Genomic DNA, 64741 nt, shown 5'->3' with positions numbered 1-64741 from the left:
CTCCGGAGGGAGGCTGAGGTCAGGGTGCAGCCTAATTAGCTGAACAGTTTGCAGTCCTGCTCAGCAAAGAAACCCTTGGGGGTGCGGGAAGAGTGTGACTCACATTCCTGTTTCCTGATAAAGGAGAATGTTTTGAGAGTCATTCTAGTGCTGCAGCCTGGGTCACACCATCCAGACACACGGCTTCTCTTCCTTCCCCGTCATCCCTCAAGACTTTTTTTTTTAAATTTTTACTCCCCTCACACCCCCTTGAATGTACCAATAGTCTCAGTCAGAAAGAGGGCTCAAGAGTCTGCCTGAATAAAGAATCTTCTGTGTCCACCAGCTCAGTGTGAGCCTCCCTGTCCACACCCGGGCCTGGCCAGACCCAGGGGCTTTCTTAGCAAATGCGTAAAACGTCAGCACCGAAAGGGCAGGGCAGAGCATCTCATCTAATGGGCATTTGGCGGGGGTAAACTGTGCCTGAGAACCCAAGAGAGGCAGAGAGGGAGTGAGCATTTTCTGATCACCTGCAGCGTGCAAGCCCTGCGTGAGATGTTAGTACACCTGCTCACTCTTCCAGAACAGCTGTAGGGTGGGGCAGGTGAGGGAGGCGGGTTTCAAATAAAAAAAATGGCTGCAGAAGAGAACACAGGTAGCTTCAAGATGAGAGTAGCTCAGCTCATTCATGGATTTCTTTTTCCCACAAATGTTCACCCTGGTCTGTGTCAGTGCCCAGGCGGGGGGGCATCTCAGTTGACCCCTGGAAGGCTGGGGGCTCTAGCTCAGGCCCCCTGTCATGGCTCTGGTGGCTCAAGGGTGCACCTGGTCCCATAATACCTTCCAGGGACATCTGCCACGCCTTTCAGACGGTACCAGTCCTCACCTCCCTCATGTGCTGGTCCCTCTCCTGACCTCGGTTCTTCAGTCTCAGCTCATCTCTTCCTGCCCGGAGTTGGTGCTGACTGAATCCCCATGGCCTTGCCTTGGAAAATATGACAATGGCTGTAAACGTTTGACCACAGAACTGTTCTTTCACGGGGCCCCAAAAGAACGTGTGGCCTTCTGATAATGCCATGGATGGTGCAGGCTTGGGGAAGGAGGCCTCTTGCAGGACCAACCCTGCAGATGCTGTAGCACCACTGACCCCTTGAGCATACATATCCTGCCGATTACTTCTTGGCCTGAGAAACTTCACTAACTGACATCTTTCCCAGGGCACCGGTGTCCCCTTGGAATCTGGTTTATCTCCAGACAGAAAAACACATGGCTCCCGTTTTCCTCAGGCAGCTCCTGGTTCCATGCTGGTCATTGCATGGAAGCTTGATAGGGGCCTAATTCTGCACATCTGAATGAGAGCACAGGGCCATCAGGAGATCTGCACCAAATGCAAAGTGCTTGTCACATTACAGGCAATCAACGAAAGGAAGCTGTCTCATGGGTTTACAATGTATCTTGTAAGCATACATTGGATCTCTTGAAACAAAGGCTCTGTAGAGTTTGAGACCTGGGAGGCATCTAGTTTGGCTTCTGATGGTGGAACATCAGGCATCAATGTGACAAGGCGCTTTGGGCAAGGGGGCTTGTCCTCCTCACCTCTAAGAGAGATGATGGCCATCTTTGGTGTTCCTCATTCATTTGCCCACTTCATTCTGTTGGCTGAGCCTGGAATGACACCACGCGCTGGAGACAGGGTAATGAACAGAACCAGACATTGCTCCTGACCTGGCACTTTGTTGTCTGATGGAAAGCAGGGAAGTAAAGAAGAGAATAGGAGGCTGAGAGGTGAGGCTGGACAATGCAAGGCTTTCCGGGCCACGTGAGGGATTTGCATCTTTAGCTCAAAAGCAATGTGAAGTGTTTGAAGGGATTTTAGGAGGTGAGTGATACAGTCAGGTTTGCATTTCACTATTGAGTGGATGAATTGGAGGGGGTCTTCAGACCTGGAGGCTTGGAGAATATTGGTCCAGGCAAGGATGGTGGCACACAGGATTAAGGCAGTGAGGTGGAGATGGAAAGAGTGAATAGATTTGAGAGATGTTGACGGGGATGTAAGCGCACCCTGCTCCCATCAGAGTGTGTGTGCAACCAGTGGCAAAGTCAGCTCAACAGATTGCATACTGGTTCTGGGATCCTGCTCTCTAATCTCTTTATTGTATAGGAGATATGCTTGCAGGTCTGAGGGCAAAGGAACTTCTAGGGGCCCACAGTAAGTGAGATCCAGAGCCAGGGCCGAGACTGGCGTGAATGCGTGGGAACCACACTGGCCACTCACAACCAAGCCAGCTCTAGACTAGGCCCTCTCTGGGCCTCTCTCTAGAGAGACTTGGGTTCTCACTTTTCCTGTCCCTGGAGCAAGCCCCATCACCGTATCAGGGAGAGGAAAGGAGAAGACCCAGGTCTCCAGCCTCCAGAGGCATCTGCTTACAAGGGGACCTGGGGAGCGAGGAAGAGCACAGGAGCAAGCATGGAGTGGGGGCTCCACTCAGGCCCTGCCCCTTCTTTCGCCGAGTCTTCAGCACATCTTTCAGCAAAGGATGTGACAGGCAGCAGGGTGGGGACTGCGAGAACAACCAGGCATTTGATGCTTCTGGGGGCAGGGCAGATAATGAGATGCAGGCATGAGCCCAGGGGGCTGTTGGCAGTCCGGTCTGCCCTTCTTGGCACTGAGGCCAGACTTAAAGGTCAGGAGAACGTCAGACCCTCTCATCTGGGGCTCTCCTGGCGGCCCCTCCCCTCCATGCTCTTCTTCCAGCCCCTGAATGCTTCTGCCACACCAGCTTCAATGCCTCTATTGTGGCGGCAGCTGCAGTGCTGGGGGCTCTGGTCCTCTCTCCCTATTCTCCCCTCCTGCAGGCCCCCATGGGTGGGGAGGTGAGCAGCTTCTTCCTGTTTTCTGTACCCCCAGGCCCAGAATGCCTGGTTTCTGGTCCCCAGGAACCACCCCCCCCCACCCAGCTCCTTTTCTTTTTAGACTCATTCCAGGCAGGTGGCTGCTGGTGACCCGGCTCCAGCTCCCTCTCCTGCCTTTTCTGAGTGGATGCCCTGAGTGACACAGAAAAGTATCCCCCAGCAGGTGGACTCTTGGGGTTGCTGAGACCTGCTCTCTCACTCCACAGGAGATTCCTGTCTGCAGATTGTGGCTTTCCTGCAGGATCCACACTGGAGGGAGGGAAGGGATAGACACTGGGGACGAGTTCTGTGCTTTTGGCTATAGCATTGAGATTCAAGGAGAGAAATGGAGAGAGAGAGAGAGATTGCACAAAAGCATTTTTAAAGAAGCCACCTTTATTCTGTTATTCTCCAGGTTGGGTACACCAACCCTGACAAAATCCAACTTTAGGGTCATACGATTTGAATGGAGAAGCTTTCACTTTGGTATGAGACTTAAACAAGTGGCCTCTCTTTTCCGACTTGGACTTGCTTATCTGTTAGCAGGGTCTCATGCCTCTCCCAGCTCTGTGGGTTGCTGTGGGTCGCAGGACACCTAGGAGCAAACTCAAGAATGAATGACTAAGGCCATGTCATGCTTTGTCCAGGCTGCTCCTCCCCGCCCCTGCCTGCTATCACAACACCATTAAGTTTAAATGGACAAAGCAAGGATTTAAATTAAACAGGCAAAAATTTCATGAAGAGTTGGGCATTTGAGTGGGAGAGAGCTTGCCTGAAGTGCTGGCAGCCCTGGAAGTGCAGCCAGCTGGCGCCCCACATGTGCTGAGCCAGTGCAAAGCTTGACACACTGGAAAGACGGTTGTTCTCTCTCCCCTGGGCTGAGCTGACAGCAAACTCCAGAGAGGCAGTGGGCATGCAGAGGGGGTGGGAGCACTTATGTTAGGGCCCTGAGCAGCAGGCAGCGACGCACACTGGAGGAGAACCAGGTCTCCACAGGGCTTCCCCCGGCTCTGGGGATGAGCTCTTCCAAAGACCCAGAGTGGGCAGCGAGCCTTCACTGGCCAAGTCCAGCCCAGGGATACCCCGCCCCACCACCCTCATGAGGCCACCCCTCAATGCTTGGTGACTGTGGAATTTCTTGGGGTGTCCTGGGAAGCTACCACTTTAACCTGATGCCAGCTCCTGGGGACAGCCAGGCAGTGCCCTCACTGCCTGTGGAGGGGAGAGTCTGGTGCTCAGGGGCACACTGATGCCAGGGGTCCTTCTGGAGCAATGAGGAGTCAGAGAGCAGCTCCAATGCTGTGAATCAGAAACCCCAGCTGAGGAAGGGGCTGGGGACAGTGTTAGATAGCCTCTTGCCAGCCCATCCTGTCCTCCAGCTGGAGTCTTCAGAAACCCTTTGTGCTGCCAGAGGAGGCTTCTCCAGGGACCTCCCAGCTCCTCTTCACTCTTGACAAGCTGCTGTGAAAAGATCTGGCGGTGGAGGCCATGCATGGACTGTGTAAATGGCTGGGGCGGGCTGTCCAGCTCATGGGCCCCTCTGGTCCCCACCTAACTCCACCTTCTGGCATTGGGTGAGGTGCTGACATGGGGCACAGAGCTGCAGTAATGGGGCTGGACGTTTACTTGATACACTGTGTGGACACTAGAGGCAGGGTGGGCCATGCCGTGAGCTGATGTGTAAGGCTTTGGCAACTGCTGTGCAGGAGAGGGCACTGTGTGCACGGGGGTGGGGGAGGCGGGGGCAGAGAAGCTCTGTGAGCCCAGGCTGAATGAGCCTGTCAAGGAAGCAGAGACTGCCAAGGAAACGCATGGTGCTATTTCAGGATCACTAGGAAGGCCTGGAGACCACAAGCAGTTCCCCTCCAGGTCCACAGATGTTGAGAATTTAAGCATAGCTGTTGCTTTTCTTTGGCTTAAAGTACTACCTCTATGGTAGATCCTACCCAAGGCCACTCCCTCCCCTATCCTGTTAGCTGAGCTACATATACATTCAGGCATAAGGTGCTCAGGCTGCAATATGTGTGGGGGATGCTGGGCCCCTCCAGGGCTGAAGGCTGAAGGGCTAACTCCAGCTTAATAATAATCATGGTCATTCAGTTTTTGTGGCTAGTGATTGCTTTACTAAGGAGCAGGGATACAACCTTGGTTACTGAGGCTTGAAGGGACGTTTACCTGGAATGTTCTCAAAACAATGTGGGCGAGAACTCCTATTTCTGCTTTGGCTGAATCTCTTCATGTCTGCGTGCGATGTCTGGGACTGTGGCAGCTGTTTTGTAAGCATGAAACAACAAGTTTGAGGACTAAGTCAGTAGGCCGGAAGGATTAATGTGAAAAGGTGGACAAAACTTGAATTGTTCAAGACATCTCTGAGCCAGCCTCACAGACACCATAGCTCAGATTTCTTGTTCTGTAAAGTAATCAATGCCCGTGTGGTTGAAGCCATCGCGGTTGCGTTTTCGCCTTACGCCGCTGAAAGCACCCGTGCAGGCATAGGCTCTCTTTGGGTGTGTCCTAGATCATCTCCATGCTTGGCCAAGATCCCCTCAGATCTCTTCTTCTTGTTTCCCTCCCACTCTCACTTGAGGGCAGCTTTGGCATCAGGGCCTGGGCTGGTCCCTGTAGGATTCCTGGGTTATAGGAGCTGCTTTACCTGCAGGGAGCAGAAGTGCCTGGGGGATTTTGTGCCCCCTTCCCTGTCTGTGCCTGTGGGATGCAGGACCCTCGGTCCAAGACCACACCCCGGCTGTCTTCCTCCTCTCCTCTCCCAGTCCCCCACCTGTCTCTGGGAGGCACATCTTTAGCGATTCGGCTGTGTGTGGATCCTCATCGCAGTGTCTGCTTCTGGGGAACCCAACTAGGGACAAGGTGCATTTCTTCCGGGTGGGGTCAGCCTCCGCAACACTGGCAGGAGTGAGACTCAGGGCTGGGCCCGGGACATGCTCTCCAGCGCTTCTCCGCACTCCAGCCCTGCTGGTGTGCCTAGGGCTCAGGGCTGCTCAGAGGCACTGGCTTACCCTTCTGTGCCTGCTTTCTATGTGTGCCAGCCAGGGCTGAGCTGCCTTCTCCCTGCCCTGGGTGGCCCCTTCTCCAGGCCCCTACCATCCACCTTGGCCCACTGTGTTGGGGCATCATGACAGCATTAATATGGGTTGAATTTTGTGCCCCCTAAATTCCTATGTTGATGCCTTAATCCCTAACACCTCAGAATGTGGCTGTATTTAGAAATGAGACCTTTAAGTGGTTAATTATGTTAAAATGAGGCCATAGGGTGAGCCCTAATTCAACAGGACTCATGGTCTTATAAGAAGAGGAGATTAGGACACACATGCACACAGGAAGACCATTGAAGACACAGGGAGAAGATGGCATCTGCAGGTCTCGGGAGAAGCCAGCCCTGCTAACACCCTGGTCTCAGACTTTCAGCCTCCAGACTGGGAGCAGATGCAATTCTATTGTTTAGGCTGCCCAGTCCGTGGTACTTTCTCATGGCAGCCCAAGCCCACTGCTGCAGACGTGAATCCTCCCTTCCCACCCAGGGACAGTGCGCTCTTCCCTGATTCAATTATGTCATTCAGTCTCTTACTACCTTGTCTTGCTTAGAACTGATTTGCCTGCATCAGCAACCTCCTCTCCTCTCCTCTTCTGGTTTATCAACCCTTCCAGTCTTGAAGATTCTGCAGGGAATGTGTCCTGTGCCCCTGCCTCCAAGAAGTCTTCCTGAAGCCTGGTAAGAAGTGTTCTCACCCTCTGTTGGGCTCAACAGCATTTGTGTGTGGCCTTCACTTACAGCCTAATTATGTTGATTAAGCCCTGCATTGAAATGGACTGTGGGTCTGTCTTACTTTATCAAATGGAGCTTCCTGCGGGTCTCTGAGCCCTCCAGTCACCCAGGAATTATGAAGAACTTATTCTGTACTGGACCTGAACACGCACTGCATCTGCCGAGAGGAAGGGCATGAAATCCCAGCACAGAGTGGGAGACAGATTCAGGAGTTTCATGAAGTAAGGGTGATGGGTAGGTATACTTAGGGTGAGAAGGAGCTGGGGTGGGTGGTGGGTGCTCAGAGGAGTGTCCAGAAGAGGGTGCCTGGACCTGGGTCTAAGTTGTTCTGACCTGGCGGCGCATGGATGGTGCAGCAGGGCAGAGAGGGTGGGTGCTGGAAAGGTGGTGGGATCAGATCTGGGGGGTCTTCTTTTCAGGGGAAGAGCATCGGGCCTGTGGGAGAACAGTGGGTCCAGACCAAGGCTAACTGAGGACGCTCAACAGCTTCTCACTGAGCTCCTGAGGCTCCACCTTTGGGCCTGTCCCTCCTCCTGCCTGTCAGCCTACCTGTCCATTTCCTGCTTCACCTGGGCAGCATCCCCTCAGCTCCCGTTGCACAGTGTGTTCACTATTTTTTTTCCTTTGGTGGGTGCTGTAGGGGAAGGGTCTCAGCTCCTCAAGGACAGGATCCCCCATCCCCTCCAGTCATTCCAGAGTCACTTTGGCTCCCAGCAACTGCTGAGCATGTTTTTACTGACTGATTGGATCTTGTTGAATGCCAGGACTGCCATCTGGGATGCACACTGAAGCACAAGCATTGAAGAGTGGGAGTCATCATGGGGCCTGGGGCCTTTCTCCTGGTTCTTAGCGACCCTGCCTCTGGGCTCTGTGAGGCTGCCGCCGGTAGGCTCCAGTCCATCCATCCCAGCAGTCAGCTCCCCAGAGCCCAACAAGGAGCACGGCACTTTTTTCTTCTGGTGACAAGTTCTCTGTAAGATGGCCTGTGCTTTCTTTGTAGGGAACTGGATGCCACCTTTCTGTGTGGAAGAGAGCCTGTGAAAGAGGCTGCTCCGATGTTTCTCTTGTTAACTCCAGGATCTGGGCTCCCCCGACTTCAGACAAGGTTCTTGGTGTGTTCAGGCAGCCACGCCAGGGCTGGGAACAGCTCTCCCCACCTCTGTGTGGGGCTGCAGCCCCAGTGTGTAGAGCCCTGCAAAAGGCACTGTAGTTGTTCCCCTAGCCTCTGCCAGGTGTCCAAACTCTTTCATACAAACAGGAACAAGTGACATGCAAGAAGTCCCATTCCCAGGATCCTGAGTGGTGGGGAGCAGCCCAGCCCGGGGACTGACATCTGCATGAGAAGATAAAGATTGTTTGTGGGGGCACCCAGTGGGTTGGGGCTGCCTCCTCTTCCCCTGTCTGCTGGGAATGCGCAGGTGGCAAAGACAGTCCATGTGTCCACCTGCGGGGCAGAGGGAGAGGCATAGGCTGGTGTTTTATTCAGGGTTCTTCAGAGATAGAACTGATATATACATAGTGTGTGTGTATATATAAAATCTATATGTAATAGAGTGAGAGATGAACAGTTCATTAGGGGAATTGGCTCACATGATTATGGGGGCTAAATCCCGTGGCAGGATGTCTGTAAGCCAGAGGCCCGGGGAAGCTGGCAGCATGGCTCAGATCAAATCTCAAAGCCTCAGAACCTGAGGAGTTGATGGCTTAGCTTGAGGCCAGAGACCTGAGAACACAGAGTGGGGGTGTAGGAGCAGTTGGGGTGAGTCCTGGAGCCCAAAGACTGGAGAACCTGGAGTAATGATGTCCAAGAGCAGGAGAAGAAGGGTGCCCCAACTTCAGCAGAGAGTGAACAAGCAAGGAATTCCCCTTCCCCCACCTTATGTCCCATCTGAGACCCCAGCTGATTTGAGGGTACCCACCCACATTGAGGGTGGTTCTTTCCTACTCAGTCCACTGACTCACACATGAATCTCTTCTAGAAATGTCCCACAGACACATCTGGGGCAACCCAATTACTCTCATCAAATGTCAAACTGCCTACTGAAGCATTGAGAATAATTAATACAGCAACTGAAAATAAATGATGCTTTACCAGCTATCTGGGCATCCCTTAATCCAGTCCAGTTGACACTCAGAATTGACCACTATACCTGGGGAGGCCAAAAGCTGGAGTCTGAGCAGCAGCTTGACCTCATCTCAGAGCAGCCTTGACCCTGTGTTATTCTCCCTGAGCTCTGAGGTCTCAGTTTCCAAACACCAAGAAAAAGCTTGAGCAAGAAGTTTTCTAGTACGGCTGTTAACCAGTATGCAATAAAACACGCCTCCTAAACTATGGTAGCTGAAGTCAATAACAACATTTATTTTGCTTGTGAATCTGCAGTGGAGGCAGAGGCAGCTCATCTCTGTCCCACTTGGAACCATCTGAGGCAGTTCCCAGTCAGGGCCTGGGCTACAGTTGTCTGAAGTCTCCCTCATGCCTGTATGTGGTTGTGTGGCTTTTTCAAGGGGCGATCTGGCTTCCTCACAAGATGGTGCCTGGGTGCCCAGTGCCAGCATCTGATGGACAGGGAGAGATCCTCATGGAGAGAGGGAGAGGGACAGGGAGATGGAGAGGAGGAGGGAAAACATCAGATGGAAAGTCCATCATCTATCACTTTTTATAATTTAGTCTTGCAAATGACTTGTGGTGCATTCTATTAGTTAGGAGCAAGTCACTAAGACTGGCCCATAGTTGAGGGGGGAGTAGACTCCACCTTGGACTGAAGAAGCGTCAGATAATCCTTGTGTACATGTTTTGATACTACTGCCTTGCAAGCCCCTTCTACCTCTAAGGAGGCCACAGGCCTGGGCCATGGTGTGTGGCAGTTCTGTGAGGCCAGGCTTCCCTGGAGCCCTGCTCTGCCAGTCCTGCTCCCAAAAGTTCACTCACCTCCCAAGTGAACCTGCACACTAGGCTAGAACAGGACATTGTAACCATCTAAGAAGGGCAGGATAATCTAGCTTCTTGCTCTCTCTCTTTTTTTTTTTTGGAGTAACTTTAGCATGGAGCTAGTTCAGTATATAAAAATCTGAATTGGGGAGTATCTGAAAGTCCCATTTCCAGAAATCTCCAGTTGGCTGGCCCTCCCACTTCTTACTTTTCTTTGAAGACTCCTCTGAGTGGCTCTAGCCCAAATACAAGCCAGTTGTCACAGAATTCCCTTCTCCAGCCAGTTGGGAGTCGCCCTTAGCTGGAAAGCTCTTGCCTGCCTGGTCTCTGGGCCTAGCCCCCTCCACGCTGTCCATGGGTCTCTTCTTTTTATTAGCTTCTCCATCAATAAGGTTTTCATTACTTTCCAATGCTCTGAGCTTCTCAAGTTCCCCCTTCCTAGGAAAAGTGGATTTTTAGAGACAGTTCTTCAGCCCACCACTGTACCCTTAGGATGCATGCCACCTGGGGCTGGAGGCTGATGTCCAGGGTGGGGGCAGTTAAAGGACCTCACTTGGCCTTTGCTGCTCCAGTGACAAGAGCACATTTTCTGCCCTCCACTTATGTCCTGGGAAATCTTCAAATGCTTGTTTTTTGGCCTCTTAATGGCAGTAGCAGAGAATTAGAGGTGGGAGAATTTGGGAGGTGGTTGTTTGAAAAAGAAGGCAAATAGAGTCATCTCTGATTCCTCTCCCTGCCGAGCTCATTTCTGTGGCTGAAGAAGGCACTATGTTCTTCCCTGGCACTGGGCCCTTTCTTGCCTGAAGATGGGAATGCCTGATACAATTTCCTGCCATTTCTCCACACCATTGTTAACTCCTAATGCGTCAGGCATGGACACTGGAGAGAAGCTGATGCCCAGGTGGCTTGTGAAGCTGTGGGCCTCTGGCCAGTGTCTGCTGCCCTTTGTTGGGGGCAGTGCAGTATGCCCTCAGGGCTCCACATCACACAACTCTGAGGGGTGCCTGGGGAGCCAATCTCATAGAATACAATAGAATACAAGCTGAATGTGGCCCCAGATACAAGCTGAATATGGCCCCTTGCAGTTCTACAAAGCAGCTGCTGACCCCCAGCACAGGATTAGCCATCAGGAGACCTGGATGCAGATTCCAGCTCCTCCCCTTTCTGGCTGCATGGCAAGTGATTTCCCACTTCTGGTCGTAAGTTTCTCCATCTGCAAAAGAACAATTTTGAACAAGTTGTTATTAAACCTTCAGTTTAAATGTTCTATCATCCTAGTGTTGACAGAAGATTATGAGCCCTAAATTAACAGCAAAGTAAATGAGACACTCTTATGGTTGTGGCTTTAGGGTATTTCCTGACAGAGGGTCAGAGTGGGTCATGCAAACATGTTGCCAGGTATCATGGGCTGCTTGCAAATAGAAGGTAGGGAGCAGCAGTGTGCCAAAGCTAAGGGCATTGTGGGGGTGGACCCCAAGGCAGATCTGTGGGGGGATGCCCTCTGTGGAGTTTTCCTTCAATCTCCCCGACCCCCACACACGTCATCTCACTTGGATTCCCCACTATGCCCCTTCCTTACTTCTCTCTAACTCATGCTTTAAGACCCAGTCTTCCCATCAGCTTTTCCATGCAGGTTTCACAGGACTCAACATCTGGGTCTGGTGCCCTCCACTGTATTTCTTGTGTATCCCATGCTATCACTATAGAGTGGTTTTAAATCCACAAACACAAACACACACACACACACACACACATGCACACACACACGTGCATGCACAATGCACAACAGTCATAGAGCTTTATTTTTATACAGTCAATTATAATCAGTTTTCTGCCCCACTTCTTCCAAGGCTGGCAGAAATCTCCCTCATCTCTACAATTGGGGTTTGTTCCACTCATCCCAAAAATCTATGCAGGGGGACTTGGCTGGAGGCTGGCATCTGGGAGGACTCTACTCATGGCTGAGCTGACCACCTTTGGTTCACTGCTTGTCCAGCGCTCCACTCCTTGGTTCGCCCCTTGTCTGGCCTGGCTCTGGGTCAGCAGACAGTGCCGAGGATCCCATCCCAGGCTTGTGTGTGTGGCTCTTTGCTGGGACCTGGGGGAAGTCTCCTTGCAGCCACCCCCCTAGGGAGCTCCCTCAGAGGTCCTGGCACCCCCCGGGCAGTGTAGGTGGCTGCTGCTCACACAACGCCACCTGATGTGTCCTTTTAGTGTTGGGCACTTTCTTTCTCCCTCTTTCGACTCTTGCCCAGTCCCTTCTCCCCTGCATTGCCTTTGTGCTCCTCTGTGGGACCCACACACTACTCTTGATGAAACACAAATTCATATCTTATGAAACCCTGCAGCCACATTATGTACTATATTAAATTAAGGAGCTATGTTTATATGTATGTTTTCCCAATTAGCAACATGCTTGGGGCAGGCAGGAGCTGTGTCGTATTAATCACTCCTATTCCAAAAGCTGAAAAAATGCCAGACACGCATGAAACTTGAGACATTTTTGTTTAGTTGAATTGAATGGAATATTCCAGTTGTCCAGGGTTATCCAAGATGAGTCTAATTCAAGATTCTTCCTTTTTTTTTTTTTTTGTGGGTCTGGTTGTTTGGGTGAAGAAAAATCACAAGAATTTCTATCTTATTGCCTCTTTGAATCCTTGGGAATTGCCAAAAGTCAGGTGAGTGATAACATCTTGAGTTGTCAGTAGCTAAGAGGTAAAGGAATTAGGTTTTAGTCCTTGGAGAAAGGGAGGTGGGGACAGGCCAGAAGAATAGGGTTACAGCCTATTCTATTTCTATTCTAGGTAACTAGAATAGAAAATTAGAGCAGAAACCTAGTCTTAGCGACTGGACCTATTTGGTGGTGACCAGGAGCAACGTGCTGGCTGGGTGGGGCACTGTGGTGTGGGAGCCTAATGTTAGCGCCACAGGGCAGCACCCTTCCATCTGGAAGGAGTGTACTAACACCTGCCATGCCTAGTTCTCAGTGACTTTGGACACAGCGGGGCAGCCCACCCGTTAAAGCCTTCATCATCATGGTTTAATTTCCTGTTATGGAAATTACAAAGGTCGATGGAGTCGTCTCTAAGTGGAGAGCTGTCCTATGCTGCATGGAAGCAGGTCTCCAGGCAGATATATGATGGCTCCTGAGAACGAGCACTAACATTAACTCCAGTGGCTACTGAAGTCCTAGGGCAGGGATCAAGGGTTTAGAACCACAGAATATAGAAGCTCTGACATGAGACTGGAGTTTGATGCTTTGGCTGCGTCTGCTGGCTAGCTGAGCAGAATTTTGGATTTTTGTCTCTGGCTGGGACTGACAGGCAATGTGGACTAGAAATGTTCCTTGAGCGGTGTCGTGGAGTCCATGGATTCACAGAATAGAATGTTGTGGAAAGTTTGACTAGAGCAGCAGTGCACGGCAGCCAAATTAGTGTTCACTCTTCTTTCTGAGCACGGTGAGCTCAAAGGGCTGGCTGCCTCTACTAAACATCAGCAGCAGCAGAGAGTGGGGCGGGGCTCCTCTTCCTGCGTGCTGTGGCACACGGGTGCACACATACAGTTTGTCTAGAACCTGGATTAGATATTTCGATGTAAGTGAAAGAGAAGCGGCTATTACTGAGCTCAGGTTTGGAAACTGAGTTGTTTAGAGACTGTTTCTTCCCACTTCCTTCTGGGTAATACTGTGATAGAGGTTTTCAACAAACACTGTCAAACGATGTCTTGTTTCCAATTATGTTTTCATGGAATTTAATTAGATTATTTTAGTGATCAATGATGACGTAGGACAGGCTGCTTCAGACCATAAGCTGAAGTAGAGTTTTGGAGATTACACATTGATTGACCCTTGGTGTAGGCAGAAGTGAAATGTACAGTTTATTGGGATAGTGTTAATTCTACCTTGATTCCACATTCAGGATAAGTAGTAGATCATTTGGTTAGAATTAGAATTCTCCATTCAGAAAAACTCTGAAGAGTTTATGAAAGACTGTTTGTCGTGAAAAGAATTAACAGAGTATTTATTTATGTTGTTTCCATATGCCTTTAGGATTAAAAACATTTTGATTAAAAATGTTTTTTTTTTTTTAAAATCAAACTTTATTTTGAGATAATTATAGATTCTCATGCAGTTGCTAGAAATATTACACAGAGATCCCGTGTGCTCTTTACCTAGTTGCTCTTGGTTAAACAAATCCTGGTACATCCATAGTACCATGAATTACAGTCAATATCTGCACCAGAATATTGACATCAGCACAGCCAAGACACAGGGTGTTCCACCACCACAAAGATTCCTCGTGTGCCCATTTATAGTCATGCCCACTTTCCCTCCTGTCTCCACCCCTCCTTAGCCCCTGGATACCACTACTCTGTGCTCCACATCTACAATTTTGTCATTTCTGAGAATATTATATATATTGAATCAGATAGTGTATAATGTTTTGGGATTGGCTTTTTCTCACTAGCATCATTCTTTGGAGATTCATCTGTTTGATGCATTTATCTACAGTTTGTTATTTTTTACTGCTCAGTAGTATTGCATAGTATGGATATATATTAATAGTATCCAATTGTTTAACCATCTACCTGCTGAAGGATACCTAATTGTTTCCAGTTTTTAACTGTTATAAATAAATTGCCATAAATATATGTGAGCAAGTTTTTGTGTGAATGTAAGGCTTCATTGCTCTAGGATAGATCTCCAAGAGTATAATCACTGGGTCATATGTTATTTGCATGTTTAGTTTTTTAAAAAATTGCCAAACTGTTTTCCAAAGTGGCTGAAGGATTCTACATTCCTACCTGCAATGTATGAGTGATCCAGTCTCTCTGCATCCATGCATTGGGCGTTGTTACTATTTTTTATTTTAGTTATTTATCCAGGTATATTGGCGGTATCTCGTTTTTTTAATTTGTGAATCAAGTTAAATGTTTTATGGGCTTATTGTCCATCTGTATATCCACTTTGTCTTTGTGTCCTTTGTGCATTTTCTAATTTGATTTTTTTAATTGTTAGTTTTGAAGCTTTTTAAAAAATATATTCTGGATATCAGGCCTTTGTTGGATATATGATTTGCAAATATTTTCTCACACTCTGTAACTTGTCTTATCATTCTTTTAAGAAAAGTTTTTAGACGTGGCACAGTGGCTTACACCTGTAGTCCTAGCACTTTGGGAGGCTGAGGTGAGTGGGTTGCTTGAGCTCCGGAGTTTGAGAACAGGCTGGGCAACACGGTGAGACCCTATGTCTTAAAAATAGTAACACAAAAGTTTTAAACTTTGATAAGCATTCCCTCTTCTTCTGTTTTCTGGAAAAGATGTACAGAATTGATGTTAATTATTCTTTACATTTGGTAGGATTCTCCAGCGGAATCCTGGAGATAAATATTTCCATCTGGGCATAAATATTTCTTTTAGGGGGTTTTAAAATTAAAAATTAAATTTCTCTAGTAGTTATGGTCTATTCAAACTTTATTTTTATTGGATGAGCTGTGGTAATTTGTTCTTTTCAAGCACTTGGTCCATTAAATCTAAGTTTTTGTAGTTATGTGTTCTGAATTGTTTATGGCATACCCTCATCATCCTTTTGCTGTCTAAAGGGTCTGTATTGGTTTTCTTGTTTCATTTCTGATATTACTAATTTATGTCTTCTCTCTTTTTGTTTTGTCCATCTTTTTAGAGGTTTGGCAGTTTCATTCATAACCTGTTGTTTTTCTGTTTTGAATTGTACTGATTTATACTTTTATTTTTATTATTTCTGGAAGCTTGCTTTGGATTTATTTCTTTCTTCTCTTTCTAGATTCCTGATAGAGGTGCATAAATAAATGATTTGAAACTTGTTTCCTAATGTGTATATTCAGTGCTATAAATTTTCCTCTTAGCACTGCTTTTAACTGTGTCCTAGAAATTTAATGTTATGTTTTCATTTTTATTTAGATTGATGCATTTAAAAATTTTCCTTGAGATGTCCTCTTTGACTCATAGAATATTTAGAAATGTGCTTGTGAGTTTACAGGTGCTTGGAAAATTTCCTCTTATCTTTGCCTTGTTGATTTCTAGTTTATTGTGATTAGAGAACATACTCTTTCTGATTTCAATTCTTTTACATTTGCTGAGGCTAGATTTATAGCCTAAGATAGTGTCTGTCTTAGTCTATTTTCTGTTACTTATAACAGAATACCTAAAACTGGGCAATTCGTAAAGAAAAGGAATTTATATTTTATGGTTATAGAGGCTGGGAAGCCCAAGGTTGAGGGCTGCATCTTGTAAGGACCTTCTTGCTGGGGCGGACTCTGCAGAGTCCTGAGATGATGCAGGGAATCACATAGAAAGGGGGTTTGACATGCTCATGTCCTAGTTTAGGACTCTCTTCCTTTTCTTGTAAGCCACCAGTCCCAACTCTACGATAACCTATTAAGCAATTAATCCATGAATGAACTAGTCCATTCATGATGACAGAGCCTTTATGACCCAATCACCTCTTAAAGGCCCCATCTCTCAATACTGCCACATTGGGGATTAAATTTCAACATGAGTTTCCAAGGGGACAAACACTGAAACCATAGTGTGTCTATCTTGGCATAGGTTTGGTGGGCACTTGAAAAGAATGTGCATTCTGCTGTAGAGTGGAGTGTTCTAAAAATGTCAATGAGCTCTTGTTGTTTGATGGTATCCTTGATGATTTTTTTCGTCTAGTTGTTTTTACCAATTGTTGAGAAAGGGATGTTAAAGTTTCCAGTGATAACTGTTGGCTTATCTATTTCTCCTTTCAGTTCTATCTGTTTTCACATTGCATACTTGGTAGCTCTGTAGTTTGGCGCATACATGTTTAACATTACTATACCTACAAAATGGATTGACACTTTTATCATTAAATAATGTCTCTGGTAATTGTTTTTGCTCTGAAGTCTACTTTATTTGACGTGAACATAGTTACTCATTTTTTTCTTTGATTAGTGTTTGCATAATATACATATATTTTCTATCAATTTACTTTCTACTTGCCTATATTGTTATACTTGAAGTGAGTTTCTTATAAACAACATATATTTGGGCCACTAAAAACTGTTCTCTGACATTCTTTGCCTTTTAATTGGCCTCTTTAGTGCATTTATGGACTGCTTAATTCTATTACATATTAAAGTTTTGTGAATGCTATCTGATAGAAACTAAATCATCTAGTATCCTATGTGCAAGAGAGATTAAGAAAATACATTTCATGTAATTTCAGCACTTTGGGAGGCCCAGGTGGGCGGATCATGAGGTCAGGAGTTCGAGACCAGCCTGGCCAACACATTGAAACCCTGTCTCTACTAAAAATACAAAAATTAGCTAGGCCTATAATCTCAGCTACTTCGGAAGCTGAGGCAGGAGAATTACTTGAACCTGGGAGGCAGAGGTTGCAGTGAACTGAGATTGCGCCCCTGGACTCCAGCCTGGGCAACAGAGCTAGACTCCATCTCAAATAAATAAATAAATAAATAAATAAATAAATAAATAAAAGCTCATTTCAGGCCGGGCATGGTGGCTTACGCCTGTAAACCTAGCACTTTGGGAGGCTGAGGTGCGTGGATCTCTGGAGCCCAAGAGTTCAAAACCACCCTGGGCAACGTGGTGAAACTTGTCTCTACTAAAATACAAAAAATTAGCTGCTTGTGGCGGTGCATGCGTGTGGTACCAGCTACTCAGGAGGCTGAGGCAGGAGTATCGCTTGAGCCCTGGGGGCAGAGGTTGCAGGGAGCCTAGATCGCAGTATTGCACTCCGGTTTGGGCTACAGAGTGAGACTCTGTCTCAAAAAAAGAAAGAAAGCTTATTTTAACTTTCCAAACTGCTTTTCAGTCAAGCACATGAGAATTTAAAACAGCAGCTGCATGAGGTGTTTAGAAATGATCTGCTTCCTGCTGAGGGACTCCTGGCTCACCTCAATTCCTGGCACTGTTGGTCTCACTGTTATGTACTAGTCACAACTTCCTCCTCCTGGGTGTTTGGGGGCGTGCTGAATCCAGGATGAGCTTCCTTATTTTAAGGTGGCTTTCACTGCAGTGATCTCTTTATTTGGACTTGCTATTGGTTAAACCATTGGAGCTATTCTGGTAAGTGTCCATAGACATGGGTTAGAGGGGAACGATATTTTAGCTGCCTTTAAATTCTCACATGGTTAAGGGAAGCTTATTTTTCTGAGGCAAAGGAAAAGAAACATAAGAAAAATCTATCAGGTCATATTTAATGCTGAAAAGTTCTGACACAGTTTGACTTCATAGTGCTAAATGACAGATTTAAATGGCACTGATGCACATGGGTCTGAAACTCAAATTGTCTCTATTCCTGGAAAATTAACATGCATCTTTAGAGACATCATCTGTCCTCACACCCGGGAAGATAAGAATGACCTATCTAAAGTAGCACGCCGTGGGATAACCAGGAAAGCCGCAGGAGGGCCAGAGTATCAGCTGTTGGAGTGAAAGTTACATCAAGTGGTTAGAACTTAGATACCAGAGTATCATCTCTTGGATGAGAGATGTCTAAGTCCAGAAGATCAAATGTCAGAGGAGAACCCATCCATCCACCCACCCATCCAGGTAAACCTGATGGGATCCACAGACAAGCAAGAGGCAGCAGCATGTTTTCCCACACAGAGAAGCTGGGGTCAAGACTTAAGCCAGTCAAGCAGCCTGAAGGTCTGAAGTGTCAACCTGGGGGAAGAAGGAAAGTGTGGCAAAGACAAGGGAAAAACTCGAGGGCCCTTGGCCTATGGTGGAGGGAAATGAAAAGGGGAGAGAGAGTAGGTGCTGAAAGCCTTCTTAGCCCTGGCCATCCTGGAATGTCCCCTCATCTGGGGTGAGGACAGCTCCTTGCTCTGAATCCCGACGTCTTCTGCACTAGGACCCCAGCCGGTCCGGGCTCACACCAACAGCCATCATCTCTTTTGTTTTCCATCTCCACATTTTCTTATATCCCATGTGTTCTTTAAACAACTCTTTCTAAAGATTTTCTGTCTTCAGAGAATGCTGCTTGAATGTTGATAGAGTTTTTATTCATTTCTTGTTTAATGTGATATATCAACAGAATGTCTTACAGGAGGGCAATGAAGGACTAGGAAACAAGGGAGCGACACAGAAATGAGAAACATTTGAAAGGGAATTAAAAAAAACTCCCAAATTCAACTAAAAATCTATGTGTTTACGAATGCAGCATTGACACTAAGAGAAGGATGCAAGATCTGAATAAATGAAGAGAACAACCATGTTCCTGAATGCGAAGACTCAATAGTGAATACACCGGTTTTCCCCAAATCAGTGGATGTTATTTTGTTTCATTGCTAATCCAGTGCTTCTTCTCCTGGTTTCTTCTTCTAGGTCATTGTTTATATGAAAACTTACTCAAATACTGTATCTCTATATATTCATTAGCTATCAGTACCTTTTACTAGAAATCTAATGTTCGTACATTTTGCTTGTATGTTTATATTGTTTGTCTCATTTCTTATTTTTTGTAGGATTTCTGTATATATTCTGGGAATTATTACTGTTCATTCTTTGTTAATAATGCTGCAAACATTTTCCCTGCCTGTAACTCTGCCACTTATCTTTATACTTTGTTTGTGGTGTCTTCTGCTATACAGAACTTTTAAGTTTTATCTGGGTTCAAGTGATTCTCATGCCTCAGCCTCCTGGGTAGCTGGGATTACAGGCATGCACCACCATACCTGGCTAATTTTTGTGTTTTTAATAGAGACAGGATTTCATCATGTTGGCCAGGCTGGTCTCGAACTCCTGACCTCAAGTTATCTACCTGCCTTGGCCTCCCAGAGTGCTGGGATTACAGGCGTGGGCCACCATGCCTGGTCATTTCCTTCTTCTTATTTGTAATTTCTCAACAATGTGCCTTATTCAGCAAGGATTCTTCCACCTTTATGTTTATATTAAAAAATTCCTATATATATACTTTTATTCCACTGCAAGTTTTATGTTTATCCTTTTATTCCAGCTAGAATTCACATTTGCATATAGGTCAAAGAGGGACCTGACTTTATTTTTTCTTCCCATTGTATTGCTGGCTGTACAGAAGTTTATTTATTTATTAATCATAATTCATCCTTTTCCCAGAGTTTTGATATACCATTTTAAAAATACACTATATATGGACCCATTTCTACTCTTTTTCTGCTTCATCAGTTACTTAGCAATTCCTCCATCAGTGTCGTTTCAAAATATATTCTGATATCTGAAACAGCAAGCCACTTTTCATAATTCTTTTTTCTCAAAATGTTATTGGTTATTTGCATGTGTTTTCTAGAATAACTATAGAATCAGCTTGTCACATTTCATAAATCATCCTTTGAGAATCTTGATTTGAGAGTAATAAATCTCCTAACTGATTTGGTAGAACTGATAATTTTACAGTATGGGGGATTATCAACCAAAAACATGATTTGTCTTGATTCAGGTATTTTATATCTTTCAAGAATATATGATTGTTTTATTTCTATATGCCATAAACATTTCTTATCAGTTTTTAGGAGTCTTGTGGGCTTATGAAATTTTTAAAGGAGGACTTTTTTTCTATTTTTTTTTTAACTACAGAAGTATTGATTTCTGTCTGGCATTCTTATTAATCACCCATCTCACTGAATTCTATTACAGTTTTATTTAGTAAGTTATTTGTCTTGTTATTCTAGGTACATAATCTTTCCAGTTGCAAACATAGAGTTTTCTCTTTTGTTTTCGAAATCATAGCTTTGCTTTCTTTCTCTTATTCTGTTAGCTGAAACCTCTGTGCAATGCCACACAGTAGCAGTGACTTGAGAATTGTCTTATGCCTGACTTTGTCATATTTTCTAATCCCTACAAACTGAATCAATATTCAATCATCTTAGTTCTAGTCCCATCTTAACTTGCTGCTCCTTGTCAGTTTTAGCCTGTTTATAAAATAAGGACGTTGAATTCATTGATCTTTTATCTTCCTTCCAGTTCATATATTCTTCTATTATGTGATTTAACATATAGGCATGACAACCAAGATTAGCTTTTAAAAGTGAAAACAGCAACAAATTGGGGCCTAATTGATTTATAACAAAATGGAGTCTGGTTGATATCAAGGTTATAATTTACCTACAAGATTTGAAAAGTCGAGAAAACCTGCCAGTTGGAGATGTAAATCCCAAGACAGGTCTTCACCCTTCTTGAAGGCTCATATACCAGAGAAGCTAATCATTTGAACAAGAGACTTTTCCTCCCCAATATTCAGTTGTGCTAAATTGGCTAAAAATGGTGCATATTGCACACCACAAGTATTCATACTCAACTTACCTTACCTTCTTTGACTTTTCCCTTTCAAATCTTTTATAAGGGACAGAGAAGAGAAATTGGAGAGAATTTGATGGTTGTGCTAACAAAACATAAGGTATCGCAAGATGCAGTTCAAGTTTAGCCTTTGGTTCCTTTCTTTTGAAAGTCAGCCATAATTCTCTGGCCAAATTGTCTGAAAAAGGATCCTAAGGGGTGTCAGAGAAAATGAAGCAGATCAGAGAGTTATGGGGCCTCCATCCACTCAGGAGAAAGCTAAGGGGCCTTGCAGGAGACAGTGATGGATTCAAGCCATAGGAAAAAGCATACATCGAGGGCCTCCACCTCATCCCTATCTTTGGAGGATGTGTACAATTTATAGAGTGTTTAAATTAGACAAATGGCCCAATCAATTTAGAATAAGGGACAGGAAACAAATGTTTATTTTGCGTTAAACTGAACTTCCCCAGGGTAAAAATGCTTATGATCTTCTGAGTTATGGTGCTTGGGTTCTCTGTAAAAGTGCACCTAATTACTGGGATTGCTTCTTTGCACAAAGGTGATCCATTATGGAACACGCTGTCTCCATAAAGAACAGGGGATACGCTAAGCAGCTCAAGCTAAGTGGTAATTTATATCATTGTTTATAGAAAGAAAGAGCAAAAGCAGGCAGGAGGGCAAGGCGACAGCAGGAGAACGAGAAAGAAACCTGAAGAAAAGACATTTTAGTGAAGATGGAAAGGCTTGAAGCATACCGTGGAGAATGACCTCAGCCTTCTGTGTGGAGGATTTGTGCTGGGAGGTAAGGAAAGAGAGGGACTTCAGAGATTTGAGCAGTTCAGTTTCCTTTGCATTTCTTACATCTCAGCAGGTGACCGGAGTGAACACTCTGGAAGCCACAGTGGAGCCCTCTGCTTAGGCCCTTTTTTGGGAAGCAGATCAGTTAACTGAAAAACAATCTGTGAACGGCTAGTTTATTGAGAAGTGACCCAAACTCCAAGTCACGTAATGACCTGCTCACTGATTTATTGAAGATTTTATTCTAAGGTCTACTTCCCTCTGCGTTTGTGGCTGCCACGTCATCTGTGAATGGTGGGCTTTCCCCTAAAGGCAGTTTTACTGTCGTGCCCTTTTTGTGGATTTCTATCCTGACCCTGTATGTGGCCTTTGCCCAAGCCCCCTGCCTCTGCCCTAGCCTCTGTCTGCAAAGCAGCTGCAGCAACCTCCGTCATGCTGTTGAAGATACTCATCTGATGTCTATTGTGAATTGGCTGGAGCCCTTCTGCAGATTTGTCAGAGCTCCTCTGCATCCAGGCCGATGGTCCCTGCCATGCTCCTGCATGCTGTTCTCTGCCACCCACCTGAGCCCAGCTAGAGTCAGTGGGGAAGTGGAGGAACCCCATCAAAACAGTGTGGCCACCCCATTCACCCTCCAAGTGTGCAATTGATGACCAGGCAGCCATTAGACCCAAATGTAGCCCCACAGCGTAGAGGTGAATGCAAAGGCAACACATCCCCTTTTCATTCTCCTTCCATTTGAAGCCCTGCAGAGCCTGGCATCTGTCTTCATCACTGTGGCACCCTCAGACTCTTTCTTATATCTGGAGCAAGCTGTGTTCTCTGGAGCACTGTCTGTGTGGGCAGCGCATCAGCCTTTCTTCACCATTGCCGGCCATCCGTTCCTGTCCTACCACTTCAAATGCATCTTTCCGTGTGTCCTTCCTGAGCATCCCTAGCAGCTGCACATTCTCGTTTCAGTCTCTGTCTTTCCACAGCTCCTCCAAGATTCCTGTACTGCAGAGCACAGCACCACCTTACAGGAACCGCCCAGAGGACTGTGAGGTCCATGAAGCAAGGGGCTGCATCTTACTCTCCTTGGTGTCTGTATGGCCCAGCAGTGTGCTTGGGCCACGTAAGTCTTCTGTGTGGGTGCTGAGTGATCAACGGACAATAAAATCAAGCAGTGGTAGGCCTGAGAGACAAGCTTCCTAGACCACTGCAGGTGTCTTAATATACTGAGTTTTAATGTGCTGAGTGATAAAAAGTGCCGGGGAACTTCAGAGAGGATAGAAAGGAGGTTGAGAGTCTCCATGAAGTCTGAGTTTCTTCCAACCTGGTGTATCCAGAGTGGGGAATGAATCTTCAAATGCCTAGAGCCCACTGTCTGTACCCTCCAGTTACACTCCAGGACCAACTCAAAACTGGTAATTCCCTTGGTAAATACAAGCAAAGATCTCCAATTTATTTTTAGATGATAAACTTAGAGGTTAAAAGCACATGCGGTACACCAGCATGGTACTATCAAACGTCCTGTATTCACTCTCCAGTACAGCTTCCTCTGGCCACACTGAGCACTTGAAATGTGAATAGCACAAACGGAGAAACGGAGTGTTTTATTTTTAAAAAGTTTTAATGAATTTTGTCCACTGTCTTGGATAGTACAGTGAGAAGCAAAGCATATGGTTTGAAACCTGGCTCTATCAAATGTATACTGGGCTGTTTGCCCCATGTCCCATTTCCTCATTTATTAAAGATAATATACATACACTTGTTTTTTGTGATGATAAAATTAATTATTAATGTGCTTTGGTTATCTATTGCTAAATCACTTCAAATGTTGTGGGTTTAAAATACCGGGAGCAATTGATGACCTTTCATGGTTTCTGTGGGTCAGGGATGTAGCTGCAGCCATGTGGCCTTCCCTTCCATGGTGGCTCAGTAACGTGGCTGGCAGGTGGTCCTGTGACCTCTGAGTGTCCTCCCAGCACAGCAGCTGGCTTCCCCAAAAGCAAGTCACCGGGAGAACAGGGGAAGCTGCAATGGCTATGATACTGTGGCCTCGGAAGCCACTCACTCTCACACTGAATGAGCACCCTCGAGGGCCGTCTCAGAGGCAGCTGCCACAGTTAACACGGAGGCCAGGACTGAAGAAGCCCTGAGCAGACAAAGTTTATTAAGCCTACTAAGTGACCTTAACCTCACTTGCTTTGCAAACATTTCAGAGACTTAACTTGAGCTATTTCTTGTAAATATCTATTTTAAAGAAAAATAGAACATAATCTCAACCAATCAGAAGCAGCCAGCTCACTTACAATTGCAGGCATACCCTGTTTTATCGCACTTCACTTTCTGGAACTTGACAGATATTGTGAGTTTTTTTTTTTTTTTTTTTGAGACGGAGTTTTGCTCTTGTTACCCAGGCTGAAGTGCAATGGCGCGATCTCGACTCACCGCAACCTCCGCCTCCTGGGTTCAGGCAATTCTCTTGCCTCAGTCTCCTGAGTAGCTGGGATTACAGGCACAGGCCACCATGCCCAGCTGAATTTTTGTATTTTTAGTAGAGACGGGGTTTCACCATGTTGACCAGGATGGTCTCGATCTTTTGACCTCGTGATCCACCCGCCTCAGCCTCCCAAAGTGCTGGGATTACAGGCGTGAGCCACCGCGTCCGGCCGTGAGTTTTTAAAAATTGAAGGTTCCTGACAACTCTTTGTTGAGCAAGCCCATCGGCACCATTTTCCCAACAGCGTGTGCTCACTTTGTTGTTACGTTTTGGTAATTCCCACCATATTTCAAACTTTTTCATTATTATTATGTCTGTTATAGTGACCTGTGATCAGTGATCTTTGATATTGCCGTTGTGATTGTCTGCGAGGGATACAAATTATATCCACATAAGACCGAGAACTTAATAGATAAGGTTGTGTGTGTTCTGATTGCTTTACTGAACAGAGTCTCTCTCCCTCTCTTTCCCTCTCTTCAGGCCTCCCTTTCCCTGAGACACAACAGTGTTGAAATAAGGACACTTAATAGTCCTTTGGTGACTTCTAAGTGTTCAAGTGAAAGGAAGGGTCCACATCTCCCACTTTCAATCAAAAGCTAGAAACAATTAACCTTACTGAGGAAGGCATGTCAAAAGTGAAGACAGGCTGAGACCTAAGCCTCATGCACCAAACAGCCAAGTTGTGAATGCAAAAGAAACATTCTCAAGAAAACTAATTTCTTAGAGAAAATCATCATTCATGCATTCAGTGAACACATGAATGACAAGGAAATGAAACAGCCTTATTGCTGATACAAAGAAAGTTGAAGTGGTCTGATAGAAGATCAAAACAGTCAAAGCCTAATCCACAGCAAGGTTCTAACTCTTCAGTTCTATGGAAGATGAGAGAGTGACAAAGTTGCCGAAGAAAAGTTGGAAGCTAGCATAGGTTGGTTCATGAGGTTAAAGGAGAGACGCTGTCTCCGTAACATAAAAGTACAAGGTGAAGCAGGAAGAGCTGATGGAGAAGCTGCAACAAATTATCCAGAAGATCTAACTAAGGTCATTGATGAAGGTGGTTACACTAAACAACAGATTTTCCGTGTAGATAAAACAGTCTTCTGTCGAAAGAAGATATCGTCTAGGACTTTCATAGGTAGAGAGAAGTCAATGCCTAGCTTCAAAGCTTCAAATGACAGGCTGACTGTCTTGTTAGGGGCTAATGGAGCTGGCGACTTGAAGTTTAAATCAATGCTCATTTATTATTCCAAAAAATCTTAGAGTCCTTAAGAATTATGTGAAATCTCCTCTTTCTGGAAGAACAAAGCCTGGATGATGGCACCTCTGTTTACAGCATAGTTTAATGAATATTGTAAACACAAAAGTAAAGCCTAGTGCTCAGAAAAAAAGATTCTTTTCAAAATATTACTGCTCATTGCCAAGGCACCTGGTCACCCAAAAGGCTCATGGAAATGTACAAGAAGATGAATGTTTCATGCCTGCTAACACAACATCCATTCTGTAGCCCATGAATCAAAGAGTAATTTTGACTTTCAAGTCTTATTATTTAAGGAACCACTTTTGTAAGGCTATTGGTGTTATACATAGTTATTCCTGTGATGGATCTGGGTAAATTAAAAATCTTCTGGAAATAATTTACCATTCTAGATGCCGTTAAGAACATTCATGATTCATGAGAGGCGGTCAAAATATCAACATAGACAGGTGTTTGAAAGAAGTTGATTCCAGCCCTTGGGGATAACTATGAGGGATTCGAGGCTTCAGTGGAGAATGCATTACAGATATGGTGGAAACAGCAAAAGAACTAGAATCAGAAGTGGAGCCTGAAGATGCAACTGAATTGCTGCGATCTTATAATAAAACTTGAGCAGATGAGGAGTTGCTTCTTACATGTGAGTAAAGAAAGTGGTATGTTGAGATGGGATCTATTTCAGGTGAAAGTGCTATGAACACTGTGAAATGACAACAAAGAATTAATAATATAATAAATGTATATTACAATAAAGTAGTGGGAGAGCTTGAGAGGATTGACTTAAATTTTGAAAGAAGTTTTAATGTGGGTAAAATGCTATCAAACAGCATCACATGCTACAGAGAAATCTTTCATGAAAGATCCAACAGATGTGGCAAGCCACACTGTTGTTTTATTTTATGAAATTGCCATGGTCACCCCAACCTTCAGCAACCACTGCCCTGATCAGTCAGGAGCCGTCAACATCAAGGCAAGACCCTCCACCAGCAGAAAGATTACGAGTCTCTGAAGGCTGGGATAATCATTGGTATTTCTCAGCAATGAAGTATTTTTGAATTAGACTATGTACATTGCTTTTTTAGACATAATGCTATTGTACACTTAATATAGTATAACATAACTTTGGTATGCAGTGGGAAACACACTTCATGGTGATATTTGCAGTATTTGCAGACAGTAGTCTGTCACTGAACCAGCAATGTCTCCAAGGTATGCCTGTATGTAACTGGGGGTTTTTCAATGGGATAGGCCCAGTAAGGCAACTGCATATTCATAATCAATTAAATATTTTCTTCTTTGTGACTTCTTGTTTGTATTATAGAAATCTCCTTCTTGCATTCCTTTGATGGAGCTCCCAAACCAGTTCCTTTTTAGAGCTGCCTGATTCTTGAATCCCTGTTTTCCCAAACTAAAAATTTTATTGTGCTTTGGTTTATCTTTTTAACCTGCAATGTGTATCAAAGGGCGCTTGGCACATAGTGAACGGAGATGTTAGTGATTCTTCTCTGATGATTTTCAAGTTTGGCAAAACCTTGAGGCTCTCCACTCACATCTTCAAATGCTGAACGCTCCTGTGGTGGAGAGAGCAGGGGTGCTGGGGTCTTGAGGTCTCTTTTTTTGTCTCCCCTTGTTGTTGACCTCACCCCTTGAGGTCTCTTTTTGTTATCTCCCCTTCAGTCCAGTACCAGAACATCCCTTCATTGGCAACTGTCGAGTGGGCCTGCTGAAAACCATCAAGGCAGTCCTCCCTAGCTCAGGGTCTCGCTTAACATTGAGAAGGTAGCGTGTGAGAGATTTGGAATCAGAAGCTCTGGAACAACTCCCAGTTTACTCTTATAATTCCAAAAAAAAAAAAAAAAATCGAAACCTCAGTTTATTTGCCCAAAAATGGGGAGGGTTCTTGTCCTCCATGATGAGTGTACTAATCCCTCCAGCCAGCATTCACTGGGGGCGCCGTGCTCCAGGCAGGCTGCAGGTGAGGACTGCATGCAGGTCTTGCCTTCACACCCAGAGCAGGCTGGAGGGAGTGGTGCGAAATCCCCCAGTCCCCAAGCTGGGGGCAAAGACTGTGCTGAGGCACTGGGACATGGAGCTGGCCTGGTCTGACGACTCAGAGTGGAAACACACTTGCTGCGCTGAAGTGTGAGGACCCCAGCGGGAGCGTCAAGGCAACAACACCTGTGAACAGGATTTGTAAGCTGCTCTTGGTGACTTTTGGACAGACACTCTTACTTGCTTTATTTTTCCGTTTTGACTTCTGCCCCCTTTCCCTAATATTTCCAAATGTGTGGTGCCCACCAGGGTCCTGGGCAGTGCAATGGGATGGCTGCTTGGTTTCTGCTGATCCTCACAGAGCCAGTGACTTCTTCCTCCTGAGTCTGTGGACCAACGCTGTTTGCCTGGCCACTAGGCAGAGCGCAGGTCCCCTAAGGATAGCAGGAGAACAGGGGTTGGAGCTCATTATTACAGGGTGCTTGTCTTGCCACCTGTCCCCATAATGCCTTAAGTGACAATGACATAGGCATCTGACAGTGCATGTGGCCATCTCTTTTTATAATTTTAAGATATAATGGCCCTTCTTTATCCAACTCCTTTCCCCCATTAGACAGCCAGGAGACCAGAGAACCGCTGTGCTTGTCTTTTACTGAGCCTGACAGGCCTTGTGCTCCAGGGGCTTGGTGTGCCTGGGAGTAAACAGCGATGGCCTTTGACCTTCCCACCACCTCTCCCTGGGGCTTTAGGGTTCCCACAGGCCCTCCCCTCCCCTCTGCATTTTCCAGGATCCAGCCAGCTGCCAGCACACGTCTGTCCTCCTCCGCACACGAGGATCCCCAGGCCCCGTGGTGTTAGCCCGGTGAGGAGTGGGGTTTGGGATGTGAGCCACAACTCCTCGTGGCCCTTCCTCCCCCGAATCCTGAAACACGAGGAGGCCCCTCAGCTGCTGGCGCAGAGACCATTTATGGGAACCTTCTCCAGTCTATGGGGGCGGCAAGGGTCTTGCCTCAGGGACTTGGTTTATTTATCTAGCTGGACTCCATCCCTTAATATCCAGCTTACAGAGGAAGAGGCTTTAGCAGCTAAATGCAGCCCATCCCTTCCTGCAAGGACTGTAAGCAGAAAGAACAGATATTTACAGAGGCCTGAGCCCCCCTTGGTGTTGCCTGCAAGGCTGTCAAGTGGATGGGGCTTAAGGATCCTGGTCGGGAACCCTGAACCCAGCGCTGGAGACCCTGAAGGTTAGAGCACCTGACCCTTTTCCCAGCCACCGAAAGCCTGTGTTGGTCTGGCTGTGGATCCCAAGCTCTAATATCCGTTCACCCTCCCAATCCAAATTCCCTTTGCTGACATAAATACCATCAACAATGTAGAGAATGTGTTTCCTCATCTTTGAATATTAACACCATCTGTTTAATTGAGATACTTTTGGCATGCATGTAAGATGTGCTGTAACTGCTAAGGAAACATGTGCTTCGTGTTGTATAAGCCGTATGTTCTGCAACTGCCGTCAAATTGCTCAAACAGTTGTTGAATGGGATGAGCAATGGAGCTTCAGACAGATGCTGTGACCTGCCCAGGCTGGTGGGTGGGGAGCTGGAAATTCATACAGCCATGCCTTGTTCACTTGTTTTGTGAAACAATCATGTGACCAGTGACAAAGAGGCTGGGCAGCTGGGCCAGGCAGCAGGGAGAGTGCTTGAGCTAGGGGGCAACGGCACTGTGCTCCTCTGTACCCTTGCTGGGATCTCCGAGGCCAAGCTGACACGGGCCCCTCACAACCCCTTGGGGCTGCTCCTCTTCAGGGAGCAGTTCCTTGGGTTTCCTGCTTGCCTCCTGCTGCTCTTGTGTTGAAGGGCCGCCTCTGGGCAGCTCCCCCAACCCCTGGCAAGAAAGCCAGGCCAGTCAGGCACGTGGAGGATGAGGGAGGTGCAGTTGTTTTCACAGGTGCAGATTCTAGAGGACCCCACGTGGACTCTGTGGCTTCTGCCCTGACACACTCATGGGAGGACACGGCTCTGCTCGGAAGGGAAGGTGCTGAGCTGGGTCCCTGCTGCTCATCTCTGTGATATCACCCTGGGTCAGCCCTTCCCTCTCACACATATGTTCCACAAGACCTGCCGTCAAATATTTGCTCAAACATTTGTTGAATGGGATGAGCCTTGGAGGTCCAGACAGATGCTGTGAGCTGAGGTGTCAAATGAAGGGTGTCAAATGAGGTGATGTGTGTGATGGCCTTCTCCATTTATACTGCTTTAAATGTGCTAAGCACTACTTAAAATAAAAAAGCCAACACTTGTCTTTACATTTTTACTTTCTTTTTAACATATAATATGCAAAAGGAAGAATCTTGGATATTCCAATAGATTTGGCTGTGTTTTGTTTGCTATTTATTTATTTTTTCTCCCTGTATTAGTCAGCTTGGGCTACGGTAGCAAAGTACCACAGGCTGGGCTGCTTAAACAACAGAAACTCATTTTCTCGCAGTCCTGAAGTCCAAGATCAAGGTGGCAGCAGGGCTGGTTTCTGGTGAGGACTCCCTTCTGAACTTGCAGCGGCTGCCTTCTCCCTGTGTCCTCATGTGGATTTCCCTGTGTGTGTACTTCTCATGTCCTTTCCTTTTCTTGCAGGACAGTAGACCTGCTGGATCAGGGCCTCACCCTTAGGACTGCATTTAACCTTATTTACCTCTTTAAAGGCCCTGCCTCCAAACACAGCTATAATGGGGTTAAGGCTTCAATACTTGGATTTTGGGGGAGACACAGCTCAGTCCATACCACTGCCCAATGGGCAAAGCTCGACCAGCCTCCGTGTCTGTGGAGCTTCTCTTTCCTGTGAGGGCCTTGTCTCCTAGAGAAGCCCCAGTCCTCCCTGTTCCTGGTTGTCCCCTTCCTTCCTCCTCTCAGGGGAGGAGGCCAGACCTTCTCCTTGGACTCAGTGTGTGACCAGCTGCTCCCTCCACACAGTGCAGGCAGGAGTCATCAAGATTAGTAGCTCTGCCCAGGGTGTCTTAGGGGGTGGCTGTCACTGCTCCATGCCAGGGAGGCCAACCAGGCACCCAGAAGTCCCTAAGGGCAACTCCCTCCTCTGGCTCTCCTCCCCGCTTTTGTCTCCCTGCAGTGGGTACAGTCTGAGGGTCCTGGTGGTGCATTCTCATCAAAGAGAGAAAGGCCACTTCTGCCTGACACATATATCTTCTCTCCTTACTTGTCTAGGGTTAGGAACTGTCAGAGTGTGGCTCAACTGAGAAACAACTTTCTGAGTAGAGCTGGGGAAAGATGGGCTGAGAGGCTTCTGAGGTAGTGTGTTCACCACCACTGAGGCATTGTGATGCGTTTGGTGGGTCTGAGCTCTCCGGCTTCAGAGAGAGCACCTGTGGGGCACCACGCAAGCTGAGACTGCAGCTCAGAGGTCACTCCAGCAAACGGTCAGGTAGGTGTGAGCCCTCCATTCAAAGAGAACTCTGGATATTTTTTTTCCTTATTTATTTCATTCTTATTTAATAATCATTCTTATTTCATTCACTATATTTTAACTTAACGCATTTTTGCCTCTGTTAAAAATTTTTTTTGTTTACTTTGGAGTTCTTCTGAAATAGAATGTTACTTTATTACAGTATTTTAATTTATATTCAGTATATTTTAAAGCCAATGCATTTGAGACTATAAATCCTCCTTAGAGTACTTTTTTGGACATATAGGTGTCAATAGATAATGTTCTGAATTACATTTCCTTTTAAATCACCTTTTTACCTTTGATTTCTTTTAAATCTAAATATTATTTTGAAGTTGTTTTGTATTTTTAAATGTTAACCTCATTTGGGGGAGAGAGGCTATTCTTTTATTCTTAGTTTCTGGATTATTCTACATATGGAGTTGTTGTAATTTTTCCTCTTTCAAAATTAAAATTTTATTGGGAGCAAAGTACAGTAGTCCCCACTCACATGCAGTTTTCTTTCCATAGTTTTTGTCACTCCAATGAACAGGTGTTCAAAAACATTAAATGGAAACTCCCAGAAATAAAGAATGCATAAGTTTTAAATTGCATGCATTCTGAGTAATACATTGAAGTCCGGTGCCATCTTGCTCTGTGTCACTCAAGAGGCAAATCGTCCCTTTGTCCAGGCATCCACACTGCCTATGCACAACCTGCCCATTGGTCACTTAGAATTGTTCTGAGGATGAGATTGACAGATCACAAGAAGGGTGAGTACCATACAGTAAGATATTTTGGGGGGAGATTACATTTGCATAACTTTCATAAGTATATTATTATAATTATTCTGCTTTACTATTAGTTATTGTTAATCTCTTACTGTGCCAGACGTGTACATTAAACTTCATCATAGGTGTGTATGTACAGGAAAAGGCAGTATATAGGGTTTGGTGCTATCCAAGGTTTCAGGCAGCTGCTGGGGGTCTTGGAACAAATCTCCTGGGGATAAAGAGGAGGTACTGTACACAGGAGAATTTTATAAAATTTTTTGTTCATTATTTATTGTTTTTGGTAGAAACGACATCTCCATATCTTTATCTGTTTTCTATCTCTAGCTATAAAATCAAGTTTGTTGATTTTATTATTTACACCCTTGGTCTTTTGTGCTCTTGCTTCTTTCAATTTCTGACATGTTTGTTAAAATCCCATCCCGTTTTTGGAGGGAGATAAATACTTGCACATCTCCTCTGGTTTCTTAATCAACTGAAATCAGAGCTGGATGAGTCCTAAGAACAGAAGTAGCTTTATTATGGAAAAGTAGTCTTCTGCTTAAGGGAAATATGGAATTTCCTTTTTCTTCTTCACTGAATTGGAGATTCTTGGTCCTGCAGAGTGGATAACTAAGGTGCTCAATCAGCCAAAGCCTGAGAGTGAGGAGCACGAGAAGAGCAGCAGCTTGGCCTCCCAGAGGCAGCAATGCACCCAGCCCTGCAATGACAGAGCTGGTCCTGGAAGCTGCAGGAGAAGGTAGAACATGTGCTCCCTGCTGACCTTTTAATGTGGGGAACTCAGTAACGTGGTCACGAGAATAGATTAGAAGTCACCTTCCCTGCATTAACCAGGTCAGGGAATTCCCTTCTGAATAGAGACTTGTATGTGAGCGAGTGGAAAGGGGGACCAGCCAAAGGCTGGAGTGGCCTCCTTACCTCTCAAGAAATATGAGAAGCGGGAGATTGGCAGGCCTCTGTGACAACTGTGATACTGTTGTCTCTCTTAATTTCAATCCTATATGTGTTTGTGTGTGACATTTTTGTATTAAGTAAATAATGCATTTAATTCGACATAATTTGCTTGTCAAAGGGGAAATTTAGCCCAGTAATAGTCATTATAATCAGTGACATATTTGGAATTATTTAAACAATCATTCTAATTTTTTGACTTCTATTTAATAAACTTTATATCAAGAAAGAAGTAGTATAGTAGTTAAGGGTGTGGGTTTGCATTCAAAATCTAGTTCTTAAAGTTACTAGAAAGGTCACCACAAGAAAACCACTTAACCTTTCTGCATCTAAGTGTTTTGTCTTTAAGATGCATAGCTCATAGATTTGTGAAATAATTAAATTCTTTGATGTTTATAAAGTGTTCAGAATAAGTGCATGGCACCAAGTAAATGCTTCATCAGCAATGATTGTATACTTTCTTCCCACATTTTGCCATTTACTAAATTTTTGTTGGTTCTTTATCTGATTGATTTGGTTTGAAATCTATACCTCTGCTAAGGCTGTCCTCAGAGTTTTAATTAATATATACTTCTTTTATATTAAATATGATTTTTTTGTTTAATTAAAAATAATTTCAAGACAGTGAGATTGATGGTTAAAGATGCTTTGAATACTACTGACAACATAAACCAAACTAGTAGAGAAAGGAGGCGGAGGAAATGAACATCTTAAATGAAACAACAAATTGCCACAACTTCAAAGCAGAAGTGATGTGAAACATTCAGCAAATACCATGCCTTTGGACCAACATGAAATGAATGAATATCATCCATGCCCACAGACACAGACACCTCCTGGGACCACAGCAAGTATCCCAAACTCCCAATTGTTGCTGTGACCACCCAGAAGTTGCTTTCAATGAACCTTAGACTAGACATGTGCTAATCCTTGGATGGTTTAATGATGGAACCACTTGGCCACAGGTGACCCCACTCATCTGTACAGACACTTTAACATCTGTGGAATCCTGCATGAGGTCAAGGCTAACTTGTGTCCGTTTCTGCTGATGCATTTGCTAGTAAAATCCTAGTGCCCTGCTTTACTGACTTTCTTTATGTGATGAAAGAAAATCCACCACATTGCTTTCCTTTCTGACAGTTCACTGAGGCAGAAATAGCCCCAGTTGAGATGTGTTTGTAAGGGATACATTTAATGCACTGTCTTGGCAGGAAGCATTTTCTTGGTGCCCCTCTCCTAGGTGGGGTTTCTTCTTGCAGACTGTGGCTCACAGTCCCACAGCAGAGAAGATGTACATTACCATCTACCGCTGAAGTGAACTGCTGCCCCTCTGGAGTCTGGATATCATCAGGATGAAAACGGTTCAACATTTCTTTCAGGAGCAGTAAATCAGATCCTCTGTGAAGTGTACATTCAATCTCCTTGCCTCTCTTTTTTTCTAGAAGTGATGCCTCTGTCTTAACTCCTGTGAGCATGGGGAGGGGTGTCTAGGCTGCCAGGATTCTCCCTCCAGGGCCGTAGGCCTGCTGGTTCCTAACTGGATTCCAAATGCACACATATCTGGGGTGTCCCTTGCCTCCAGCATCCCTCACCTCCCCTCACACCCTCTCTAGAGCATACCGTCCCTTCACAATGCCTCACCTCCTCGCCCATAGTCCAAGGCATTGGAGTCTTCTCTGCTTGGCTTCCCCAGAAGTAAGGGAGCATTATCAGACAGGCAGGGCCCTGCAGAGCTTTGTTTTCTTGCACATTCTTCCATCCCAAGCAACATGCTTAGAGCCACCATGCTCGTCATTAGGAGGGACTTCCCATGCTCTTGGAAAGCCCAGGAGTAGTTATCAAATTGTGTTAACTGCAGAGACAAAACTAACAGTCAGATATCATATTAGCAGTGATTAACATGTAACATTTATTTTGCATTCAAAAGTTAATTGTGCAAATATGAGAGAGTGAATGTTTTGGAGTTTGGGTGTCTTGCAGCTCCAGTGGAAGCAACAGTGTCACACATTGCTAACAAGGCCATGATGGGCTGCATTAATGCAGAAATGGGGTGTGGATCAGAGGAGGCGATAGCCCTGCTGTCCTCTGTGCTAGTTAATTTGCCTGGAACCTTGTAGTCTCATTGTCCATTACATTACAGAAACAGCCTTGAAAGTGAGTGTATGAGACAGTGATAACATCCTGAGGGATCTGGAAACCATGCTGTTTGAAGACGAAGCTGTCCAATCCCACAGGGCTGTCTAATCTGGGAAAAAAAAAGCTGGAGGAAAACAGTCACTGTCTCCAGATGTTTAAAGGATTGTAACAAGATAGAGAAAACAAACCAATTCTGTGTAATTACCATAGGGTAAGACTTTGATCTGTAGGTGGAAGTTGCTGGGGGCAGATTTTATTTCATTCCAAAGAATAGCTTTTGAACAACCCTGGGAGCAGCCCTGTGGGAAAGTGCTCACCGTGTTGCCCAGATGCCCGAGCCAAGGCTGGCTGCCCTGCTCCTGGAGCTTGGGTAGGTAAACATGGGGTGTCCTGTCTCTAAGTGCAGGGGCTCTGCAGCTGTAGGTGGAGGTGGTGAAATGGCTCCCACGTCTGCAAGGCTCAGACGGGAAGGGCAGCCTGGACCAGCTGTGCTCCTGGAGGGCGCAGGCCTGCCAGCTGCCACAGGGGATGTTTGTCCAGCTTTAGGGCTCAGGCTGATGAACTAGGCCTGTGGTTTCACCTGCAACCCCTCCGGCACTCCTGACATCTGAAGGGAAGGCCCCCAACCCGAGACTCAGACAGTCTGTCCGCACCCTGAGGACGAGGAGGAGGACAAGCCGTCTTGGCTTGAGGATGAAAGATGAGGTGGAGCTCGGGTTTGGGCTGGCTCTCTCCTTCCTGGGGGTCTTCTCTGTGAAACCCATTCCCATGAACATCTGGGTGCTGTCCTCGGCATGGTAGGAAGCAGTTCTGGTGTTTACCTGAGTCCAGTGGACTCATTTGCGCAGCCCGTCCAGCAGGAGGTGCTTGCGCCTGTGCGTTGGGCTGACCTGGCCCACCTTGTCCATCGGGGGCTCCATGGTCACCTGCTAGGCTGGTTGGTGGCACCCAGCAGGGTGCAGGGGCTGACTCATGACACATGTGCCTGTCACGCAGGCTGTCAGCAGTGAGCCCCTCCCACACCCTGCCACACAGATTCTGCTTTTTATAGAAGAAGGAGAAGCAGAAGGTAAAGAAAACTGGTGATACATTTACTAATAAAATAATGGAGCTCTGAGGGAATCCTACATTTAGTTTTCATTCTTTTAAATTAATATACACCTTATTTTGTCTACATTTTTAAATTTCAATTTTATATAATTTTATACTTTACAAAAAAGGTGAAAAATAGCATAAAGAATTCCCATATACCTTTTGCCCCAGATTTCCTAGATGTTAATTTCTCAGACCATCTGAGTACAGAGAGAAACCTCAGGAAATTAACATTGATAGAACACATGTCTAATCCATAGACTTTATGCAGATTTTTCCAATTGTCCCATGAATGGCCCTTTGCTGGTCCAGGATCCAACCCAGGTTTACACAATGAATTTAGTGGTAATGCTCCTTAGCCTTTAATCTGAGAGAGTCTTACCTACACCTTTGGTAAGTTCATTTCTGCGGAAGGAGAACTTATCAATTCAAGAAATGCTGAGTGTCTACTAACCCTATCTATAGCCTGCTAGGAATGAACATCACATTGAAAAGGACCGACACCATTCCTGCCATTGGAGGACACTCCATCTAGTGTTGAACACAGACAAGAAAACTAGCAGTATTCACAAAGAGTGACAATTATTCTATGGGGGTGTGAAGGGAGCATATAGGTTGAGCAGGTGGACATCTAATCCATATAGGCTGGGAGGGCAAACACCTAATCCAAATCGGAAAGAGGCAAGAAAGGATTCTTAGAAGAGGCAACATTGGATTTGAGGCTTTTGTGATGAGTAAGAGTTATTCAGTCTTGGAGAAAGATATTGCTGGCATGAGATCATGCAGGTGATGGTAATGACATTAATGAAAGCCCAGTGGCATGGGACCTCTTCTCTGGTAACTAAAGTGCATTCTAGAGACTAAATGTGAGACATAAGACAGAGGAAGCAGTAGCCACAGGTTGTGGAGTTTGGTTGGAGGGAGAGGGTGAAGCATAAGGTGATGGAGAGGGTGATGATGGAAAGGGTGGTAGAGAGGACGATGGAGAGGGTGGTAGAGAGGACGGTGGAGAGGGTGGTAGAGAGGATGGCTGAGAGGGTGGTAGAGAGGACGGCTGAGAGGGTGGTAGAGAGGACGGCGGAGAGGGTGGTAGAGAGGATGGCGGAGAGGGTGGTAGAGAGGACAGCTGAGAGGGTGGTAGAGAGGATGGTGGAGAGGGTGGCAGAGAGGGTGATGGAGAGGGTTGTAGAAAGGATGGTGGAGAGTGTCGTAGAGAGGATGGTGGAGAGGGTTTTGGAGGGGATGGTGGAGAAGGTGTTGAAGAGGATGATGAAGAGGGTGGTGCAGAGGATGGTGGAGAGGGCGATGGAGAGGGTGGTGGAGTGGGGAGGGTGGATGAAGGGCACAGTGAAAAATGAAGTCCAGGCTTTGGCACTGAGTGGGAGCTGGTGTCATTCTCTAAGGCAGAAGACACACAGGAGGAATAGTTTTGAGGATGTGTTTATGCTGAAGTGTTTGGGCAACTTGTGTAAAGTTGGAGCGTGAAGGCTGAGGTTCTCTTGATGCTCAACCTGCAGCTGTTGACCTTATGTCATGTTCCCAGCTCTTTTTAACCCAGCAGGTCTTCATGGAGAAACTGCTAGGTGTAAAATGCAGACTGGTGCTCCTGAGAAGGCTGAGTGCCATGGTCCCTGCCCTGGGAACAGCCAGGACCACTCACTATGGGCAGATCAGGTAATAAAGTTTGTCCAAGGAGACCCAAGCCTGGTAAGTGATGCATCAGGAGGGCACCGAATTGGGGAGCTGCCCCACCATGCAGAGTGTTGTGCTGAGAATAATGGAGCAGATGGCCAAGCCAGAACTGGCACTTGGCCGAGATTTTAAATGCTAGGCAGTGGTGGATGCACATCCGTTCCTCTGACCTGTTAGAAAAGGGCTGGGAGGAGCTCATTCTATACGGACGCCACTGTGATAGCGTCCATTCTCCCATTTCTCTGTGGGGGATATGGGGGTTCTGAGAAGGTAAGCGACTTGCTCAAAATCATACAGGTAGTAATTGCAGAGCCAGGACTTTGACAGAGCTCTAACACTAAAGCCCCTGCTTTTTCCTCTGTTCTATGCCCCCAGATATCAAGTGAAAAGTCAGGTCTAGTCTGGGCAACTGTTGCGATCAATGGGTGAAGTGAGGGGATGTCTGGATGGAAGGAGCAAAGGGAAACATTACGGTTGCAACCCTGGAGTTGTCATTGGCACTAGAAAAAGCCCTTCCCTACAAGCCCTCCAAGAGGAAATAGGAAGAATAAGCCCTCATTCCAGGGAATGGGGTTAAGGCATGGCAGGGAGGGCAGATACACCAGCACTGGCCTGGTGGCAGGACTGACCTCGGGTGAGCAGAATGCACCCAGGACAGTCAATAGCACCAAGAAACATCAGGCTGGCTCCGGTGTGAGGCTTGGCCCTGCATCTTCCTTGTCCCTGATTCTGGATCTTGTTCTTGATTGACTAGGAGGCTGCTGGGGCTTCAGTTCCAGGGCGTCATGTTGATGTTTATAGAGGCTGTCTCTTCCCTTCTGACCCCTGCTTACTCTGTTTGCAGAACTGCTTTACTCCGACTGGCTGGGTTGGAAGCACTTAAGAAGAGGGGCTCTCAGCTGGACTCTTCCTCAGAGAGTCAGAAGTCTGCTCCACCCCACAGTCCACCAGCCTCTCAGCAGCTCAGCTGGAGGGGGAAGTCCAGGCAGCCAGGGGCAGCATGGCTTTCCTGAATTCTCCAGGGTGGGGAGGTAAGAGCAAAGGAGAGAGTGGAGGACTTGGAATGTGAGGCCTGGGGACTGTGATGGGCCCTGTTGCTCATCTGCTAGGATTATAACTGAGGAGCTGGCTGTAATCAGGGAGTGTTAATTAATCTTGAAGGTTGTCTGCCCAACTTGTCAGCACTCTGTCCCCTCTCCACTCCTCTGGAGGCCCCAGAGGTCCCAGCTTGGCAAACCCCAAGCCCATAGATTGGTATCAAATCTGTGCTCACAGGCTGATTTGAGACCAGAGAGGTATGAACGATGGCCAGTCTAAAGAGAGACAGTCCAGGCTGGGTGAGGGCGCGTGCACTCCTGCTGTCTGAGAGCCTGGGAACCCAGCCCCAGCAAGCCTGCAGCCACAGAGAGGGAGCACTGACGAGAAGCAAACCGCTTCCCAAACATCCATGGACCACCATGATCTATTCCAAATGGCTGGGCAGCACCTCTGAGGAATGAGTCTGGGTCCCGCACTTATGACCCAAGGGCAGAAGTGAGCCATGTGAGGATTCTTTGTGCTAAAATTTGCTATGTGCTTTGCAAAAAGAACGTTGGGCTTTTCGGATCCCATTCCATCAGGTGGCCTTGGCAGCTCTGGGAGATATTTTCCTTGTTAAGCACACCAACAGCTGCTGATTTTGGCTAAGGTTTTCTTGCTCACTTCTTGGGAGAAAAGATGTTCAGCTGTCTATAAAAGCTACCAGCGGAAATCAAAAGCAGAAACACAGAACAGATGGGCCTGCAGGATGAATCCCTGAGGGGTGCTGTGGGTTCCCATCCTCAGAAGAAAGTTGCAAACCTCTGGTGGTTACAGTGTTCTCTTCTCCTCATGCCCAGGCCTGGCTGGTGTGTTCACATCCATGCTGTGGGGCTGTGTGGATGTGTCTCAGGACCTCTCCCACCCAAAATTTCAGGACATAGGACATAGGGGACTGGGATTTCTATGAGGGAACAGTGAGCAAGGAAGAGAGGACAGGGACATTTCTTGGATCAAAATATTTCACCAAACATCACATTACCAATTCTACTAAATGTCTCCTCCCTTTCCATGTCAATTTCTCCATTAATAGGTTCTGATTGGAGACAACCAAAATAGCAGTTAACACTTGTGTTATTGTTTGCTAGTGCCAGGCACTAGTGTACAGATTTGCAAGAGCACACTTAATCCTCCTGTTACTCTTGAGCGGTATTCACTTTGCTAAGAAATTTGAGACTCGGAGAAGCCAAATGATTTATCCAAAGTCATAGAGTTAGTAATTGGCATTACTGGTTTGTTTACCACCAAAAATTACTTGAATTCCAGGATAGACTGTCTTCCTGGGCAGATTGATGCCATAGGTTATAACTAATAGGTGAAGACACAGAGACTTGTTTTTCATTCATTTAATACATATAAATATAAATAGAAGCATGTATGTATACACACACACACACACACACACACACACACAAAACAAAAAACAAACAAAAACAAACAAACAAACAAAAACCTTACCCAGCAGAAATATATGTTCAGTTCCCCCTCTCAGTCAAGGAAATGAAAGCAAAGATGGCCATCCAACCAAGAATCTCCAAACATTGGCAAGAAATCAACATCATCAAAAGGACGTGTTGAATAAATTAAAATTTCAGATTACACGAACAAGATATTGCAATATGTAAGGAAGTTTAGAATATCAAGAAATTATTAAGAATAAGTGTAGTTAATATGTGTGACATCACAGAAATGGTTTGGAGTATTTTACATATAAATTAAAATGAAAACTGAGATCTGGAGGGTAAAAAGATAAATGAAATAAAAATAGCGGATTAAGGAAAAAAACATAGCTGAAAATTGAATTTGTAAACTGGGAAATGACAACAAAGAATTGTTCTAAAATTGTGGCCTCAAAGGACAAAGAAATAGAAAATATTAAAAGAACATTGTGAGACAAAATAGATATAACAGAGAGTTCCAAATTGTGTCTAATAAGACTTGAAAAACAAAAAGAAATGAGAATTGAAGGGAGAAAATAAATAACAGAAGACTATTTTTTCATAAATAAAGACATAAATCCTCAAATAAAAATAGCTCACTGGGTGATAAATAGGATAGATAACTGTAACAGACAAACGATAAGCACACAGTGCAGTGACATTTCAGAAAACCAATAATGGAAAAGGAGTTCTAAAAGCTAATGAATCCTGATGAACATCAATGTGAAAATCCTCAAAAAATACTGGTAAGCCAAATCCAATAGCACATCAAAAAGCTTATCCATCATGATAAAGTTGGCTTCATCCCTGGGATGCAAGGCTGGTTCAACATATGCAAATCAATAAACATAACCCATCACATAAACAGAACTAAAGACAAAAACCACATGATTATCTCAATATAGGCAGAAAAGGCCTTCCACAAAATTCAACAGCCCTTCTTCCTAAAAACTCTGAATAAACTAGGTAACGATGGGACATATCATAAAATGATAGAAGCCATTTATGATAAACCCACAACCAATATCATACTGAATGGGCAAAAACTGGAAGCATTCCCTTTGAAAACCAGCACAAGACAAGGATGCCCTCTCTCACCACTCCTATACAACATAGTATTGGAAGTTCTGGCCAGAGTAATCAGGCAAGAGAGAGACATGGAGTGTATTCAGATAGGAAAAGAGGAAATCACATTGTCTTTATTTGCAGATGACATGACTGTATATTTAGAAGACCCCATCGTCTCAGCCCAAAATCTGCTTAAGCTGATAAACAACTTCAGCAAAGTCTCAGGATACAAAATCAATGCGCAAAAATCACAAGCATTCCTATACACCAATAATAGACTTAAAGAGAGCCAAATCACAATTGCAACAAAGAGAATTAAATATCTAGGAATACAACTTACAACGGATGTGAAGGACCTCTTCAAGGGGAACTACAAACCATTGCTCAAGAAAGTAAGAGAGGACAGAAACAAATGGAAAAACATTCCATGCTCATGGTTAGGAAGAATCAATATTGTGAAAATGGCCATACTAACCAAAGTAATCTATAGATTCAATACTATCCCCATCAAGCTACCATTGACTTTCTTCACAGAATTGGAAAAAAACCACCTTAAAATTCATATGGAACCAAAAGAGAGCCCATGTAGCCAAGACAATTCTAAGCAAGCAAACAAACAACAACAACCAAAAAACACAAAGCTGGAGACATCACGCTACCTGATTTCAAACTATATTACAGGGCTATAGTAATCAAAACAGCATGGTACTGGTACCAAAACAGATATATAGACCAATGGAACAGAACAGAGGCCTCAGAAATAACACCACACACCTACAACCATCTGATATTTGACAAACCTGACAAAAACAAGCAATGGGGAAAGGATTCCCTGTTTAATAAATGGTGTTGGAAAAACTGGCTAGCCATATGCAGAAAACTGAAACTGAAGCCTTTCCTTACATCTTATATAAAAATCAACTCAAGATGGATTAAAGACTTATAAAACCCAAAGCTATAAAAACCCTAGAAGAAAACCTTGGCCATACCATTCAGGACATAGGCATGAGCAAAGACCTTCATGAATAAAACACCAAAAGCAATGGCAACAAAAGCCAAAATAGACAAATGGGATCTAATTAAACTAAAGAGCTTCTCCACAGCAAAAGAAACTATCATCAGAATGAATAGGCAACCTACTGAATGGGAGAAAATTTTTGCAATCTACCCATCTGACAAAGAGCTAATATCCAGAATCTACAAAGAACTTAAAAAAATTTTCAGGAAAAAACAAACAACTCTGTCAAAAAGTGGGTGAAGGATATGAACAGACACTTCTCAAAAGGAGACATTTATGCAGCCAACAAACATGAAAAAAGATCATCATCACTGGTCATTAGAGAAATGCAAATCAAAACCACAATGAGATACCATCTTACACCAGTTAGAATGGCGATCACTAAAAAGTCAGGAGATAACAGTTACTGGAGAGGATGTGGAGAAATAGGAACACTCTTACACTGTTGGTGGGAGTGTAAATTAATTCAACCATTGTGGAAGATAGTGTGGCAATTCATCAAGGATCTAGAGCTAGAAATACTATCTGACCCAGCAATCCCATTACTGGGTATGTATGCAAAGAATTATAAATAATTCTATTATGAAGACACATGCACAAGTATGTTTATTGTAGCACTGTTCCCAATAGCAAAGACTTGAAACCAAACAAAATGTCCATCAATGATAGACTGGATGAAGAAAATGTGGCACATATATACCATGGAATACAATGCAGCCATAAAAAATGATGAGTCATGTCCTTTGCAGGGACATGGATGAAGCTGGAAACCATCATTCTCAGCAAACTAACACAAGATTAGAAAATCAAACACTGTATGTTCTCACTCATAAGTGGGAGTTAAACAATGAGAATGCATGAACACAGGGAGGAAACATCATACACTGGGACCTGTCAGGGAGTGGAGGACTAGGGGAAGGATAGCATTAGGAGAAATATCTAATGTAGATGACAGGGTGATGGATGCAGCAAACTATTATGGCACGTGCATGCTTATGTGACAAACCTGCACCTTCTGCACATGTACCCCAGAAATTAAAGTATAGTAATAATAAAAAAATTATGGCTTGACGTAGAGGCTCACACTGGTAATCCCAGCACTCTGGGAGGCTGAGGTGGGAGGATCATGAGGTTAAAAGATCGAGACCATCCTGGCAAAAAAAACAAAAAGGTAATGAAGCAAACAAAAAACACTATAGGTTGTCTATAAAGGAATGTATACCAGATTGGAATCGGAGTTCCTAAAAGCAAGAGATTCTGAAAGCAGTAGACCAGTATCTTTAAAACTTTATAATGTGTGATTTTGAGCTAGAATTCTGATCCAAGCCCCTAAAATTACATGGTTAAAAGTAGTTGCTTTGAGCAAATTTGAGTCTTTTTTTTAACTACTTGAAGTTTACTAATCAAAAGTCCTATTATCAGAAATTTCTGGCAAATCTATTCAAGCAAACTAAAACAAAAATATCAATAATTAAACTGAGGATGACTTGGGATATAGAAGCAGTGGTTAGCTAAATAAATAATTATTAATTCTAAAAAGATTTTGATTTTTAAGATAATTATGATAAAACCTGGATAATCCCCAATTATTTTAGAATAGAATGGAGTCTCAAATATTGTTCTCCATGAGCACTGAGGTTTTTTTTTTTTTTTTTTTGATAACAATTACTTTTAGTAACCCCTTTCCTTCAAGCTGTTTGTTCTGACAAAAACAGCAATTTTGTATTTGAAACCAGAGCAGGCTGCTTCCCTTTGGTCACAATCTTGACTTTCATCTCAACTGAGATGCTAAAAAAATAATTCCATAAGAAAACAAGAAAGATCTTTCAGAAATTAAAAAAAAAAAAGACTTTGATTTAAAAACATTAGGCCAGGCATTGTGGCTCACATCTGTGATCCCAGCACTTTGGAAGGCCAAGATGGGCAGATCACTTGAGGTCAGGACCTTGAGATCAGCCTGGCCAACATGGTGAAACCTCATCTCTACTAAAAATACAAAAACTAACCAGGTGTGGTGGTTTACTTGGGAGGCTGAGGAAGTAGAATTGCTTGAATATGGGAAGCAGTGGTTGCAGTGAGCTGAGATCATGCCACTGCACTCCAGCCTGAGCAACAGAGTGAGACTCCTTTAAAAAAAATAAAAAAAATCTACAAAGAGGGGGTAGGTAAAGAGGTAAAAAACAGAATGCAGACAAAAAGGCATAATAGTGATTAATGGAAAAATAGGTAGATGTAAAATTAAAATTAAAGATTAAATCTGGAAGAACAATATATAAGAAGCATTCCAGAAATAGAGAGCAGAGAAAACATTTGAAAGGAAATTATTGGAAAAATAATAGTGGGTAAACACACAGAACCACTGGGCTTGAGATTTCAGATTGAACAGCCTATGTATGCAGTATCATAAGCTCACACAAATGCACAAAATATAAATCTACCAGTGACATTATTGTGAAATTTCAGAAGCAGAGACATGATACTAAACGGAGAAAGGTGAGAGAGAGAAAATAAATACAGCTAACATGCACAGGATTAGGATGAGAGGTGCTGACTTGACAGCAATGTTGGAAGTTGAAGACCAGTGGAGAGTAATGTTTCTGCAAGTTTGGGAAAATAAAGGTATTTTCAGACAAGCAAAAACTCAAACCATAATAAATTCCTGCATATCAGAGGGTAAATCCTCTTACCTTACAGGTCTTTTCTTTTTCCCCTTTGCTAGGAAACGATAACCATGCTGTGTCATCTACTTCACAGAGTTTTAGAATTAACCAGATACATATCAAATGGCAATGTAGTACAGGCCACATATCTATTTTGTGAGAGCCTGGAGGAGTCATCAGTTTCAAGGGGTAGAAGGGAATGATGTCTGGGCCCTTGTTCAGTAAGAGAAAATCCACTTTGGAAACCATTTTCTGAGCACTTCCTTTGTGACTTCTGTTTACATGTTGTGAGTTTCCTGTCCTTAAGTAACTCATTTTACTTTAGAAAACAGGTAAGTGTTTGGAATATGGCACGTACTGTTGTATGCCACCAGTTCCTCTCTTTGGCTGATGAAATTGTTCTGTGGGGACAAAACTCCTGTGCATGTAATTCTCATGTACCAAAGCAGCTAGTGGGTGTGTTCAAGCCATGTAAAGTTAAGGGCCAAACAGAGTAGAAAACAGAATTTTTTAATCCAGGAAAAGAGTTCCCAACAAGGCATTAGAACAAAAAGGAAGAGCAAAAAATGAAGACTAAAGGCACAAATAACTAGGTGAAGAATAACTGGGAAGGTGAGGAACCAGGAAGAGAAGAGGGATGTCAAGTATAGGAGGAATGCAGGATGGCTGTTCAGGATAAATGCCCAAGCCAGGGGCTCTTGACAGGGGCACATGTCTATGTAGTGCAATGCATAGATGATCTTCCTTATGTAAAGGCCGGAGCATATGAATACGGTCCTCTATCTTTTTGAGTAAGGCATTCATCTCCATGATATTTGAACAATTCGGTAACTTTATTCAATTACAGAAGAGATCAGAAATATAGTTATAAGAGACTAATATGGAGACAAGTGTGGAGCTGGCCTGGAGAGGCAGAATAGACGGGTGAAACCAAAGTTCAGGAAAGATGGCTGAGTGCAGAGAGGGTAAGAGTCATGAAAGATACAGCCAGGACCACATATTTCAGCATGTGGGGCCTCTGTGTTCAGTGAATGTGCATATCTGGCATGATGCCCTTGTAGGAGGGGACACTGCAAAGAGCCCCATAAGGTAACCTCATGGGAAAAGAATATTAAGACCATAGTGTGGGCTTCAAAGATAATCACAGTAAGAGTTTAAGGGAAACTTGATCAGGAAGAAAATATAAAGAGTCCTGGATAGCTCAGCCTGGAGGAAAAAACAATGGAAAAGTTTACTACAGACAATGAGACACCGGAATTTCACACAAGATGGCCACTACCCTTCTATGAAGGGAAATGGGTCTATGTTGATAGAAAAAAGCAATTCAATTATTTATTCTTAGAAGAAAAACTTTAGACAAAATAAATTTAACAGATTGTATTTGAGGAAAGAATGATTCATGAATTGGGCAGCATTCAGAACCAGAAGAGGTTCAGAGAGCTCCACTCTGCAACATGAGCAGAGAGCATTTATAGACAGAACATGGAAATAAAGCACAGAATCAGTTCGATTAGTCATAGTTAGGCATTGCCTTATTAGGGCATTGCCTTATCAGTTGGCTGCCTGTGATTGGCTGAAGCTTGACTGCTTGTGATTGGCTGAGATTGGCTGTTTGTTATAAAAAGTCTAAAAAGTATACTCCTGTATTAGGTTTCAGTTGTTTATATGCTAAGTTGCAGTTTGTTATGTAGGAACTCAAAGAATGGAGACAGCCTTGGGCTAAATTGAGCACTGTACATATAGAAAAGTTATATATATATAAAACACATGTGTGTTATATTTATATAAAATATATGATTTATACATAATACACATCATGCTATATATATATATATATAACATATGTACTATGTAACATATATACCTATATATAAGATAGTAGAAGATTTTTAGTCTATATCAAATATGAATGGGTATTGTGGTACAAAACAGAAACTTGTAGCTTCCCAGTAAATAAAGTTGTGTGTGATTATGATGAGTGATATCAGATATATGAGCAGATAAACACATATTATTTTTTCTTTATTTTTTATTGAGGTGAAATTCAAATAACATGAAGTTAAACCATTTTTAACTGAACAATTCAGTGGCATTTAATACTTTCACAGTGTTGTGCAACCATCATTGTTATCTAGTTCCAAAACATTTTCATCACCTCCAAAGGAGACCCTGTATTCATCAGTCACTCTCACTTCCTCTCCTGCCTTTTAACTTGAGAATTAAAGTTAATTTTTACATTTAATATAATTCTTAACAGTATGTGCATTGTCTCGGGTCTGATTTTTTTGCTTTACAACACTTACAGCAATGTGCAATTACTTTACTGTCATTGATTTCTTATATTGGCCATGCCTGTCTCCCCACTGGGATGTAAGCTGCCTGAGGACAAGGGCCTTCCAAGTCTGTTCACTGTTAGATCCCAAAAACCTCACATGGTGCTTTCCTCAGGAAATTGATTTGAGTGAACTAATGTGAAAGGTCTCAGTAAACTGTGTATCGATCTGAACAAAATGACAGATGTTTATTATGGAATGGATAGAGAGCAGATGCCAAGGAAGCTGGTGATTGTATGATTTTATTTCAAGAAAGTGTGAAAGACTTGGGTTCGTATCCCCACAGAGAGTGTCATGGGCAAGGTGAGGAATCCAGCAGGATGGTCACTGTGTGGTTTCTCAACTGGAGTGCAGGAGGAGCAAGTGTGGAAACATCCTTTTTTTTTCTTGTCTATGCTCCCCTCCCCAAGTACAAATGGAACCTGTGAAATATGGCTTGATTTTGAGGCTTCTAATTCTTCATTGCATTCCCAGACCCTTCTTTTATCTCAGTGGCAGCCCTGAGAATAAATCTCTTAGTCACACTCTTCAATCAGGTTCTTCTAGAGAAAAGTTTAGGCTGCAAGGATGACAGGAACCAGACTTCAAATGGGTTTCCAGGAGCTGAGGGAAGGAAAGGCTTTTCCTACAGTATTTCCAGCCAAGGGATTAAAGAAAGGATGTGGGTCATAGAGCAACAGCAGTAGAAGGTGTCATTCCAAGACTTTCTCTAAGACTCCACCTAAGGTCAGTTTCTCGTCACGCATATGTTTGCCATTTCCCTGGCCACCATCAGTGTAGTGTTAAGAACAAGGAAGCAGGAACATGATCCCTAAGTCACAGTCTGCCTCCACACTCTGCAGTTTGATTATAGCATCCTGCCTCCCCACAGGAGGGAAGTGGTGTAGTTCTCCAGAACCGGATGTGGATTGTGACTAGACCTAGAATCGGCTACATAAAAAGCTTAAGAGAGATTCCGTGTCCTGCAGCAGTGTCCATAATTCAAATCGCTATTCAAAATGAAACTGAAAGCAGAGAAAATCCACAGCAGACCTACTGCTCTCCAGGCAGGTAGTGCCCTCTCCACGTCTTGCAGCCATCACCTGCCTCTGCTGGATGCTGCCCCAAGAGAGATCTGCTGCAGCAGAGCAGCTCTGGGTCAGCCGCTGCAGCCTCAGAGAGAGCTGCAGGAAATGGGACTTACCGCATCCCCTGCACAGTGGCATCACAGGTCAGCAGCTGAATGAAGCCTCCACCCTCTGGGTCTCTTTATTGCCACTTAGTATTCTCTTTTTCACATTCTAGTACTTTAATTTTTTTTTTTTTTGCAGTTATGTTATTTGCTGGAAACTTGCAAATGTATTACTAATGTCCTTCCAGACAGACTCCACATGGGAATTTTCATTATTATCTTGGCTATGTTTACACAAAGATTAGCTTGTAGGAAGTACAAAATAAGTATGTACAAATAAATGAGAGGCTCAGCACACCAGAATTGCGTGTTCAGTGCCATCATCAACTGTTACATCAAAGAGATTGCTCAAATTCCTTTTATGAGGAGAATGACACCTGACTACATATTCAGACTCTTCTGAGGCTCCTCAAATATACACACTCACTGAACAGAGCAAAGCCTGAGTCTTGGTTTAAAAATTCACTAATGGAATTTTAAGGCCTTCCTAAGGAAGTGGACTAGAAAGAAATTCAATTTTTCCAAAGCAGATTGAGTTTATGCCAAGCAATTCAGTGAGTGTATTAGGCCATTTTTGCATAGCTATACGGAACTACCTGAGGCTGGGTAATTGATAAATAAAAGGGTAATACAAGAAGTGTGGTGCTGGCATCTGCTTCTGGTGAGGCCTCGGAAGCTCCCACTCATGATGGAAGGTGAAGGGGGAGCAGGTGTCTCACACGGTGACAGTGGGAGCAAGAGAGTAAAGGAAGAGGTGCCACGCACTTTTAAACAACTAGAGCTTGTGAGAATTCACTTACTAGGATAGCACCAAGGCCTTCATGAGGGATCTGTCCCATGACCCAAGCACCTCCCACTAGGCCCCACCTCCAACATTGGGTATTACATTTCAACATGAGATTTGAAGAAGATAAACATCCAAACTATGTAACTCCTCCCTGGCCACTCAAATCTCATGTTCTTCTCACATTGCAAAATACAGTTCTCCTCTGCCAACTCTTCTGTTTTAACTCATTCCAGTATCAAGTGAAAAGTACTAAGTCTCATCTGAAACTCATCTCTTTCTACGTACAAGCCCATAAAATAAAAACAAATTATTTCCCCGCAAGATACAATGGTAGTACAGGCTTTGAGTAAATGTTACCATTCCAAATGGGATAAATTGAGCCAAAGAAAAGGGCAATAAGCCCACAGAGGTTTGAAACCCAACAGGGCTGTCATTAAATCTTTTAAAAATTATTATAATTTAAGTTCTGGGGTATATGTGCAGATGGTTCAGTATTGTTACATAGGTATACCCATGCCATGGAGGTTTGCTACGTCAATCTCTCTATCATCTACATTAGGTATTTCTCCTAATGTTATCCCTCCCAAATGCCCCCACCCCCTGCTATCCCTCCCCTATCCCCCTCACCCCCCAACAGGCCCTGGTGTGTAATGTTCCCCTCCCTGTGACCATGTGTTTTCATTGTTCAACACCGACTTGTGAGTGAGAATGTGCAGTGTTTGGTTTTCTGTTCTTCTGACAGTTTACTGACAATGATGGTTTCCAGCTTCATCCATGTCCCTGAAAAGCAAAAACACAAAGCTGGAGGCTTCATGCTACCTGACTTCAAACTATACTACAAGACTACAGTAATCAAAACAGCATGGTACTGGTACCAAAACACAGATATAGACCAATGGAACAGAACAAAGGCCTCAGAAGTAATGCCAAACATCTACAACCATCTGATCTTTGACAAACCTGACAAAAATAAGCAATGGGGAAAGGATTCCCTGTTTAATAAATGGTGTTGGGAAAACCGGCTAGCCATATGCAGAAAACTGAAACTGGACCCCTTCCTTACACCTTATACAAAAATTAACTCCATATGGATTAGATTTAAACATAAGACCTAACACCATAAAAACCATAGAAGAAAACCTAGACAACACCATTCGGGACATAGGCATAGGCAAGGACTTCATGACTAAATCTTCAAGTTTCAAAATAATCTCCTTTGATTCCATGTCCCACATGCAAGTCCCTCTGGTGCAAGGGGTGGGCTCCCAAGGCCTTGGACAGCTCTACCACTGTGTCTCTGCAAGGTTCATCCCCCGTAGCTCTTTTCACGGGTTGGAATTGAGTGAGTGTGCCTTTTCTAGGCACAGGCTGCAAGCTGCTGTTGCATCTACCATTCTGGGGTCTGGAGAGTGGTAGATCCATCCCTACAGCTCCACTAGGCAGTGCCCCAGTGAGGAGTTGGCATGGGGACTCCAACCCCACATTTCTCCTCAGCATTGTCCTAGTAGAGATTCTCTGCTGGGGCTCTCCTGCTGCAGCAGGTTTCTACCTGGGCACCCAGGCTTTCTCATATAGCCGCTAACATCTAAGAAGAAGCTGCCAAGCCTCCTTCATTCTTGCATTCTGTGCACCTGCAGGCTTAACACCACATAAGCCACCAAGGCTTATGGCTTGCACCCTCTGGAGTGGTGGCCTGAGCTGTACCTGAGGACTTTTGAGCTACAGCTGGAGCTGGAGCAGCCAGGATTCAGGGTGCAGCATCCCAAGCCTGTGAAGGGCAGTGGTGTCCCAGGCCTGGCTCCTGAAGCCACTTTTTCCTCCTAGGGTTTTGGGCCTGTGATGGGGGTACTGCCGTCAAGATCTCTGAAATGCCTTTGAGGCTTTTCCCTCATTATCTTGGATATTAGCACTTGGCTCTGTTGTAATCATGCTAATCTCTCTAGCAAGTGGTTTCTCTGTAGCCTAGTTAAATTCTCTGCTACATGGCCAGGCTGCAAATTTTCTAAACTTTTATGCTCTGTTTTCATCTTAAATATAAGTTCCAACTTTAAGTCATTCTTTTGCTTCCATATCTGACTATAGGCTGCTGAAAGCAGCCAGGCTACTTCTTGAACACTTTGTTGCTTAGACATTTCTTCTGCCAAATACCCTAAGTCATCACTCTTAAGTTCGGACTTCCACTTAAGAGTGGACGTGAACACAATGCAACCAAATTATTTGTGAGAGTGTAACACGGGTGACCTTTGCTCCAGTTGCCAATAAATTCCTCAATTCCATCTGATACCTTGTTAGCCTAGCCTTAGTATTTGTATTTCTCTTAGTATTTTAGTCACAACTATTTAGTCTCTAAGAAGTTCCAAACTTTCCCTTTTCTTCTTATCTTCCTCTGAGCCCTCCAAACTCTTCCAATCTCTGTTGGTTACTCAGTTCCAAAGTTGCTTCCACATTTGTAGGTATCTTTATAGCAATGCCCTACTTCCCAGTACCAATTTTCTGTATTATGCCATTTTTGCATTGCTATAAAGAAATACCTGAGGCTGGGCAATTTATAAAGAAAAGAAATTTAATTGACTCATAGTTCCACAGGCAGTACAGGAAGTGTGCTGGCATCTGCTTCTGGTGAGGGCCTCAGGGAGCTTATAATCATGGTGGAAGGTGAATGGGGGAGCAGGCGTGTTCCATAGTGAGAGTGGGAGGAGGAGGGCAGGGGAAGGTGCCACACACTTTTAATTGGCTTATGGTTCTGAAGATAGTACAAAAAGTGATATGCTGGCATTTCCTTCTGGTGAAGCCTCAGAAACTTCCACTCATGGTGGAAACAACCAGATCTTGTGAGAACTCACTCACTACCATAAGAACAGCAGCAAGCCATTCATGAGGGATTCACTCACCACCATGATCCAAACACCTTCCATTCAGCCCCACCTCCAACATTGGGGATCACATTTCCACATGATATTTGGAAGCAATGAGCATCCAAAGCATATCAGTGAGTGAATATAAATTGAAGAGAAAGAAGCAAATATTCATTCTAAAGTTGCAGAAACAAACTTGTTCACCTTGTATTTATTGGATTACAATCTAATGAGTTACATTTATTTGTTTTAGTTTAAAAAACCATATTCATTTACATGGTAAATATTTGTCTCTACTGAATGTCAATGATATTTGTCTTTTAGTCTGTCAAACTTAGCTAAGAAATTTATAAATGTGTTTTCTATAACTTGCATTGAAAGGCGTTAACTTTATGGTCATTAATGCGTAACTTCCCAAATGCACAAAAGCTTAGATGAATGCTTAATATAATATTTGAGCATTAAGTGTGGGTACATGGATATTCAGGTTGCTCTCTTGGGTTTAACCCAGATGTGTTTCCACACATTTATGCTAATAAATCTGCTCTCTGTGAATTTCTAAGTAACCATTTTCAAATCTTCCAGCTCTTGGAGCAGAGAAATATCTTTTGTTTTTCAAACTCATTGTTTTTCTGGCTGCGTTTCAGTTGCTGTGTTCTTTCAAGGTTCAGTTGCTTTTGCCTTTTTCAGTTCTTGAATTTTTCGTCTATCTCAGGGTTTCCAGACATTAACCGAGACACTATTTCAGGGTGTGCTCTGTGGGACAGGGTCGGTGTCAAATCTGGACTCGTCACTTCTTAATTCCTGCTTTGTAGCTTTCTCAGCTTCATATTTCCTTTGATTTTTTAAGGGCCGCTTTTGATAATGGTTTATCATTTCCTGGTTGTGATTTCTTATTCTTGGGTGATTTCTCTTGATACAGCTTGGAATTGGTGATTGGTTTATTTCTTAAAGCTGGGAGTCTATCAGTAATTGCAAATTTAGGTTCCTAGTTGGGTACTTGACTTGGAACTGCTTGGTAAGTTACCGCTTTTGCTGGAAATAGTCCATCCAGAAATGGCTGCCAAGAAACCTGCCATATTTCTGCATTTGATGACATATCTTACTCATGCAGGATATGGCTGATATAATGCCAAAGCTTGTGTCCATTATTAACACACAACCTGGGAGCGTGTGTGGTAGTAAAATGTGCTCCCATATAGGTACCTAGCAAAATATGTAGGATCAGAGGCTACTTGTTTGGAAATAAGTTTGTAGCTTTTAATATCCCACACTCATGTTTGTCCCTCATATTTCCAAATCCAGTTAGTATTAATACATGACCACAAAGGCCAGATAGGCTACCTTAGAGCACCAGTTCCAAGGTCAAACACAAGATCGATTTTCAAGTTGAAAATCATAGCTTTGGCAGGCATAAAACTATAAATAGCATAAAACTCAGTAGAACCAGAATTCCAAATTATATTGTAAATGGGGCTCCGTTTTGGTAATTGAACAAATGACAGTACTTTCTCCATTTATTGCAGTGTAATGCAGGCTTTGTTCTCCATAGCAGGAAGTTCTTCTCTTGTCAACATCTGTTCTCACTGTTACAAGCTAGCAGTGGCTTTTTCATTCCACAGCATTGTAACGTCATTGGCTTAGAGAAACTGCTGTTGGCTAAAGCTGCATGAGGTCTAACAAAGTCAGGGTACAAATACAATGCAATAAATGAAGGTACACCCCTACTCCCTGGAACATAGCCCCCTTGTGTGACTGGAATCCAAGTGATAACCACAATTAATTTTTTGCAAAGACAATTTACTTGCAATTTTATAAAACTGTCATTTACAAAGAAGTGAACTTTACTGTTAACATTTTGGACACAAAACAGTTTCATCGTCTGACCAGATGGATACCAATTTGCCTTTTTTTTCCTGGATGAAAGACTTCAAGCACACCCCAGTCTCACATGATGGAGTTGCAGGTTGTGTGTCTCAGGAGCGCCATGTGTAGGGAAGTGTAAGGCTGCTAAATTGCCAGGACATGGGCTTTTAGTAAGATTTCAAGGCAAACTGCCTTTGGAGGTGGAAGAACTATACTAAACCCATGTTAGTGACACTGATAATGTTTATATATTTTTTCCTTTGCCTCAGCAAATAAGAGTCCCACTGTTGCCAAAGTTACAGACTTTGTAATTTTCCTGAGATTTCCTTGGAAACACTGTGCTTTCTGCAAAACATGGTGGTGCATTCACCATACAGAGTCCTTCTGATCCTCAGCTGGGTTCACATACCGACCGTGGGGAACTTAGATGCGCCATTATCTCTGATTCTGTAGCCAAATCTTCCAGGAATGGCATGGACAGCCCCACCTTCTCCTGGAAAACAGTTGCATGTCTTTTCAATGTCCCTTCTTATCATAAACTGTTCTATTGCAGTTGAGTCTCTTACCTGACTAACTTGGAGGAGGTCCGCATGTGTGTCCTCCACTCCTTGCTGGACAGTAATGGGAAACGCATGAATTCTCCAGGTGCACAGCTTTTGCTCCTGCAGTTTCTCTTTGGCCATGTGAATAAGCCTGCAATGAATCCTCAGCAGCAGGAGTTTGGATCACAAATGGTGCTCTCTGTCACCACTTTATTGATGTCGGCTGCAGAAAGCTCCACCCGGTCTTTAGTGGGGTCCAAATGAACCAGAGCAGGAGGAAGGAAATAAAGTGTGGTCCCTCCATAGACTCCTATCAATTCACACTCAGCACCGAGATCATCTGGCACCTGACTCACATTCCACACCTGTGTCATCCACAGAACCTGAGCTCTGGCAGGGCAGGGACTGACAGCCCTCCTTCCCTACCTCCCAGCCTGATTCTTCTGGTATCCTCATCTCAGAAAGAGTCACTACCATTCTTAACTTGCTCAATCCAGTAACCTAAGCACTTAGATCAATTCTCTCACTCCCTTTCCACAAAGATCTCACATTCAGATCCAAACACACCTCATGCTTCACTATGCATCGCTGCTCTTACTTCCACAGCCATACCTCCTCCCCACCTCCACTTCTCCACGGCCTCTGCAGTGCTCTCTCTCTGTTTCTTTCCTTCTCTCACTTTACTCACTGCAGAGCAGCAGCATGATCCTCTAGGAAGTAATTATATCCATCTCCCTCATTCAAGGCCCTAGAACACAGCTCATGGCACCTACAGTAGCTCCCCATGCCTGCCATTCTCCACACACCTGTCCCTCCTGCTTCCCAGCCTCAGGCTGAGTAGTTGTCCCCTGCTGAGTCCCCAGCCAGGTCCCCTCTGATGAGCACAGGCCTCTCCCACGTGGAAGCTCCGCACTGTTCCCTAGGTAAGAAAGCCTTGTCCTGGGTCCTTCTTAAGCTTCAGATGCTGCTTTCTGAAATAGCTTCTGCCGGGTCGTGTCTACCTTGTTTCCCTGTTACTACCTTGCCTGGTCATGTGTTGACTGGCCCATTGTCTGTCTTCCCCAGCAGAATGCTGGCTCTGTGAGGGGAGATTTTTGATCTTTCTCACCATTGCTCCCAGCCCTAGCATGGAGCCTGGCACATAGTAGGTGCCCAATACACTTTTGTTAAATGAAGTAATTGGATCTCTTCCTTAGCCTTTTGTGCCCAGTGTGCTCAGGAAATAGCTATGGAATGAAAAATAAATTGATGAATGGATCAATAGGTGTAATTCTGTTGCAAATCCTGCTGCAAATGCCCCCAACATGCGAGGCAGCTCCTCCTGGGTGTGAGAGCATCTCTTCTCCATTTTTTCTTCCCAGTCATGTTCATGCAGCTGCATTGTTTATGAACAGATTTCCTTTGATCCTTTGCAGGACAAGAATTCATCTTGTGTGGGTGAAAGAGATCATGACTCTGGAATTCTAAAATATCTCCCAGATTGATTTTTTTTCACCATGAAGCATGTGTGGATGTGGGACCCTGAATGAGAAAGTTCTGATTTTTCACGTTTATGATTTGGACTACAACAAAAGTGAATCTCTGACCTTCTGGTCACCCCTCTGACTAGCTCTCCCATTTCTGTACATTTACTCCAGAGGGAAAGTGCAGAGGAGGTGAGCCATGCCAGGAGGGGCACAGCCATTGAGGAATCTGAATAGGTGGGTTGCAAGCAAGATTACAGTCTGGGGCTAGGACCACATGGAAGCTCCTGTGGTCTTCCAGAGCTGACACAAGTGGCAGTGAAAATGGCCTGAAGGAGAGGCAAGGGGACTTGCTACAACAGCCACCGGCACCTGCCTCTGGGTTCGCCTTTGTCTTTCCTTCCTTGCTCTCGAAACCTGGCTATCCTCACCTTCCGTTGGAGAACACCCCTCCCAGGACTGACTGTAAAGTAACGCTGCCCCTTCAAAATCCAAAGATGAACCTGGGTGAGAAACAAGGAATACATCCTGGCTTTCCGAACTCCCCTCTCCCCACTGCTGTTGAAGCTCATGGCTGGTGAAACCTTGGCAAGCTTAACCTCTCCATACAAATAACTCATTGATTGTAGATTTTGGAAGTATCTGAAAATACAAGACAGCATTAAAGTATGCATGTGTGTGTTTGAAAGAACAGATGGGAAAAATCTTTTTCCCATAGCTATTTATAATAACCCTTTCCAGGCACTGAAAGCACAACAGCCATAACTCTCACCCATCCAAAAAGTGCTGAACGTAACACTTTCTTACTTCACACACCTCCTTTCTCCTAATTGCTCACTGGTTGGATTTCTAATCTGATAACTCTATTTAAAAATTGAGTTTAAAAAAAATTGAGTTTTACTAGAATTTCACCCTTGTTTGTGCTCTTTCTTCTGGCCAAGCTCTGCACCTCTGTGGCTGCCTCTCCTACCCTGTGAAACTGGGCCAGGGTGGCACCTGCTCCCAGAGGTGCTGCAGCCCCCAACAGGGGCATGATTGTCATGTGGCTAGGGCCACTCAATGCAGTTCCAGAAGACCCTAACTCCCACAGAAGAATCATCATGTGGGCCAAGTGCTGCACCTTCTGGCACTTGATATTCCTTCATTTTGTCTCCTGCCACTTCATAGAGGCCTGGTGTCGAATGAGCACTCTGCAGATGCTTGTGGAATGAGCATTTTCACATCTTGCCTCTGCTCCCTCTGCTACCCAAGTTCTCAAGATTCTTGGGTCACATCATGGCCTTTCTTGAGTTTGAGTCTTTGAGCAAGAACAAGCTGTTCTGTCTGCCCATCTTGTCTTAAGAGCGCCCATTTTCCAATTTCCTGATGTTGAGTCCATGTGTGTTTACCTTTGAAAGGAACAAATGGAAAATCTGCAAAAGGGTTGGAAAGTGGAAAACGGTGCCATAAGTAGTCTAAGACATAAAGGAAATTTTTGATGAAAGGAAGTCAGTGGCATTGGAACCAGTGGTTTCCAGGATTCAGCACTGAAATGGGATGGGAATGAATGGGCTTCCCCAGAGAGTGTGTGAACCACCCAAGCTTGTAGTAGCAGGGCTGGTAGTGCTGAGGCCAGGATAGGAAGCAGGTTGGAGGGAAGGACTTGGAGGACGGCACTAACACCCTGCTCAAGCTTCACTTGGCTCAGCTTGCAAGCCAGGGAAAGGAAGCTGTGCCTCTAGGCTCTGAGCAACAGTGGGCAGAAGCATATGATGTCTCAGCTGATACAGAGCTGTACAATACACCCAGGAAAGACCAACCCCAATGACTTGGCCCTGCAGGGAGCCCCTAATTCTTCTGGCAGCTGAGGCAGGATAAACTAAGTTTGTATCTATGAGGGAGGTTGATCAAAATTTACTATTGAGTGAAAACATGAGTCACAAAAATTATATATCCATATAGTACACACATGCATGCACACACATATGCAGACACATCCCTGAAGGGATTTACAGGCAAACAAACTTGGGGTTCAGATTCTGAACTGAACTTCCTCTTACAAGTGCTGTCTTATTTCTCCTCCCATGCAATGGTCTGGTTCTCAATTCTGAAGGACTGGCTGATTCTGATTTCCTGGTGGTCATGCTTTGGGGAAGAGACCTCCAGTCACCTGAATGTGCATCTCAAACCCCCATTTCCCTTCCAGGACAGTTCCATGTGTGCTCCTGCAGCCAATTTGCTTACTAGGTTGACTATAGCCTCCCAATAAAATCTGTAGATTATCTGTGGGATGTTTGCACTCATTGAGCCTGGTTTGATACATAAATGTTTAATTGACCACATCATTCAAGTAATGCCCAGATTGCATCAGTGGAGGCCTCTGGTGGGGCTGGACCTCAAGGGCCTGAGGAAAAATCCTTGGATTTTCTTTTGAGTTTAAAGGCAACTGGATCTCAGTTGCCACGTACCTACCCTCTTTTACTCAGCCTCTACATAACCTGTGGTTTTGATGGTGCACAGGTGGGAAGGCCATTGTGCCTCCTTCATTCTGGGCCACAGGGAACACCCAGCTCTGAGCACTCAACCAGAGGCCTCAGAAACACCCCAGGGAGGCTGGCAGTCAGCCAGCTTGGTGCCTGACTTGGCTGCAGCCCCAGCCTGTCTTTGAGGTATTTGGAAAGTGCAGCATGAACGCCTCTGGCATGACCCCTGCTATGGGAAAATAAAATGCATCATTTCTCAGAGACAAGTTCTTAGTGTCAAGTTCAGTGTCATTCAAATGGCCCTAACAGAAGAGTGTACCTCTTGCCCATGGAGTATCGGCCTCTCATGTTGGACAACTGCAGGGTCCACTGTCCAGAGGACACAGGGACAATCTGAGAGAGACCTAGCTCTGGTTTTCTTTATTTTTATTTTTATTTATTTATTTATTTTTCTTTTCCCATTTATTGTATTGCATTTTAGGTTTTGGGGTACATGTGAAGAACATGCAAGATTGTTGCATAGGTACACACATGGCAGTGTGATTTGCTGCCTTCCTCCCCATCACCTACATCTGGCATCTCTCCCCTTGCTATCTCTCCCCAGCTCCCCACCCCACAACGTCCCTCCCCTATTTCCCCCCAACTGAACCCAGTGTGTAGTGCTCCCCTCCCTGTGTCCATGTGTTCTCATTGTTCAACACCCGCCTATGAGTGAGAACATGCAGTGTTTGATCTTCTGCTCTTCTGTCAGTTTGCTGAGAATGGTGGTTTCCAGGTTCATCCATGTCCCTACAAAGGACCCAAACTCATCGTTTTTGATAGCTGCATAATATTTCATGGTGCATATATGCCACATTTTCCCTGTCCAGTCTATCATCGATGGGCATTTGGGTTGGTTCCAGGTCTTTGCTATTGTAAACAGTGCTGCAATGAACATTCGTGTGCACGTGTCCTTATGGTAGAACGATTTATAATCCTTTGGATATATACCTAGTAATGGGATTGCCGGGTCAAATGGAATTTCTATTTCTAGGTCCTTGAGGAATTGCCACACTGTCTTCCACAATGGTTGAACTAATTTAAACTCCCACCAACGGTGTAAAAGTGTTCCTATTTCTCCACATCCTCTCCAGCATCTGTTGTCTCCAGATTTTTTAATGATCGCCATTCTAACTGGCGTGAGATGGTATCTCAATGTAGTTTTGATTTGCATTTCTCTGAAGACCAGTGATGATGAGCATTTTTTCATGTTTGTTGGCCTCACGTATGTCTTCTTTTGTAAAGTGTCTGTTCATATCCTTTGCCCACTTTTGAATGGGCTTGTTAGTTTTTTTCTTGTAAATCTGTTTTAGTTCTTTGTAAATTCTGGATATCAGCCCTTTGTCAGATGGGTAAACTGCAAAAATTTTTTCCCATTCTGTTGGTTGCCGATTCACTGTAATGACTGTTTCTTTTGCTGAGCAGAAGCTGTGGAGTTTGATTAGGTCCCATTTGTCTATTTTGGCTTTTGTTGTCAATGCTTTTGGTGTTTTGGTCGTGAAGTCCTTGCCTACACCTATGTCCTCAATGGTTTTGCCTAGATTTTCTTCTAGGGTTTTTATGGTGTTAGGTCTTATGTTTAAGTCTTTAATCCATCTGGAGTTAATTTTAGTGTAAGGTGTCAGGAAGGGGCCTGGTTTCTGCTTTCTGCACATGGATAGCCAGTTTTCCCACACCATTTATTAAACAGGGACTCCTTTCCCCATTGCTTGTTATTGTCTGGTTAGTCAAAGATCAGATGGTTGGAGATATGTTGCGTTGCCTCCAAGACCTCTGTTCTGTTCCATTGGTCTATATCTCTGTTTTGGTACCAGTACCATGCTGTTTTGATTACTGTAGCCTTATAGTATAGTTTGAAGTCCGGTAGTGTGATGCCTCCACTTTGTTCTTTTTGCTTAGAATTGACTTGGCTATGCGGGCTCTCTTTTGGTTCCATATGAAGTTTAAGGTGGTTTTTTCTAGTTCTCTGAAGGTCATTGGTAGCTTGATGGGGATAGCATTGAATCTGTAAATTACTTTGGGCAGTATGGCCATTTTCACGATATTGATTCTTCCTAACCATGAACATGGAATGTTTCTCCATCTGTTTGTGTCCTCTCTTATTTCGTTGAGCAGTGGCTTGTAGTTCTCCTTGAAGAGGTCCTTTACGTTCCTTGTTAGTTGTATTCCTAGGTATTTTATTCTCTTTGTGGCAATTGTGAATGGAAGTTCGTTCTTGATTTGGCTCTCTTTAAGTCTGTTATTGGTGTATAGGAATGCATGTAATTTTTGCACATTGATTTTGTATCCTGAGATTTTGCTGAAGTTGCTTATCAGTTTCAGGAGATTTTGGGCTGAGACGATGGGGTCTTCTAGATATACAATCATGTCGTCTGCAAATAGAGACAATTTGACTTCCTCCTTTCCTATTTGAATGCCCTTTATTTCTTTTTCTTGCCTGATTGCTCTGGCTAGAACTTCTAGTACTATATTGAATAGGAGTAGTGAGAGAGGGCATCCTTGTCTAGTGCCACATTTCAAGGGGAATGCTTCCAGTTTTTGCCCATTCAGTATGATATTGGCTGTTGGTTTGTTGTAAATAGCTTTTATTATTTTGAGATACGTTCCATCAATACCTAGCTTATTGAGGGTTTTTAACATAAAGGGCTGTTGAATTTTGTCAAAGGCCTTCTCTGCATCAATTGAGATAATCATGTGGTTTTTGTCTTTGGTTCTGTTTATATGGTGAATTACGTTTATAGACTTACGTGTGTTGAACCAGCCTTGCATCCCCGGGATGAAGCCTACTTGATCATGGTGGATAAGCTTTTTGATGTGCTGTTGCAATCAGCTTGTCAGTATTTTATTGAAGATTTTTGCTTCTATGTTTGTCATGGATATTGGCCTTAAGTTTTCTTTTCTTGTTGAGTCTCTGCAGGGTTTTGGAATCAGGGTGATGTTGGTCTCATAAAATGATTTGGGAAGAATTCCCTCTTTTTGTATTGTTTGGAATAGTTTCAGAAGGAATGGTACCAGCTCCTCTTTGTATGTCTGGTAGAATTCAGCTGTGAACCCATCTGGACCTGGGCTTTCTTTGGGTGGTAAGCTCTTAATTGCTACCTCAACTTCAGACCTTATTATGGGTCTGTTCAGGGTTTCGGCTTCTTCCTGGTTTAGGCTTGGCAGGAGGCAAGTGTCCAGGAATTTATCCATTTCTTCCAGGTTTACTAGTTTATGTGCATAGAGTTGCTTATAATAATCTCTGATGATTGTTTGAATTTCTGTGGAATCTGTGGTGATATCCCCTTTATCATTTTTTATTGCATCAATTTGGTTTTTCTCTCTTTTCTTTTTTATTAATCTGGCTAGTGGTGTATTTTATTGATCTTTTCAAAAAGCCAGCTCCTGGATTTTTTGATTTTTTGAAGGGTTTTTTGTGTCTCTATCTCCTTCAGTTCTGCTCTGATCTTAGCTATTTCTTGTCTTCTGCTAGACTTTGAGTTTTTTTGGTCTTACTCCTCTAGCTATTTCAGTTTCGATGATAGAATGTCAATTTTTGATATCTCCTTGCTTCTCATGTGGGCACTTATTGCTATATATTTTCCTCTAGAGACTGCTCTAAATGTGTCCCAGAGATTCTGGTATGTTGTGTCTTCATTCTCGTTGGTTTCGAGGAACATCTTTATTTCTGTCCTCATTTCATTGTTTATCAAGTCAACATTCAAGAGCAAGTTGTTCAGTTTCCATAAAGCTGTGCGGTTCTGGGTTAATTTTTGAATTCTGAGTTCTAACTTGATTGCACTGTGGTCTGAGAGACTGTTTGTTATGATTTCCGTTCTTTTGCATTTGCTGAGGAGTGATTTACTCCCAATTATGTGGTCAATTTTAGAGTAGGTGTGATGTGGTGCTGAGAAGAATGTATATTCTGTGGATTTGGGGTGGAGTGTTCTGTAAATGTCTATTAGGTTTGCTTGTTCCAAGTCTGAGTTCAAGTCCTGGATATTCCTGTTAATTTTCTGTCTGGTTAATCTGTCTAATATTTACAATGGGGTGTTAAAATCTCCCACTATAATTGTGTGGGAGTCTAAGTCTCTTTGTAAGTCATTAAGAACTTGGCTTATGTATCTGGGTGCTCCTGTGTTGGGTGCGTATATATTTAGGATCATTAGCTCTTCTTGTTGCATTGATCCTTTTACCATTATGTAATGTCCTTCTTTGTCTCTTTTGATCTTTGTTGCTTTAAAGTCTAATTTATCAGAGATGAGAATTGCAACTCCTGCTTTTTTTTTGCTCTCCATTTGCTTGGTAAATCTTCCTCCATCCCTTTATTTTGAGCCTTTGTGTATCCTTGCATGTGATGGGTTTCCTGGATACAGCACAGCGATGGGTTTTGGCTTTTTATCCAATTTGCCAGTCTGTGTCTTTTGATTGGGGCATTTAGTCCATTTACATTTAGGGTTAATATTGTTATGTGTGAATTTGATACTGCCATTTTGATGCTAGCTGGCTGTTTTGCCCATTAGTTGATGCAGATTCTTCATTGTGTTGATTCTTTTTACCATTTGGCATGTTTTTGGAGTGGCTGGTACTGTTTGTTCCTTTATATGTGTAGAGCCTCTTTCAGGAGCTCTTGTAAAGCTGGCCTGGTGGTGACGAAATCTCTGAGTACTTGCATGTTCACAAAGGATTTTATTTTTCCTTCACTTACGAAGCTTAGTTTGGCTGGATAGGAGATTCTGGGTTGAAAGTTCTTTTCTTTAAGGATGTTGAATATTGGCCGCCACTCTCTTCTGGCTTGTAGGGTTTCTGCTGAGAGGTCTGCTGTGAGTCTTTTGGGCTTCCCTTTGTGGGTAACCCGACGTTTCTCTCTGGTTGCCCTTAGTATTTTCTCTTTCATTTCAACCCTGGTAAATCTGACGATTACGTGCCTTGGGGTTGCTCTTCTTGACAAATATCTTTGTGGTGTTCTCTGTATTTCCTGGACTTGAATATTTCCCTGCCTTGCTAGGTTGGGGAAGTTTTCCTGGATAATATCCTGAAGAGTATTTTCCAGCTCGGATTCATTCTCTTCGTCGCATTCAGGTAAGCCTATCAAACATAGATTAGGTCTTTTCACATAGTCCCACATTTCTTGGAGACTTTGTTCATTCCTTTTTACCCTTTTTTCTCTATTCTTGCCCTCCCATTTTATTTCATTGAGTTGATCTTTGACCTCTGATATCCTTTCTTCTGCTTGGTCAATTCGGCTGTTGATACTTGTGCATGCTTCACGAAGTTCTCGTGTTGCGTTTTTCAGCTCCATCAATTACCTTATATTCCTTTCTATTTTGTCCATTCTTGTTAGCATTTCGTCAATTTTTTTCAAGGTTCTTAGTTTCTTTGCATTGGGTTAGAACATATTCTTTTAGTTCACAGAAGTTTCTTACTACCCACCTTCTGAAGTCTGATTCTGTGATTTCATCACACTCGTTCTCCATCCAACCTTGTTCCCTTGCTGGTGAGGAGTTGTGATCCCTTGTAGGAGGAGAGGTATTCTGGGTTCAGGTGTTTTCATCCTTTTTGCACCAGTTTCTTCCCGTCTTTATGGATTTATCGACCTGTGGTCTTTGCAGTTGCTGGCTTTCAGATTGGGTCTTTGAGTGGGCGTTCTGTTTGTTGATGATGAGGTTATTTCTGTTTCTTGGTTTTCCTTCTGGCAGTCTGGCCCCTCTGCTGCAGGTCTACTGAGGTTCACTCCAGGCCCTTCTTGCCTGGGGATCACCTGCAGCAGCTGCTGAACAGTAAGGGTTGTTACCAGTTTTCTTCTTCTGCTATCTTTGTCCTAGAAGGATACCCTCCAAGTGTCAATCTGATCTCTCCTTTATGAGGTGGCTCTTTGGATATACAGGGGTCAGGGAGCTGCTTGAGGAGATGGTCTCTTCTTTATAGGAGCCCAAATGCTAAGCTGTGAGCTCCATTGTTCTTTCAGAGCTGCTGGGCAGGTATGTTTAGGTCTGCTGCAGCAGAACTCATAAACCACTTTTTGTTCTCAGGTGCTCTGTCCCAGGGATTTAGGGCTTTATGAGTTTCCATTATGCTGCTGCCTTCTCTCTCTTTTTTTTTTTTTCCTTCAGAGCTGCCCTGCCCAGCAAGGAGGCAGCCTAGTCACTGCCTGCCTGTAGAGGCTTTGCTGAGCTGCTAAGGGCTCCGCCCAGCTGCCGAGTGAACTTCCCTGCAGTCCTGTATATATGGGTGTAGTTAGAACTGCCTTGGCAATGGTGGCCCACCTCTGTTAAGGCGGAGCCTCTCTGAAGTGGCAGGTTGCCTTGGCAATGGCGGGCTGCCTCAGCATTGACTGACTACCTCCGTAGTGGTGGGCTGCCTCGGTAATGGTGGACGCCCCTCCCCCACAAAGCTGGACCATCCGGGGTTCAGCTGCGCTTGCTGTGAAACTCTCAATCCAGAGAGTTTCTGATTGCTGTTCTTTTGTGGGGGTGGGCCCAGCCGAG

The 64741-nt window shown here is 44.2% G+C and overlaps 1 long non-coding RNA gene and 1 pseudogene across 1 annotated transcript; one reads left to right on the top strand and one right to left on the bottom strand.

The window, feature by feature from the left end:
- Positions 1 to 5983: 5983 nt before the first annotated feature.
- On the top strand, positions 5984 to 25805 carry LOC116542357. Its single transcript, XR_004265187.1, has 3 exons — positions 5984 to 5993; positions 7463 to 7467; positions 25523 to 25805. It is a non-coding gene; the product is annotated as an uncharacterized LOC116542357 (long non-coding RNA).
- A 10857-nt stretch (positions 25806 to 36662) lies between these two features.
- LOC116542396 lies at positions 36663 to 54787 on the bottom strand (annotated as a pseudogene).
- Between the last annotated feature and the right edge of the window lie 9954 nt (positions 54788 to 64741).

The sequence above is a fragment of the Sapajus apella genome, unplaced genomic scaffold (assembly GCF_009761245.1).
Source record: "Sapajus apella isolate SASKATOON/1434 unplaced genomic scaffold, GSC_monkey_1.0 scaffold167, whole genome shotgun sequence".
Taxonomy (NCBI): domain Eukaryota; kingdom Metazoa; phylum Chordata; class Mammalia; order Primates; family Cebidae; genus Sapajus; species Sapajus apella.
This window is presented reverse-complemented; position numbering and strand designations above follow the sequence as displayed.